This window comes from Coenobita brevimanus, chromosome 63 (genome assembly GCF_032717465.1).
Source record: "Coenobita brevimanus isolate Jiangsu-jjx chromosome 63, ASM3271746v2, whole genome shotgun sequence".
NCBI lineage: Eukaryota > Metazoa > Arthropoda > Malacostraca > Decapoda > Coenobitidae > Coenobita > Coenobita brevimanus.
Genome location: NC_137016.1, coordinates 21,403,533 through 21,475,621, shown reverse-complemented (window position 1 = coordinate 21,475,621; position 72,089 = coordinate 21,403,533).

The following is a 72,089-nucleotide window of genomic DNA, read 5'->3' as shown; positions in this document are numbered from 1 at the left end:
TTTTCACTTCTCTCATCACCCCATCCATATATACATTGAACAACCATGGGGACATCACACAACCTTGTCGCACGCCCACACTGATCGTGAACCATTCACTTAGATGCCCATTAACCCCGACACATGCTTCACTACCATCATATAAACTCTTGACGGCACCTAGCAGCTTACCCTCTACACCGTACATGCGCAAAACTTTCCACAATCATTCTCTGTCCACGTTGTCATATGCCTTTTCCAGATCCATGTATGCCATAAACACCTTATGGTCCTTCTCACAAGCCTTCTCTACTATCTGTCTCACTGCAAATATTTGGTCCACACATCCTCTGCCACTCCTAAAGCCACCCTGTTCATTACTCACTAGGACTTCTGATATCTCTCTTACTTCCTTTATAATAATTCTTCATTATACCTTCCTAAAACACTCAGTAAGCTTATGCCACGATAATTCTTGCACTCACTTCTTTCACCTTTATTTTTGTACAGGGGTACAATCACAGCCTTTTTCCACTCTGCAGGCACAGTTTCACTCATCCATGCCTTCTTACATATCTCCAACAAGCACTTCATTCCATTCTCTCTACTACATTGAAGCATCTCTGCATACACCTCATCAACCGCAGCTGCTTTCCCATTTTTCAGCCGCTTCACAGCACTCTTCACCTGTGCGAGTGTCACGTCTCCTGGCACTGCATTCCTTCTCTGCACACCCCCAAAACCAATCATTTTTACAGCTGCTCTGCTCTCTCTATCCCCATTCATCAGGCTTTCAAAATATTCTTTCCATCTGGTCCTTACTTCATCTCCATGGGTTAATAATCTACCACCTGCATCCTTCACACCATCCCATTTCTTTCTGCTTTCACTTCTACATTTCCGCACCTCTTTCCAGAATAGCTTTCTATTTTCGGAGTAGTTCGCATTCACTTTTCTTCCTAGATCCTCATTTACCTCCTTCTTTTTCCTCTTCACTAGTCTCTTTACGTGCTTCTTTCTCTCAACATATTCATTAATAATAATAATAATAATAATAATAATAATAATAAAATAATGATTACGACGACGACCACGACGACGATGATGATGATACAAGAACTTATGTTTATTGCAGTAACAGTAACAATTATACAGAATGAAATAACATATATTCATTCATTTTTCCGTGCTACTTCTTTCACTAATTTTCACCAAACATTTTTTTCCCCATCATCGTTTTCAGTCATTCCTATCCTCAGTTTTTTTACGTCTCCTTTTTGCCTGCGGCGAAGCCGACAAGTCTGTATATGGTAAACCTGGAAATTTTTTCTCCTTTATGGAAAGTTCGAATATCTGCTTTTAAAGAGCTCTGGGCGATTTTTTTTTTTTTTATGAAATACAAAGTTTCTCAGCATGAAATTTTGAGCTGGTTTAACATGCCAGCTGTTGCTGGCCCCACCTGTCAGTCAATAGCAGCAATGGCTCCTTACCTGCAGCTGTCAGCTCTACCGTGTTCGCCTACCTTGTCTCTCCTGACGCCTCATCATAACCACACCTGCCCTCACCCTCACCGCCATCAGCTATATTACAACCACAGAGAAAATTTGGCTACACAATCGTTTTAACTGACTGCCCTCTTGTTAACAACAATGAGTGAGCCTGTTTAGTTCTTTCTACTTGCGTGCGCGCGTGCATGCTTGTATGTGTGTGTGTGTGTGTGTGTGTGTGATTGAGAGAGAGAGAGAGAGAGAGAGAGAGAGAGAGAGAGAGAGAGAGAGAGAGAGAGAGAGAGAGAGAGAGAGAGAGTTAATCTATTTCACCAGCATCTCACTACTCGACATTGCTAACATATAATGCAAAATTTTTCAGTGATGTATTGCATCTAGCTTCAAAGAATAAATTGCTACTCTCATTCTAGTTCTTTTCAGTGGCTTGCATGCTGGCAATACTCTATTAAAAAAAAAAAAAAAAAAGGAGGTAATCATCTTCCTCTTTGACATGAGTCTGCGGTTGATTAAAGAAGATAATATTTAGGCTCAGCTTTGGAAATATGTCAAGGAAATGGAAGATGTTAATACTCTTAACTGGAGGGCACAATGCTTATGTTTTTCTTGCAACAACCAGACGTTTGTATTTGGCTCAGAGGAGACTTTTCTAACCAAAGGTGTCAGCTACAGCCTTCACTAACCCCTTCACTACACTGCATCTTCCTTGACATGAATAAAATCGTCTGGTTAGGTCCGATAACAATGAAAAAGACGCCACTGAAAATAAGCGGATAAAAGGAGCATATGGAATGAAGTACCGTACTGTAGACTGATAAGTACACTACATGAGGACTCTTGTCTTTAGTACAGGATGGAATATTAATTTTGTAGAGTGGTGGCACTTAGGTAATTGGAGGGTGCAGGAGAGAGGCGAAAGTTTGAAGGAGTAAAGTTAAGTGGTGAAGGAAAGGCGAGAAGTGAGTGATGGTGTCCGCCGCCAGTGACCAGCCAGGTGAGGCAGGGAGAGGAAAATATTAACTTCCACCACCTTCCTGGATGGGTGGGTATTATCCTGATGAAAATAATCTGTCTCTGTCTCTGTCTCTGTCTCTCTCTCAAATCAAATCAAACTGGGATGGGAGGAGACAGGGAGATGGAGGGAGAAGAGATAAATGGAGAATGGTTAAAATGGTGGCGGAAAAACAGGAACAAGGAAGAGGAAATAGGGCACGGAAAGTAGGAGCTGGAATGAGATTGGTGTGGAACAAGAAGAGGAGGGGAGGAGGAAGAAAAAGTGAGGAGGGGGAGGAGGAGAAGGAGGAGGAGGAGGAGGAGGAGAGATAAAGAAGAAAAAGAAAAGGAGACAAGAAAGAAAAGAAAAAGAAGAAAGAAGAAGAGGAGGAAGAGGGGGAGGAGGAGGACGTGGAGGCGAGTGATAAAAAGTTTGAAAGTAATTTTTTCATATCAAATGCCATCTTCCGCCTCCAGGAAAATATCACTGCGTCATATCTTCCTCGGCAAATTCACGATACATTCCCTGCACCAAGGAACTCTGCCACTGATAATGCAGAAATTTACCTTCGTTGACAATATTTTCCCTCCAGTATCTCCCAAAATTCCCCTGACCAACCAGTACAATCCCGACCACTCATTAGCCTCTTCAGACCAAAGACGTCATTTCTATTTTTGCACTTGGTGCTTCATTGTCACTCTATTCATCTGAGGAAGGGTCTGGCCTCTCCTTAGTTGAATAAAATGGTCTGGCGATAGCTGAGGTGAACAGGAAAAGACGTCCATATGTGTGTGTGTGTGTGTGTGTGTGTGTGTGTGTGTGTGTGTGTGTGTGTCAGTATGCGAGGGTTAACTTTCCAGTGTCACTGTGAAAGGAGTAACTTTTGTTAGTGTGTCAGTATAAGACGAACATCTATTTTCAGTGTACCAGTGTTCAAGGAGAAATTTATCATCCATTATGTCATTATGAAGAGATTAAACATACTCAGTGTGTCACTGTGGAGGGAACTGCTTTATTTTCAAGGTGTAAATGTAAGGGAACTGTTTTTTTTTTTGTTTTTTGTTTTTTTCACTCTGTGCTAGGGCAACAACATTCTTTTTAGCGCCCGTGTGTGTGTGAGAGACGTGACTCATGACATGCATGAGGCCCACACACCTCCTGCCTTGAGGGGGGGTGGGGAGTGAGTGGCGTGGAAGAGGAGGGGAGTGGGGTGAGGGAAGAGGGAGGGGGAGGCTGAGAGAGAGAGGGTGAGAGGTGAGGTGGGTGAAATAAGGAGAGTGGAGTGTGTGAAGAAGGGACAGAAATGAGGTAGTTGAAAAGGGGAAGACATGAGGGGATAAGAGGAGGGGAGAAGGGAGGTGGGGAAGGGGAGGAAAGAATTTAGATGAGTGGGCTAAAGGAGACGTTGAAGGAGAAATGGAAGAAAAGAGAAGGAGAGGGGGTGGAGGGTTTTGGGAAGTGGCGTGGAGGGGTTGAGTGGGAAAAGGAAAATTGAGCGAATGTGGGTGGAGTGGGGGCGGGGGGCAGATCTGAGGAGAGGCCACTTGTCTCGTGCTACCTGGGCCGGAAGTGATTCCATCTTCGGGTAACAGAGGCAGTTACGTGATGAAATTGGAGAGGAGGGGGAGGGGAAGGCAAGAATAGTACGGAGAGAAGGATGAAGATTGATAAAGATATATGATGACAAAGGTGAAGATGCATGAAGTGAAGAAGAAAATGGATGAGGAAATGGAGGACTCTGTATAAAGACAAGGTAGAAGATGTATGGTGTGGAAAATGCAACATTATAACACAGACTCAATAATTACCAGATACTCCGAATATAATCCAAATCATAATACCCCTTGTGATACAAGGGGGCGTACACCATCCACTCATTTGTTGTAGTGCTTCCTTCACATGACTCTTTTGTAGGTGACAAAACTAAATGTTCTATCGTAATCCCGGAAACCATTTGGGTGTAATTATACATGCAACAACTATACTCATTTTTTTTTTTTTATCGAGACGAAGATGCACTTGTTGGTGATGACTGGCTGAATGCAACGCTACTTTATAATCTCTTTACTCGTTAGCATTATTAATTGATATCATATATCTGAGGGGGAAATTTGGGTTAGTAATTGTTATTCGGACATGTTGCATTCAGTCAATCATCACCAACCTGTCAAGTGCATCTTCGCATCAATTAAAAAAAAAAAATGAGTATAGTCGTCCGGTGGTCTAGTGAGTTAGGTCGCTCTTATTGGAGGTGGATCATAAACGGTTTAAATGCGAAGGGCATGTGATTATTATTGCCCACATAATGATATTCAGGGATTGGTGACTCGTCATTCTTGCTTGAAGTGTTTGGAGTAAGTCAGCTTCAGATGTGTACGCTCCTGATGGGGCAAATATTCTCATACCAGTATATATCTTTGGGATACAAACACAAAATTACTGCCTACGTGTGTGTCTCGTCATTCCCAGTCACCCCAGTTCATGCATGTTGCCCAACTCTGCTGTCCAGCGACGGGTTGGCTTGGTTTATTCTGGCTTCATCCACACGATGTGATCAGCTTGGGAGAGACTCTTCTAATTACTGTAGAGCGAATAGGTAGGGCTTTCATTAACCCTTTCAATATTAGAAGCCCTTACTTATTTATAATCGTCTGGAATAAGGAAGACAGTACCAAGTAAAGACGTCACCGAATTAAAGAAGTTAGGAAAGTTAGTGTTTCGCCTCGGTTCACAAACTTGCAGGAAACACGTTAACCCAGTTACATTATGTGGCTGGTTTTCAAGTCTTCCTTTAGGGGCAAGACCAGTGTTGTCATGTACTATGGACTCTATCGTCTTTGTGCCATGTACAAAACTATGTTGGTAAGGAAGCGGTGTTAGAAAGATTACTAAACCCAGTTGGCTGACGTTCAAAGACTTTCCTCCTTAACCCAGTCGGTACCAAAGGGTTCACTTAATCACTTCAGTCCGATGACATATTTTCTGTTGTTCATGCGATCTCCACATGATTACACTCAACTTAGGAGACACAGCCAGATGTGAAGGACTTAACGAAGGTTGTACCAATCACCTCCAGTTCAGTAAGTGTTTTTAAAACTAAATACAGTCGTCTGGGTGAAGCAATAATACATTATAAAAAAAGTCACAGGAGTAAATTGGTTAAGCTGGAATATTAGTCAAGCGGCAGCAAGAATTTAAGATATGAGACGCCTTCCGGTGCAGGGGTACACGGGTACACGATCATTCTGAAACAATTACAACTTTACCACAATTACATGAAGTGGTTTAGACGTGGTACTGCAGTTTACAGCTTCTTAAACGTTTATGAGGAGTATTAATTATAAAAGTACCCTATTTTCTATACTGATGGGTATGGACGGAGAGTAAACAAAACACCTCTTTTAATATTTTCCACTAATCTCTCTCTCTCTCTCTCTCTCTCTCTCTCTCTCTCTCTCTCTCTCTCTCTAACATGAACATGTTTCAAACAAACGATAATGTTAATATTTTCAGCAGTCTCTTCATTTTCCAAAAATATCAGCAAACCGAAAAATATTCCACGAAAAAACAAAGCGAATAAATATACAGAGTATTGAATTATTACCTGTGAGTATTACAAAACAGCAACATGTTAACTGAATCACAACCACTGCCGGTCAAAATAATCAACTTTAATCCGTTTATGGATGAATGAATGACATATCGGTATCAGTCAGTGGGTACAATATTATTTCTAAAAACATAATGCACCTCCTAAAAAACATAACTGATCTCTTCTGATTGCCATTTGATCTGATGGACTAAAATTTACCTGGTTGTTGTTCAGTGTTTTAATGTTCAAAAATTGTAACTTTTACCACCCCTTAGATATTTGAACTGCAAGGCTGCTGACGGATTTATTCAGCCTTTAGTGACAACTGAGGTTTAGGATTAATATTTAAAAAAATCTAATCTCTCTCTCTCTCTCTCTCTCTCTCTCTCTCTCTCTCTCTCTCTCTCTCTCTCTCCAGTACATTCCGGCATACAACAGCATACGTATATCTTTTAGTATTTCAGCACCATCACCATCATACAGGTAATTGTTTCCCAGTAACATATGGGTTGGAAAGGATCAGGAAACATAAAAGGAAAAAAAAACAATTAGGTGAACTATCAACAGAGCACCTGAGGGATTGGGTCATACATCCTTTCATTCATCTCTCGTTCATTTAACTTGTTCTAACAAACCTGCCAAAATATGTGCTTTATAAAGCCTTTCCGTCATGCACCAAGCCAGATATTAGGATTAACCTTTGTCATATGCATTTCCATAAGTAAGTCGTATGTTTTTATCCTTCAGTAATTGCTTCATCAAATTTCCACTCATCTACGGTTTGTATTTTTCTCTAAATATGACTCCCAGTATTTTGCACATATGGAGTCTACACAGCTCAAACTGTATGAGTATAGATGATGACTTTTTCTGTTCTGATTGTCTTGGAAAGATCTATTCATCGACTTCCTCCTTGGCTTTTCATGTCTCTTCTCCAATTCACACATATACACCATCATCAACAACCATTCTATTCATACCCATTCTTTACATCATCAGACTATAAACTCAACAGATCAATATACCTCATTACCGCATATCTAACGAGTATCTAAGTTTTTTGTCCCGTCCAACCTTCACGTCCCACACACATTACTTACCAGTCCCTTTAGCACTTAACCGCATTGGTGCCAGAGTGTCTTTTAACTTGTCAAAAACCGTCTGCGGATTTCAAGAATATATCAGAAATGTTATTATAGCAGAGTCTAATGAAGATCTTATTACCTGCCTCACTACCACAGATCCTTGCTAAACATTCAGCAGTCGTAGTGAAGGATACTGATTCCTGCCCACAACACACTGGCACAGTAATGTATGCTGAAGGTTGTAACGAGTCCAATTTATACACACGATTCACATTTTTAGTTAAATGATTCTCTCTCTCTCTCTCTCTCTCTCTCTCTCTCTCTCTCTCTTAGCGCGGAGAATACAATAATTTCTCTATCAGCGTTATATTCCATCCCTGGTGGCGGAAAGAAACTCATAAATAAGAAGCTTCCTCAATATAACGCCATGAAGGTGTCAGAAGCAACCTGCATTTTCTGATGTACACGAAATTTAATATTGAAACCACGAAGCACATTTCAGTATAAATTATGGAGTTAAAAAATGCCAACCCAGTAATATAACCCCAATAAGTCAAAGGGAACAACTAATGGCACTTCATTACTACAGTAACCAACATTATTCTAATTAACACACGACCCAGTTGGCCATTACCCCAGGCGTCTGATTACCTGGCCTCATTTACAGTAGTTAATTACCAAACAAATCACTTGCAAAACTAAGGCTAACAAAAATAAATATACAGCAATAATCCACAGCCAAACACGGGCGCCATTATTCCCATTACATTCTTCAGCTTCAAGGCGGCTGGGTCAGCACAGCATTTGTAATTTTCCTTTTTTAACTCAATGTTTATATACCTTTTTTACCTTTACTTGGCCCAGATTTTCGTCCTCTTACTTCCTCACCAGCCAGATTAGTTCTATTTTTAATAATGTCAGTATTTATCACGTATTATTATCTTAACGCGTGACATCTTATCCGTACTCCATTTGCATGAAAGAGTAGCTTTTCTCCCTATCGATATCTGTCCTGTGCTTCAATAGTCTTTTAATTTCCATCACAAACTAATTCTTTTTGCATGTGATATATTACAACTTTCATCACAGTCCCACTTCCCCATATCTGTCTTTCTCATGGTTGGCAGCAGAATTGTTATCTATGTGTTGGGTGGTAAACAGTGGTGGCAGGGGACCGTCGGTGTGTTTCTGGTCTTCCTCGTACTTCAGTCAGCAGTGAGTCGAAGAGACAAGAGAATTACCCCACATATTTAACAGCAGACTGTTACCAAATTAGGATGATTAAAAAAAAAATAACTATAACGGAAACGAACTCGAACTGTCAGTAACCAGTCACATACAAGTTAGCCTTTCTTGCAGACTCTCAGTCTTTGATTCCTGATTTAAACACAATACGGTCTCTCCCCCCTTTTCTCTCTCTCTCTCTCTCTCTCTCTCTCTCTCTCTCTCTCTCTCTCTCTCTCTCTCTCTCTCTCTCTCAAATAAAACTTTAACTCCATCAACAAAATAACATGATCAGTCCCATCATACTGAGGGGGCTCGTGTAAGCTGAACACAGTTGTTTGGCTGCAGCAACAAAAAACTATAAAAATACCGTTAACGACGTAAAAGAGTTACCATTACAGTGGTTATGGTTGTTAGTTTCCTTGACAAGCAAGAAACGTGCCCAATAATTCTTTGAACGGTTGTCAAGTGATGCAGTCAAGAATTTGATTTTGGCTCTGGTTATCGCCATTCAGGAGAGGGAATCCCTAACAACAAAATAACATAAAAACATCCAGTACTCCTTAGGTTGGATAATGGCAAAAAGCATCCAGTACTGGTTGGGCTGGATAATGGCAAAACACAGGCAGTACTGGTCAGGCTGGATAATGGCAAAACACAGGCATTATTGGTTAGGCTGGATAGTGGCAAAACACAGGCATTACTGGTTAGGCTGGATAGTGGCAAAACACAGGCATTACTGGTTAGGCTGGATAGTGGCAAAACACAGGCATTACTGGTTAGGCTGGATAGTGGCAAAACACAGGCAGTACTGGTCAGGCTGGATAATGGCAAAACACAGGCATTACTGGTTAGGCTGGATAATGGCAAAACACAGGCATTACAAAAGCAGATGTGGGCTCACAGGTGGCTAAACACCAGCCAGCAACGGGTTCCAAAGACGAGAATAACAATCACTTGGGCACCATGTGGCTCTGTGTCTCTGACACCGCGGAAATGACACATGTGAAAAACAACGCATTAATTAACAAGCATCTGCTGCTAACTGCCAAATGTTTACAGCCGTGAGAACAGCGTCACACGTGTCGGGGTAAAACTGCCGCGTGGTGTGGGTGACGTCGTTCACGGGGAAGCTGCTGTTACACTCGTTAGCACATCCACCTCACTTCTGAAAGAACTTGACTTCGTTTCTCTGGCTGGTCAGACTGGTGGATTCAGTCTACTTCCACACTATCCCTATTCACCCAGAGATAAAATCGAAAATCTGGCTGTAAATCATCTAATGTGGGACGCAGTCTAGAGAAAGGCTGGGACTTAACAAATGATCTAAATGACCCTCGTGTAGTTGACAAACATAAATGCCTTCTTTGACGTCACTGGTGACGTCACACCTGCACCACCCGACACCCACCCCACCTAACAACCACCCTAACAGCTGACAACCACCTTACCCGACACCCACCCCACCCGACACTCACCCCACCTGACACTACCCCACCCGACACTCACCCCACCTGACAACCACGCCACCCGGCATCCGACACCCAACACAGGCAAAGCCACGGTGGCTGCCCCCATCCATTGGCGTTGCTCTGGCCTGTATGTTGTTGTTGTGGATTGGTCAGTCAAGCCTGATATGCAGTTAGTGGGGCTGTATTATATTTACACAAAAGGTGGGCTGTTCCCAGCTCGGCAGGGGTCGGAATGTCTACGTTTTAATATTGCTACTTGAGGCGATTTTATTCACCTTAGTTATACCTGTGGAACTGGTGGGGTTACGCACGGCCTTTATTAACCCTTTAACACCTAAAGCAACCCCTCCCCAACATGTTGAATAAAATCGCCCGGCAGAAGCAAAGGACAAACAACAACAACACGACATCCTGTTGAAATACCTCCAAACTCCATCACCCAGTCCATTCTGCCCCATCACAAGCGTAGGGGTCTGAGGCTAGGTTATTCACTCCTGAAATTGAAGGCGAGGGTGGCCAGCCTCACTCATCCCTGGGTGGCATTATGTGAACAATAAGCCCCAACAACCACTCATACGCAAACCCTTGCAGGTCCTATCCGGTGGGGACGCCTTAACTAGACCACAAGGCGTCATTTGGGTGTATGGTTACTACTCAGCGTAGTTATTGGTTTCCTGGGTTAAAGTAAACCATTTGGTTTGTCATTCAGTGTAGAGTTACCGGAAGGCAGCATTACATATCGAGTGAACTGATGGTGGAGGTCCCCGCTTATCACAAAGGTGTTTAAATTTAAGACAAAGAATTGTATATGGTATGCAGGTCATGTTTTCACGTCACTAAAACAGCACAGACATGATTACAGTTGGAAATCCTTTAGCTTGGGCAATAATTTTAACAAAATAAAAAATGTGTTGGGTAATCTGTGTTTGGCATGTTTCACGTCACTGCAACAGCACATGATATAAATAAAGCCTGAAGTCATTTGGTTTTGCTTTTTAAAATCCTTGTTAATTCCTCAATCCTGCTATCTTTTTCCGTATTACACAGGAGTAACCCTGGCAAATCACACAACCATTCCCTTGTGCGTCTAATCAAATCGTGATAACAACGAGAAGACTACAGAATTTGGTCAACGTACTGAAGTGGTTAAATATATATATATATATATATATATATATATATATATATATATATATATATATATATATATATATATATATATATATATATATATATAATACTTCGTCTGGCCTGCTTCCATCTTACTGAAACACAACAGACAAATACAGGTGGAAATAGTTTGGTTGTACATATTTTTTGCGTAAGAAAAACAACTCTGTATACTATGTTCGTCATGTCATTTTTAAATCGTTTATGTTTTATTACGCAGGCACATAATGTTATTGGCAATACAGGGCAGCATCGGCAGCACAACACACTATTATATCATTGTGGATTTTGCGTCGGTAATCCCAACAATGGCTTGGCATGTGTCAGTGTTCACACGCCTCTCCCTTCCTCCCATCCCCTGCCTGCCCTGCCCTGCCCTGTCCGATCAACCTGTCCTTGTGCTGACTTTTTAATTTGTGATGAAGGACATATGATATGCAGTTTATTCACCCTACATCCTCCTCGCTGCTTCTTTTCTTCTTCCTTCTCCCTGTCTCATCGCTTTTCTTCCCACCTCATACCCAGGGAAAAGTTGCTAAAGATATTAGTGCGCGTCACACTGCGGGATGTGAGGGGAGGTGGTGTGAGAACTCGTCTGGTGTTCAAACAGATGCGATTTCAATCTCACGATTGCGCAGGGAACAGCTTAATTACGTGAATATCTTTAAAACAGTCTTTACTGGCATTGCATTGGACCCACTCCCGCTAATGCCACCATACCAGTCTCAGTGAGGCAACTTCTGCATGTATTCAGTATGGACTGTGGGTAGTAGTGTCTATGTAGTGACGTGAAGGTGTGGGGCACGTAGGAGGACTGCAGGGCTTTAGAAAACTGACTGTCTAGTCTATACTTAGAGTCAGACACACAAAACAAGTACCAAACATGAGTACTATATGCCGGAGCTTCAGGGCCATCGGTTAATGAGGTGTGGCGTGGTGTGGTGTGGTTTGGTGTGAAGTGGCTTCACTAAAGTTCCTATAATCAACACGAATGAAGCACCTGCCATCTGATTATTGCTAGTGAGAGACAGACAGACAGTGCCATTCCTAGAGATGCTGCAGCATCTAACAGTACTCCATAAAGCATTAACATTCACCGACGCTGCTCAGCCAGCAAGTTGGATATTGTGCTAGGGAAGACTTCATCTTTCGCCCTGTTTCTCTCTCTCTCTCTCCGTCTCTCTCTCTCTCTCTCTCTCTCTCTCTCTCTCTCTCTCTATTTTGTTGACTGGGAAAACTTTCTTAATTTCAATTTACCTTATCACATAATTTTCTATTTACCTGTACAACATACGGTACATAATTTAAAGATGAAACCGAAAACATCAATAAGCTAAGCAGCTCCACCGAATTACATAATCATATCCACTCAGTTATATAATCTCATCTGGAAGGTGGGACACAGGATATTAGCAGCAACTACGGGTATTTTGTCGTAAATACTCAAATTTTTTTGTATAGTACCTTTTTCTTTTAACCACCTTCCATGTCATGGTTTTGTTTTCATATGAGCCTGAGAGTGTTAATAATGACATAAATAACCTGTCATGATTGGGAAAACTCTGGCATCGTATTGTAGTCAACACCAGACGATTTTATTGCTATGAGTGAGTCACAGGAGAAAGATGATTAAAGAGGCAGACGCTGATGTTTATGTTGCCTTACCGTCCGTAGTATGGTCTGTGGCAGTGTGACGTTGGTGTTAATATTGCCTGATCGTCCGTAGTATGGACTGTGGCAGTGTTACGTTGGTGTTATTGTTGCCTTACCGCCCGTAGTATGGACTGTGGCAGTATCATAAGTGTTGAGGGCATAATGCCATCCGTTGATCACCGCCTGACGCTCTGGCCAGTTTGGTGACGCAACCTTCATCAGTCACACCTGCCTCAATAAATGTCTGTTCGAGTGGTGACCGCTGCACAATGAACACCTGGACCCTGGGTGAATTGTCCACGGTAAAGCTTCAGTTCGTCCACCTTAACTCTGCTGAAATTGTCGCCATTTTGCTGCTTCTTTCACGTAGCCAAGTTGCATAATAATACGATACAGTACTTCTACATACTGTACACTTCTTTGTGACTAGCAGCGTATTCTAGCATTTTTCCCTTGTTATAACTCAGCATTTAGCAGGAAAAGATGGCAGTTTTAGGCCCAGTTATAATGCACAAAGTACGGTAAAATGATAGTCGTACTTGTCGCCTAATTAAAACAGCCAAGCCGCCGGACCTTTGGTGGCTCTTGGCCTAAGAAGGAACAAAAAAGGGCCAAAGATGATCCGTAAGAGGTCATTATGTGAGTTCATATTCATTAAGAATTTTAAGATATTTACAAAAATTCTCAGCTTTTGAATATTTGTGAATATTATTCCAATCCCCGGAAAACATCTCCTAGCAAGCAGTTAAATGCAGGGAAGATTGCTGGAGCCTCCTGGGGGTTCCAGTCTGACCCAGTTCTCGCCTGGTTACAACGACTCTCCTGGTTACATAGAAACTCGCCTGGTAACAACGAGTGATTCTCCTGGTTACATAGTAACTCTCCTGGTTACAAAGAGTGATTCAGAGACTAACGCGTTAGTCGGTCAACCTCTGCTGATAGCAGCGTCAGCAATCATGTCAGATGTATCCAGATTAAGCTGCAGCTTGTGTTTGTGACATACAACGCGCATAATATTGATTACTGTTATTACAAGGTAATTACAACAACTGCCCTGTATTATACAGTAAATAACACTGATGAGGTAAATTAACATTTATTATTCCCTCATTACACCTCAACCTGAGTGGCAGGCCTGGCTTTGTACACCGGCACAAATAGATAATGGTATTCATATCGTATTATAATACAGGAAGAACCAGGACTTTCAGAGAAAAATGCTAAATTATAACAACTTTATGTTGAAAGTTCAATTTACATTTTTCCCTCCAGTACTTTGGACTTCCGGAAGGGAACAATGAGCTTAAAATATTACCAAAAAGGACATAAAAATGATCCCAGCCCTGACACAACACTTGACAAATTACTGATGACTTTTCTTCTAAATTAAAGATGCAAGATATCCATACAAAATCTACAGAAAAAAAAAGAAAGACAAAAATAAGGCGACTGACAGACGGTAACTTTAGGTACTCCAGGCGTCCACTTCCCTGGCCTTCCTGCGCCTGTCCCATTGATTATCTTCTCACATTCCTTGGCCTTCCTGATCCCTTCCCATTGTTTTGCTTCTCACATTCCTTGGCCTTCCTGCTCCCGGCCCATTGTTTTGCTTCTCACATTCCTTGGCCTTCCTACTCCCTTCCCATTGTTTTTCTTCTCACATTCCTCTCTCTCTCTCTCTCTCTCTGCCAATTCTTCTTAACTTTAACATTCTTCCTCCTCTTTCCGTTCAATTTTTCTCCTTCCATATTCTCTTATTCGCCATCCATTTTCCCTTATCATCATTGAATATTTTCCTATTCTTCCATTTCTTCAGTTAGTTCTTCAACTTCTCACCGTTTTCCTTTCATGTTGCCTAATTCTCCTTTTTTCTTTTCAGTGCCCCCTTTCATTCCCTGTTCTCCTCTTATCTTGTGGACTTACTCTGGCCTCCTTTCTTCCTTTCTATTCCTTACACTCTGTCCATTCCTTATTCTCCTCTCTATCTCTTGGACCCACTCTTCTTTTTCCTTTGACCTGCTTCTTTCACCAGCTTTCCGTCTGACCCGCTTGCCCTGAGCTTTTCTCCTTTCTACCAGCTCCCTCTTAACTCTCTTTCAGTCTCTCCTTTCATATTTTTCCTCTACAACTTCTCCTCCAGTATTTTATTATTTCTTATCAAGCCATCATTGTCGTCGTCATTGCCTGTTTTCTTCATTAAAGGTTTCATTTTTCATCATTTGCCGTGGACTTTCTCATTCAGACCTGCTACTTACAACCCCAATATTCCCATCACTGCACCTCTTCCTTATCTCTTCTGTCTCCTTCCATTCTCCAGTTTACTTATCAAACTCTCTCGTCTTTTGCTTAATGATGCTGTTCTATCTATCTATCTATCTATTGCCAGACGCCTCAATCCCGTTTGGGGTGGCCACAAACAAATCGCCTCCAAGTCGCCCTGTCCCCCGCCATTTCACTGCCCTGCTCCCAACTCACACCCCGCTCTCTCATATACCTCTCCACCCCATCCCTCCATCTCATCCTCGGCCTCCCCCTCCCTCTTCCCCCCTCCACCTCACTCACATACACTCTCTTCGTCAGTCTTTCACTCTCTCGTCCTTTGCTTCATGATGCTGTTACTTCACTATTCTTTATCTTCCTCCTTTTATACCCATCACTTAAAACCCTCATTCTGGTTATCAATACATCTCTGCTCCATCTCACCCGCACTACACCACACGCCTCCAACCAAGTATTCTCTCCAGAGAGAACCTCTCCTACCACTATACATTCCAATCGTCTTCACCACACCTAACCCTTCCAGCCAACACCCTTGCCTCCACTACTACTCGTATTTTGACATCCCTACTATACCTCAATCTTCCAACCTGCACTTTATCTCCAGTCAACACTCCTCCATCTTCCATACCCCTTCTATCTCACCACTAATACAATCCTTCACCTACACCACAAACTGAACCCACCCTTAGTTCCCACCACACTTTCATTTACCCATACATCACCACCACCCAAAGTCAACCCCGCCCACCCCACACACCAATACGCAACCCCAACGCCGGGCCCCTGTGAGTCAATATCACGCCTTATTAAACCCACCCACGCTGGGTATTCTGTAAGGGGAGGGAGATGGGGAGATGGTGGGGGGAGGGGAGGATGGAGGGGGACGGATAGATAGAGGAGGGGAGGTTAGGGAGGAAGATGAAGCCGGAGGAAATTGAAGATGCCGAAGAATGAGGAGTGGTGGTGGGAGGCTGGATGGAAGAATGTATGATGAATACATAGGAAGGGAAAGCATAATGGATGAAAAGGAGAGAAAATGAATGAAAGGATAAGTACTGTGAGTAAAATTAAAGGAGAGAATACGTAATATGCGAGAGGGGAGAGGAAGAGAATCGGAGGAACATGAAACTAAGAGGAAAGTCTGAGAATACGTTGGATGGAAGATGAGAGATCAAAGGTATTGAATAACCTGGATTCCTGGATAAATGATTATATGAGAGAGGGAACGAGGATTTAGCCTCTTCAGTACGGTGAAAGAGTTTTTGTTTTATTCTTGTTATCTCCAGAGGATTCTGAGTTATCTGGCTATGAAGGATTTAACGAAGGCTGCATCTAACCCATCTAGTTCAGAACGCCTAGTTCAAGTGTAAAGGCTCTGGAGAATGTCGAAAGAGATGGTGAATAAAAATGTGTTAAAGCAAGGGAAGGAGAGAATAAGAGGTGTCTATGGAAGAAATTTGAGTGGAAGGTTTAGCACGATGAATAGGTAACAAAAGCGAAACTTGGAAGCAGAAGAAAGCCATGGTATGTGGTTAACTGGATGTATTTCCTGGTCTGACCTAACGACCATAATAGGCTAATGGTTAAGTTTTCTCAACGAGGGTGTCAGGTGCGGGGTTGTCTGTCGGCTGCAGCACTTGCAGAACCGGCCACAACCGCTGTACTGTACCAGATTGATGACGTCATCCGTGCATGGGGTCATGAAGTCGTCCGACTGCCACCAGCTCATCCTGAGCTCAACGCCATTGAGCAGGTCTGGGGTTCAATGAAAAAACATGTGCGTTCCTCACTGCAGCGGTTCACTCGGGCAGATCTGCAGGCCAGGATAGAGGAAGCCAAGCTTAGCGCAACAAGGCAGGTGTGGGAAGGTGCAGTGAGACGGTCCAGAGCCTTCGAGGATGAGTACTGGTGCACGGATAACATCCATAAGCGTGTAGATCCCGTAATTATCAACATCGAGAGTGATTCCGAGGATGATTTGTTCCTTGATAGTGACGAAGACTGTGAATAAACTTTCTGTAATATGCTCAGTTGTTTGCATCACTTTTCTACCTATTATGATATTTATTATGAGAGAGAGAGAGAGAGAGAGAGAGAGAGAGAGAGAGAGAGAGAGAGAGAGAGAGAGAGAGAGAGAGAATTTCATAAATCCATTACGGCCCTATTATGTTGTATTGATTATATACCGTACCGTACTGGTTTGTAAGTTAAACTGTGTAATTTAATTTTGGATACCTTATCTTACCTGCTCGTAGTAAACACGTCGATATGGGGGGTAAAGGAATTAAGAGATCGTGATAGTAGGCACATTATATTGGATGAATAAGGTGACGGTCATAGGCTCTTTAGTCAACTCCCGTTTATATAACTTCAGGACATACAATAACAATGATTAAATGAACACAGACTCTACAAACAACAACATACTGTATTTATTATACCCGATACTAATCATTATAACATGATAGAGTGGACAGAGGGGGGGGGGCACGGGAAGGCCAGCAGGAATGAGGATTGAGGGGGGAAGTAAGGAGGGGGAGGGGGGAAATGAGGAGGGGGAAGGGAGAGGGGGGAGAGGGAGGGAGGTAGGGAGGGAGAGGAAGGGGATGAGGGGTAGCGGACGTTCGATTGTGTTGATTAGTCTGGCGACTCACGCGACTTTGCCTTTAAACGTCAAGAGTAAACGCCTTCACTAACACCACTTGGCAATGCCGTATATTACCAAAAATTAGCGGGAGGTGTCATGTACACTGTGTCAAAGTATCATACCGATCAATTGATTACTTTGAAAGATATTTGAGAAAAACCATGATACACGGTCCATGAAATGGATAGTAGTCGCTTGAGAAGGAAACGAAGAAAAGAATGGAAGTGGATTATGGAAAAGGGGAGAGAGAGGGCGCGATAATAAGCCGGGATATATTTTAATGTGTAAAGGCAAAGAGTTCGAGCATAATAAAGCATTGGAAAGGAGAAAAAATGGAACCTGGATAGACTGGACAGAGAGAGAGAGAGAGAGAGAGAGAGAGAGAGAGAAGCAATGGTCAAGAGTGAAAACAAGGAAAAATTATTAAGTGGGAAGCCAGCCAAGCGAAAGGGAGGAAATAAAGAAAACCTACAAAGGACAGAAAACAAAAGCGAGGGAACCGAATATTATGAAGGAGATACAAAGGAAGGGAGACAGGGTAGAGAGAGAGTGAGACAATCCTGAGAAAAGAATAGGTATATATGGAGAGAGAGAGAGAGAGAGAGAGAGAGAGAGAGAGAGAGAGAGAGAGAGAGAGAGAGAGAGAGAGAGAGACGTACAGCCAGCCCGGAGTACCAGCACAAGCACCACAAGATAGTAACACAGACACCACCATCTCCACCACCACCACCACACAAAGCTCTACAACGATACAGGGAAATATTTAAGCCCAACACAGCCAAACATCCTGTAAACGATTATCAACACAATTTATTAATAACATATCATATAACTGGCCAGTACTGGCGCTTGATTAATACCGGTATAACAACATTGTGTACTTGGCCAACTTAGGTTTTATAACTACAGTATGCAATGGATATTAATGAACTTTTCTTGAACAGGAATTACGTGTTGTTATAATCATCATCATCATCATCATCATCATCATCATCATCATCATCATCACCCGGACCTCCTTTCCCACCCAAAGGCAGGGTGAGGAGTAGCAAAGTCCAGACAGTCCCAAATTGCCCAGTTCAATGGGCCACGCTTCCATTCACTCATCATTCAAGCCCCCGGAATCTGGGCTCTATCGGATATGCCAAAAACATTCACCACGTTCTGTAGCTTCACATAATCGTATCCGACAGAGTCAATCCAGACGCTGCCACGTTAAAAAGGGGTGCCAAAAATCCCTGATCATGCACTTCTCACAAAATTCATCCAGCCAGCTCGATCTCCTGTCAGTTCCCTAGCCTCACCGACTTCCAAACCTCTCTCCCTCACACATTCATCCACCATATCTCTCCACCTTCTCCTTGGCCTACCTCGCCTCCTCCCTCCTTCGAATTCGCTCAGATATACCTTCTTCACCACTCTATTGTTACCCATTCTCTCCACATGACCATACCATCTCAGGACACTCTCTTCAATTCTGGTGTCCACCGACTTCCACACTCCGCATCTTTCACGATTCACATTATTTCGTATCCTATCCACCCTCTGTACTCCATAAACATTCCTCAGCAGTCCCATCTCCACTGCTCTTACTCTTGACTTTTCATTTTCATGCCACACCATAGTCTCATATCCATATGTTAAAGCTGGCACTAACACTCCTTCAGGTAAGCCTCGTGCAGCTGCAACACTCAAGCCTCTGTCTCTTATCAAGGCCTTCATTGCACCAGCTACTTTTCTTCCTTGTGTCACTCTACTTTCAACTTCTTTTGCACATTTTCCTCTCTTTTCTGTCACTGTACCCAGGTATTTGAACTCTCTCATCAATTCCAGTCTCCCTCCATTCACTGTTACATTGCACTTGGAGTCACCTTCTCTCTCAATAACCATCATTTTACTCTTTTCTACATTTACTCCCAAGGAACGACGGTTACAGACATCAGCAAAACTCTGCACTAGCCTACCAAGTTCTTGTCCTGTACTTGCAAGCAGTACTGCATCATCAGCATACAACAAATTTGAGATATTCTATCCATCACAATTCATTACCAATGCCATCCCTCTCTCCATTACTCGTGTTTTCACTTCTCTCATCACCCCATCCATATATACATTGAACAACCATGGGGACATCACACAACCTTGTCGCACGCCCACACTGATCGTGAACCATTCACTTAGATGCCCATTAACCCCGACACATGCTTCACTACCATCATATAAACTCTTGACGGCACCTAGCAGCTTACCCTCTACACCGTACATGCGCAAAACTTTCCACAATCATTCTCTGTCCACGTTGTCATATGCCTTTTCCAGATCCATGTATGCCATAAACACCTTATGGTCCTTCTCACAAGCCTTCTCTACTATCTGTCTCACTGCAAATATTTGGTCCACACATCCTCTGCCACTCCTAAAGCCACCCTGTTCATTACTCACTAGGACTTCTGATATCTCTCTTACTTCCTTTATAATAATTCTTCATTATACCTTCCCTAAAACACTCAGTAAGCTTATGCCACGATAATTCTTGCACTCACTTCTTTCACCTTTATTTTTGTACAGGGGTACAATCACAGCCTTTTTCCACTCTGCAGGCACAGTTTCACTCATCCATGCCTTCTTACATATCTCCAACAAGCACTTCATTCCATTCTCTCTACTACATTGAAGCATCTCTGCATACACCTCATCAACCGCAGCTGCTTTCCCATTTTTCAGCCGCTTCACAGCACTCTTCACCTGTGCGAGTGTCACGTCTCCTGGCACTGCATTCCTTCTCTGCACACCCCCAAAACCAATCATTTTTACAGCTGCTCTGCTCTCTCTATCCCCATTCATCAGGCTTTCAAAATATTCTTTCCATCTGGTCCTTACTTCATCTCCATGGGTTAATAATCTACCACCTGCATCCTTCACACCATCCCATTTCTTTCTGCTTTCACTTCTACATTTCCGCACCTCTTTCCAGAATAGCTTTCTATTTTCGGAGTAGTTCGCATTCACTTTTCTTCCTAGATCCTCATTTACCTCCTTCTTTTTCCTCTTCACTAGTCTCTTTACGTGCTTCTTTCTCTCAACATATTCATTAATAATAATAATAATAATAATAATAATAATAATAATAAAATAATGATTACGACGACGACCACGACGACGATGATGATGATACAAGAACTTATGTTTATTGCAGTAACAGTAACAATTATACAGAATGAAATAACATATATTCATTCATTTTTCCGTGCTACTTCTTTCACTAATTTTCACCAAACATTTTTTTCCCCATCATCGTTTTCAGTCATTCCTATCCTCAGTTTTTTTACGTCTCCTTTTTGCCTGCGGCGAAGCCGACAAGTCTGTATATGGTAAACCTGGAAATTTTTTCTCCTTTATGGAAAGTTCGAATATCTGCTTTTAAAGAGCTCTGGGCGATTTTTTTTTTTTTTTTTTATGAAATACAAAGTTTCTCAGCATGAAATTTTGAGCTGGTTTAACATGCCAGCTGTTGCTGGCCCCACCTGTCAGTCAATAGCAGCAATGGCTCCTTACCTGCAGCTGTCAGCTCTACCGTGTTCGCCTACCTTGTCTCTCCTGACGCCTCATCATAACCACACCTGCCCTCACCCTCACCGCCATCAGCTATATTACAACCACAGAGAAAATTTGGCTACACAATCGTTTTAACTGACTGCCCTCTTGTTAACAACAATGAGTGAGCCTGTTTAGTTCTTTCTACTTGCGTGCGCGCGTGCATGCTTGTATGTGTGTGTGTGTGTGTGTGTGTGTGTGTGTGTGTGTGTGTGTGTGTGATTGAGAGAGAGAGAGAGAGAGAGAGAGAGAGAGAGAGAGAGAGAGAGTTAATCTATTTCACCAGCATCTCACTACTCGACATTGCTAACATATAATGCAAAATTTTTCAGTGATGTATTGCATCTAGCTTCAAAGAATAAATTGCTACTCTCATTCTAGTTCTTTTCAGTGGCTTGCATGCTGGCAATACTCTATTAAAAAAAAAAAAAAAAAAAGGAGGTAATCATCTTCCTCTTTGACATGAGTCTGCGGTTGATTAAAGAAGATAATATTTAGGCTCAGCTTTGGAAATATGTCAAGGAAATGGAAGATGTTAATACTCTTAACTGGAGGGCACAATGCTTATGTTTTTCTTGCAACAACCAGACGTTTGTATTTGGCTCAGAGGAGACTTTTCTAACCAAAGGTGTCAGCTACAGCCTTCACTAACCCCTTCACTACACTGCATCTTCCTTGACATGAATAAAATCGTCTGGTTAGGTCCGATAACAATGAAAAAGACGCCACTGAAAATAAGCGGATAAAAGGAGCATATGGAATGAAGTACCGTACTGTAGACTGATAAGTACACTACATGAGGACTCTTGTCTTTAGTACAGGATGGAATATTAATTTTGTAGAGTGGTGGCACTTAGGTAATTGGAGGGTGCAGGAGAGAGGCGAAAGTTTGAAGGAGTAAAGTTAAGTGGTGAAAGAAAGGCGAGAAGTGAGTGATGGTGTCCGCCGCCAGTGACCAGCCAGGTGAGGCAGGGAGAGGAAAATATTAACTTCCACCACCTTCCTGGATGGGTGGGTATTATCCTGATGAAAATAATCTGTCTCTGTCTCTGTCTCTGTCTCTCTCTCAAATCAAATCAAACTGGGATGGGAGGAGACAGGGAGATGGAGGGAGAAGAGATAAATGGAGAATGGTTAAAATGGTGGCGGAAAAACAGGAACAAGGAAGAGGAAATAGGGCACGGAAAGTAGGAGCTGGAATGAGATTGGTGTGGAACAAGAAGAGGAGGGGAGGAGGAAGAAAAAGTGAGGAGGGGGAGGAGGAGAAGGAGGAGGAGGAGGAGGAGGAGGAGAGATAAAGAAGAAAAAGAAAAGGAGACAAGAAAGAAAAGAAAAAGAAGAAAGAAGAAGAGGAGGAAGAGGGGGAGGAGGAGGACGTGGAGGCGAGTGATAAAAAGTTTGAAAGTAATTTTTTCATATCAAATGCCATCTTCCGCCTCCAGGAAAATATCACTGCGTCATATCTTCCTCGGCAAATTCACGATACATTCCCTGCACCAAGGAACTCTGCCACTGATAATGCAGAAATTTACCTTCGTTGACAATATTTTCCCTCCAGTATCTCCCAAAATTCCCCTGACCAACCAGTACAATCCCGACCACTCATTAGCCTCTTCAGACCAAAGACGTCATTTCTATTTTTGCACTTGGTGCTTCATTGTCACTCTATTCATCTGAGGAAGGGTCTGGCCTCTCCTTAGTTGAATAAAATGGTCTGGCGATAGCTGAGGTGAACAGGAAAAGACGTCCATATGTGTGTGTGTGTGTGTGTGTGTGTGTGTGTGTGTGTGTGTGTGTGTGTGTGTCAGTATGCGAGGGTTAACTTTCCAGTGTCACTGTGAAAGGAGTAACTTTTGTTAGTGTGTCAGTATAAGACGAACATCTATTTTCAGTGTACCAGTGTTCAAGGAGAAATTTATCATCCATTATGTCATTATGAAGAGATTAAACATACTCAGTGTGTCACTGTGGAGGGAACTGCTTTATTTTCAAGGTGTAAATGTAAGGAAACTGTCTTTTTTTTTTTTTTTATTCTTTTCACTCTGTGCTAGGGCAACAACATTCTTTATAGCGCCAGTGTGTGTGAGAGAGACGTGACTCATGACATGCATGAGGACCACACACCTCCTGCCTTGGGGAGTGAGTGTCGGGGAAGAGGAGGGGAGTGGGGTGAGGGAAGAGGGAGGGGGAGGCTGAGAGAGAGAGGGTGAGAGGTGAGGTGGGTGAAATAAGGAGAGTGGAGTGTGTGAAGAAGGGACAGAAATGAGGTAGTTGAAAAGGGGAAGACATGAGGGGATAAGAGGAGGGGAGAAGGGAGGTGGGGAAGGGGAGGAAAGAATTTAGATGAGTGGGCTAAAGGAGACGTTGAAGGAGAAATGGAAGAAAAGAGAAGGAGAGGGGGTGGAGGGTTTTGGGAAGTGGCGTGGAGGGGTTGAGTGGGAAAAGGAAAATTGAGCGAATGTGGGTGGAGTGGGGGCGGGGGGCAGATCTGAGGAGAGGCCACTTGTCTCGTGCTACCTGGGCCGGAAGTGATTCCATCTTCGGGTAACAGAGGCAGTTACGTGATGATAATGGAGAGGAGGGGGAGGGGAAGGCAAGAATAGTACGGAGAGAAGGATGAAGATTGATAAAGATATATGATGACAAAGGTGAAGATGCATGAAGTGAAGAAGAAAATGGATGAGGAAATGGAGGACTCTGTATAAAGACAAGGTAGAAGATGTATGGTGTGGAAAATGCAACATTATAACACAGACTCAATAATTACCAGATACTCCGAATATAATCCAAATCATAATACCCCTTGTGATACAAGGGGGCGTACACCATCCACTCATTTGTTGTAGTGCTTCCTTCACATGACTCTTTTGTAGGTGACAAAACTAAATGTTCTATCGTAATCCCGGAAACCATTTGGGTGTAATTATACATGCAACAACTATACTCATTTTTTTTTTTTTATCGAGACGAAGATGCACTTGTTGGTGATGACTGGCTGAATGCAACGCTACTTTATAATCTCTTTACTCGTTAGCATTATTAATTGATATCATATATCTGAGGGGGAAATTTGGGTTAGTAATTGTTATTCGGACATGTTGCATTCAGTCAATCATCACCAACCTGTCAAGTGCATCTTCGCATCAATTAAAAAAAAATGAGTATAGTCGTCCGGTGGTCTAGTGAGTTAGGTCGCTCTTATTGGAGGTGGATCATAAACGGTTTAAATGCGAAGGGCATGTGATTATTATTGCCCACATAATGATATTCAGGGATTGGTGACTCGTCATTCTTGCTTGAAGTGTTTGGAGTAAGTCAGCTTCAGATGTGTACGCTCCTGATGGGGCAAATATTCTCATACCAGTATATATCTTTGGGATACAAACACAAAATTACTGCCTACGTGTGTGTCTCGTCATTCCCAGTCACCCCAGTTCATGCATGTTGCCCAACTCTGCTGTCCAGCGACGGGTTGGCTTGGTTTATTCTGGCTTCATCCACACGATGTGATCAGCTTGGGAGAGACTCTTCTAATTACTGTAGAGCGAATAGGTAGGGCTTTCATTAACCCTTTCAATATTAGAAGCCCTTACTTATTTATAATCGTCTGGAATAAGGAAGACAGTACCAAGTAAAGACGTCACCGAATTAAAGAAGTTAGGAAAGTTAGTGTTTCGCCTCGGTTCACAAACTTGCAGGAAACACGTTAACCCAGTTACATTATGTGGCTGGTTTTCAAGTCTTCCTTTAGGGGCAAGACCAGTGTTGTCATGTACTATGGACTCTATCGTCTTTGTGCCATGTACAAAACTATGTTGGTAAGGAAGCGGTGTTAGAAAGATTACTAAACCCAGTTGGCTGACGTTCAAAGACTTTCCTCCTTAACCCAGTCGGTACCAAAGGGTTCACTTAATCACTTCAGTCCGATGACATATTTTCTGTTGTTCATGCGATCTCCACATGATTACACTCAACTTAGGAGACACAGCCAGATGTGAAGGACTTAACGAAGGTTGTACCAATCACCTCCAGTTCAGTAAGTGTTTTTAAAACTAAATACAGTCGTCTGGGTGAAGCAATAATACATTATAAAAAAAGTCACAGGAGTAAATTGGTTAAGCTGGAATATTAGTCAAGCGGCAGCAAGAATTTAAGATATGAGACGCCTTCCGGTGCAGGGGTACACGGGTACACGATCATTCTGAAACAATTACAACTTTACCACAATTACATGAAGTGGTTTAGACGTGGTACTGCAGTTTACAGCTTCTTAAACGTTTATGAGGAGTATTAATTATAAAAGTACCCTATTTTCTATACTGATGGGTATGGACGGAGAGTAAACAAAACACCTCTTTTAATATTTTCCACTAATCTCTCTCTCTCTCTCTCTCTCTCTCTCTCTCTCTCTCTCTCTCTCTCTCTCTCTCTCTCTCTAACATGAACATGTTTCAAACAAACGATAATGTTAATATTTTCAGCAGTCTCTTCATTTTCCAAAAATATCAGCAAACCGAAAAATATTCCACGAAAAAACAAAGCGAATAAATATACAGAGTATTGAATTATTACCTGTGAGTATTACAAAACAGCAACATGTTAACTGAATCACAACCACTGCCGGTCAAAATAATCAACTTTAATCCGTTTATGGATGAATGAATGACATATCGGTATCAGTCAGTGGGTACAATATTATTTCTAAAAACATAATGCACCTCCTAAAAAACATAACTGATCTCTTCTGATTGCCATTTGATCTGATGGACTAAAATTTACCTGGTTGTTGTTCAGTGTTTTAATGTTCAAAAATTGTAACTTTTACCACCCCTTAGATATTTGAACTGCAAGGCTGCTGACGGATTTATTCAGCCTTTAGTGACAACTGAGGTTTAGGATTAATATTTAAAAAAATCTAATCTCTCTCTCTCTCTCTCTCTCTCTCTCTCTCTCTCTCTCTCTCTCTCTCCAGTACATTCCGGCATACAACAGCATACGTATATCTTTTAGTATTTCAGCACCATCACCATCATACAGGTAATTGTTTCCCAGTAACATATGGGTTGGAAAGGATCAGGAAACATAAAAGGAAAAAAACAATTAGGTGAACTATCAACAGAGCACCTGAGGGATTGGGTCATACATCCTTTCATTCATCTCTCGTTCATTTAACTTGTTCTAACAAACCTGCCAAAATATGTGCTTTATAAAGCCTTTCCGTCATGCACCAAGCCAGATATTAGGATTAACCTTTGTCATATGCATTTCCATAAGTAAGTCGTATGTTTTTATCCTTCAGTAATTGCTTCATCAAATTTCCACTCATCTACGGTTTGTATTTTTCTCTAAATATGACTCCCAGTATTTTGCACATATGGAGTCTACACAGCTCAAACTGTATGAGTATAGATGATGACTTTTTTCTGTTCTGATTGTCTTGGAAAGATCTATTCATCGACTTCCTCCTTGGCTTTTCATGTCTCTTCTCCAATTCACACATATACACCATCATCAACAACCATTCTATTCATACCCATTCTTTACATCATCAGACTATAAACTCAACAGATCAATATACCTCATTACCGCATATCTAACGAGTATCTAAGTTTTTTGTCCCGTCCAACCTTCACGTCCCACACACATTACTTACCAGTCCCTTTAGCACTTAACCGCATTGGTGCCAGAGTGTCTTTTAACTTGTCAAAAACCGTCTGCGGATTTCAAGAATATATCAGAAATGTTATTATAGCAGAGTCTAATGAAGATCTTATTACCTGCCTCACTACCACAGATCCTTGCTAAACATTCAGCAGTCGTAGTGAAGGATACTGATTCCTGCCCACAACACACTGGCACAGTAATGTATGCTGAAGGTTGTAACGAGTCCAATTTATACACACGATTCACATTTTTAGTTAAATGATTCTCTCTCTCTCTCTCTCTCTCTCTCTCTCTCTCTCTCTCTCTCTCTCTCTTAGCGCGGAGAATACAATAATTTCTCTATCAGCGTTATATTCCATCCCTGGTGGCGGAAAGAAACTCATAAATAAGAAGCTTCCTCAATATAACGCCATGAAGGTGTCAGAAGCAACCTGCATTTTCTGATGTACACGAAATTTAATATTGAAACCACGAAGCACATTTCAGTATAAATTATGGAGTTAAAAAATGCCAACCCAGTAATATAACCCCAATAAGTCAAAGGGAACAACTAATGGCACTTCATTACTACAGTAACCAACATTATTCTAATTAACACACGACCCAGTTGGCCATTACCCCAGGCGTCTGATTACCTGGCCTCATTTACAGTAGTTAATTACCAAACAAATCACTTGCAAAACTAAGGCTAACAAAAATAAATATACAGCAATAATCCACAGCCAAACACGGGCGCCATTATTCCCATTACATTCTTCAGCTTCAAGGCGGCTGGGTCAGCACAGCATTTGTAATTTTCCTTTTTTAACTCAATGTTTATATACCTTTTTTACCTTTACTTGGCCCAGATTTTCGTCCTCTTACTTCCTCACCAGCCAGATTAGTTCTATTTTTAATAATGTCAGTATTTATCACGTATTATTATCTTAACGCGTGACATCTTATCCGTACTCCATTTGCATGAAAGAGTAGCTTTTCTCCCTATCGATATCTGTCCTGTGCTTCAATAGTCTTTTAATTTCCATCACAAACTAATTCTTTTTGCATGTGATATATTACAACTTTCATCACAGTCCCACTTCCCCATATCTGTCTTTCTCATGGTTGGCAGCAGAATTGTTATCTATGTGTTGGGTGGTAAACAGTGGTGGCAGGGGACCGTCGGTGTGTTTCTGGTCTTCCTCGTACTTCAGTCAGCAGTGAGTCGAAGAGACAAGAGAATTACCCCACATATTTAACAGCAGACTGTTACCAAATTAGGATGATTAAAAAAAAAATAACTATAACGGAAACGAACTCGAACTGTCAGTAACCAGTCACATACAAGTTAGCCTTTCTTGCAGACTCTCAGTCTTTGATTCCTGATTTAAACACAATACGGTCTCTCCCCCCTTTTCTCTCTCTCTCTCTCTCTCTCTCTCTCTCTCTCTCTCTCTCTCTCTCTCTCTCTCTCTCTCAAATAAAACTTTAACTCCATCAACAAAATAACATGATCAGTCCCATCATACTGAGGGGGCTCGTGTAAGCTGAACACAGTTGTTTGGCTGCAGCAACAAAAAACTATAAAAATACCGTTAACGACGTAAAAGAGTTACCATTACAGTGGTTATGGTTGTTAGTTTCCTTGACAAGCAAGAAACGTGCCCAATAATTCTTTGAACGGTTGTCAAGTGATGCAGTCAAGAATTTGATTTTGGCTCTGGTTATCGCCATTCAGGAGAGGGAATCCCTAACAACAAAATAACATAAAAACATCCAGTACTCCTTAGGTTGGATAATGGCAAAAAGCATCCAGTACTGGTTGGGCTGGATAATGGCAAAACACAGGCAGTACTGGTCAGGCTGGATAATGGCAAAACACAGGCATTATTGGTTAGGCTGGATAGTGGCAAAACACAGGCATTACTGGTTAGGCTGGATAGTGGCAAAACACAGGCATTACTGGTTAGGCTGGATAGTGGCAAAACACAGGCATTACTGGTTAGGCTGGATAGTGGCAAAACACAGGCAGTACTGGTCAGGCTGGATAATGGCAAAACACAGGCATTACTGGTTAGGCTGGATAATGGCAAAACACAGGCATTACAAAAGCAGATGTGGGCTCACAGGTGGCTAAACACCAGCCAGCAACGGGTTCCAAAGACGAGAATAACAATCACTTGGGCACCATGTGGCTCTGTGTCTCTGACACCGCGGAAATGACACATGTGAAAAACAACGCATTAATTAACAAGCATCTGCTGCTAACTGCCAAATGTTTACAGCCGTGAGAACAGCGTCACACGTGTCGGGGTAAAACTGCCGCGTGGTGTGGGTGACGTCGTTCACGGGGAAGCTGCTGTTACACTCGTTAGCACATCCACCTCACTTCTGAAAGAACTTGACTTCGTTTCTCTGGCTGGTCAGACTGGTGGATTCAGTCTACTTCCACACTATCCCTATTCACCCAGAGATAAAATCGAAAATCTGGCTGTAAATCATCTAATGTGGGACGCAGTCTAGAGAAAGGCTGGGACTTAACAAATGATCTAAATGACCCTCGTGTAGTTGACAAACATAAATGCCTTCTTTGACGTCACTGGTGACGTCACACCTGCACCACCCGACACCCACCCCACCTAACAACCACCCTAACAGCTGACAACCACCTTACCCGACACCCACCCCACCCGACACTCACCCCACCTGACACTACCCCACCCGACACTCACCCCACCTGACAACCACGCCACCCGGCATCCGACACCCAACACAGGCAAAGCCACGGTGGCTGCCCCCATCCATTGGCGTTGCTCTGGCCTGTATGTTGTTGTTGTGGATTGGTCAGTCAAGCCTGATATGCAGTTAGTGGGGCTGTATTATATTTACACAAAAGGTGGGCTGTTCCCAGCTCGGCAGGGGTCGGAATGTCTACGTTTTAATATTGCTACTTGAGGCGATTTTATTCACCTTAGTTATACCTGTGGAACTGGTGGGGTTACGCACGGCCTTTATTAACCCTTTAACACCTAAAGCAACCCCTCCCCAACATGTTGAATAAAATCGCCCGGCAGAAGCAAAGGACAAACAACAACAACACGACATCCTGTTGAAATACCTCCAAACTCCATCACCCAGTCCATTCTGCCCCATCACAAGCGTAGGGGTCTGAGGCTAGGTTATTCACTCCTGAAATTGAAGGCGAGGGTGGCCAGCCTCACTCATCCCTGGGTGGCATTATGTGAACAATAAGCCCCAACAACCACTCATACGCAAACCCTTGCAGGTCCTATCCGGTGGGGACGCCTTAACTAGACCACAAGGCGTCATTTGGGTGTATGGTTACTACTCAGCGTAGTTATTGGTTTCCTGGGTTAAAGTAAACCATTTGGTTTGTCATTCAGTGTAGAGTTACCGGAAGGCAGCATTACATATCGAGTGAACTGATGGTGGAGGTCCCCGCTTATCACAAAGGTGTTTAAATTTAAGACAAAGAATTGTATATGGTATGCAGGTCATGTTTTCACGTCACTAAAACAGCACAGACATGATTACAGTTGGAAATCCTTTAGCTTGGGCAATAATTTTAACAAAATAAAAAATGTGTTGGGTAATCTGTGTTTGGCATGTTTCACGTCACTGCAACAGCACATGATATAAATAAAGCCTGAAGTCATTTGGTTTTGCTTTTTTAAAATCCTTGTTAATTCCTCAATCCTGCTATCTTTTTCCGTATTACACAGGAGTAACCCTGGCAAATCACACAACCATTCCCTTGTGCGTCTAATCAAATCGTGATAACAACGAGAAGACTACAGAATTTGGTCAACGTACTGAAGTGGTTAAATATATATATATATATATATATATATATATATATATATATATATATATATATATATATATATATATATATATATATATATATATAATACTTCGTCTGGCCTGCTTCCATCTTACTGAAACACAACAGACAAATACAGGTGGAAATAGTTTGGTTGTACATATTTTTTGCGTAAGAAAAACAACTCTGTATACTATGTTCGTCATGTCATTTTTAAATCGTTTATGTTTTATTACGCAGGCACATAATGTTATTGGCAATACAGGGCAGCATCGGCAGCACAACACACTATTATATCATTGTGGATTTTGCGTCGGTAATCCCAACAATGGCTTGGCATGTGTCAGTGTTCACACGCCTCTCCCTTCCTCCCATCCCCTGCCTGCCCTGCCCTGCCCTGTCCGATCAACCTGTCCTTGTGCTGACTTTTTAATTTGTGATGAAGGACATATGATATGCAGTTTATTCACCCTACATCCTCCTCGCTGCTTCTTTTCTTCTTCCTTCTCCCTGTCTCATCGCTTTTCTTCCCACCTCATACCCAGGGAAAAGTTGCTAAAGATATTAGTGCGCGTCACACTGCGGGATGTGAGGGGGAGGTGGTGTGAGAACTCGTCTGGTGTTCAAACAGATGCGATTTCAATCTCACGATTGCGCAGGGAACAGCTTAATTACGTGAATATCTTTAAAACAGTCTTTACTGGCATTGCATTGGACCCACTCCCGCTAATGCCACCATACCAGTCTCAGTGAGGCAACTTCTGCATGTATTCAGTATGGACTGTGGGTAGTAGTGTCTATGTAGTGACGTGAAGGTGTGGGGCACGTAGGAGGACTGCAGGGCTTTAGAAAACTGACTGTCTAGTCTATACTTAGAGTCAGACACACAAAACAAGTACCAAACATGAGTACTATATGCCGGAGCTTCAGGGCCATCGGTTAATGAGGTGTGGCGTGGTGTGGTGTGGTTTGGTGTGAAGTGGCTTCACTAAAGTTCCTATAATCAACACGAATGAAGCACCTGCCATCTGATTATTGCTAGTGAGAGACAGACAGACAGTGCCATTCCTAGAGATGCTGCAGCATCTAACAGTACTCCATAAAGCATTAACATTCACCGACGCTGCTCAGCCAGCAAGTTGGATATTGTGCTAGGGAAGACTTCATCTTTCGCCCTGTTTCTCTCTCTCTCTCTCCGTCTCTCTCTCTCTCTCTCTCTCTCTCTCTCTCTCTCTCTCTCTCTCTATTTTGTTGACTGGGAAAACTTTCTTAATTTCAATTTACCTTATCACATAATTTTCTATTTACCTGTACAACATACGGTACATAATTTAAAGATGAAACCGAAAACATCAATAAGCTAAGCAGCTCCACCGAATTACATAATCATATCCACTCAGTTATATAATCTCATCTGGAAGGTGGGACACAGGATATTAGCAGCAACTACGGGTATTTTGTCGTAAATACTCAAATTTTTTTGTATAGTACCTTTTTCTTTTAACCACCTTCCATGTCATGGTTTTGTTTTCATATGAGCCTGAGAGTGTTAATAATGACATAAATAACCTGTCATGATTGGGAAAACTCTGGCATCGTATTGTAGTCAACACCAGACGATTTTATTGCTATGAGTGAGTCACAGGAGAAAGATGATTAAAGAGGCAGACGCTGATGTTTATGTTGCCTTACCGTCCGTAGTATGGTCTGTGGCAGTGTGACGTTGGTGTTAATATTGCCTGATCGTCCGTAGTATGGACTGTGGCAGTGTTACGTTGGTGTTATTGTTGCCTTACCGCCCGTAGTATGGACTGTGGCAGTATCATAAGTGTTGAGGGCATAATGCCATCCGTTGATCACCGCCTGACGCTCTGGCCAGTTTGGTGACGCAACCTTCATCAGTCACACCTGCCTCAATAAATGTCTGTTCGAGTGGTGACCGCTGCACAATGAACACCTGGACCCTGGGTGAATTGTCCACGGTAAAGCTTCAGTTCGTCCACCTTAACTCTGCTGAAATTGTCGCCATTTTGCTGCTTCTTTCACGTAGCCAAGTTGCATAATAATACGATACAGTACTTCTACATACTGTACACTTCTTTGTGACTAGCAGCGTATTCTAGCATTTTTCCCTTGTTATAACTCAGCATTTAGCAGGAAAAGATGGCAGTTTTAGGCCCAGTTATAATGCACAAAGTACGGTAAAATGATAGTCGTACTTGTCGCCTAATTAAAACAGCCAAGCCGCCGGACCTTTGGTGGCTCTTGGCCTAAGAAGGAACAAAAAGGGCCAAAGATGATCCGTAAGAGGTCATTATGTGAGTTCATATTCATTAAGAATTTTAAGATATTTACAAAAATTCTCAGCTTTTGAATATTTGTGAATATTATTCCAATCCCCGGAAAACATCTCCTAGCAAGCAGTTAAATGCAGGGAAGATTGCTGGAGCCTCCTGGGGGTTCCAGTCTGACCCAGTTCTCGCCTGGTTACAACGACTCTCCTGGTTACATAGAAACTCGCCTGGTAACAACGAGTGATTCTCCTGGTTACATAGTAACTCTCCTGGTTACAAAGAGTGATTCAGAGACTAACGCGTTAGTCGGTCAACCTCTGCTGATAGCAGCGTCAGCAATCATGTCAGATGTATCCAGATTAAGCTGCAGCTTGTGTTTGTGACATACAACGCGCATAATATTGATTACTGTTATTACAAGGTAATTACAACAACTGCCCTGTATTATACAGTAAATAACACTGATGAGGTAAATTAACATTTATTATTCCCTCATTACACCTCAACCTGAGTGGCAGGCCTGGCTTTGTACACCGGCACAAATAGATAATGGTATTCATATCGTATTATAATACAGGAAGAACCAGGACTTTCAGAGAAAAATGCTAAATTATAACAACTTTATGTTGAAAGTTCAATTTACATTTTTCCCTCCAGTACTTTGGACTTCCGGAAGGGAACAATGAGCTTAAAATATTACCAAAAAGGACATAAAAATGATCCCAGCCCTGACACAACACTTGACAAATTACTGATGACTTTTCTTCTAAATTAAAGATGCAAGATATCCATACAAAATCTACAGAAAAAAAAAGAAAGACAAAAATAAGGCGACTGACAGACGGTAACTTTAGGTACTCCAGGCGTCCACTTCCCTGGCCTTCCTGCGCCTGTCCCATTGATTATCTTCTCACATTCCTTGGCCTTCCTGATCCCTTCCCATTGTTTTGCTTCTCACATTCCTTGGCCTTCCTGCTCCCGGCCCATTGTTTTGCTTCTCACATTCCTTGGCCTTCCTACTCCCTTCCCATTGTTTTTCTTCTCACATTCCTCTCTCTCTCTCTCTCTCTCTGCCAATTCTTCTTAACTTTAACATTCTTCCTCCTCTTTCCGTTCAATTTTTCTCCTTCCATATTCTCTTATTCGCCATCCATTTTCCCTTATCATCATTGAATATTTTCCTATTCTTCCATTTCTTCAGTTAGTTCTTCAACTTCTCACCGTTTTCCTTTCATGTTGCCTAATTCTCCTTTTTTCTTTTCAGTGCCCCCTTTCATTCCCTGTTCTCCTCTTATCTTGTGGACTTACTCTGGCCTCCTTTCTTCCTTTCTATTCCTTACACTCTGTCCATTCCTTATTCTCCTCTCTATCTCTTGGACCCACTCTTCTTTTTCCTTTGACCTGCTTCTTTCACCAGCTTTCCGTCTGACCCGCTTGCCCTGAGCTTTTCTCCTTTCTACCAGCTCCCTCTTAACTCTCTTTCAGTCTCTCCTTTCATATTTTTCCTCTACAACTTCTCCTCCAGTATTTTATTATTTCTTATCAAGCCATCATTGTCGTCGTCATTGCCTGTTTTCTTCATTAAAGGTTTCATTTTTCATCATTTGCCGTGGACTTTCTCATTCAGACCTGCTACTTACAACCCCAATATTCCCATCACTGCACCTCTTCCTTATCTCTTCTGTCTCCTTCCATTCTCCAGTTTACTTATCAAACTCTCTCGTCTTTTGCTTAATGATGCTGTTCTATCTATCTATCTATCTATTGCCAGACGCCTCAATCCCGTTTGGGGTGGCCACAAACAAATCGCCTCCAAGTCGCCCTGTCCCCCGCCATTTCACTGCCCTGCTCCCAACTCACACCCCGCTCTCTCATATACCTCTCCACCCCATCCCTCCATCTCATCCTCGGCCTCCCCCTCCCTCTCCCCCTCCACCTCACTCACATACACTCTCTTCGTCAGTCTTTCACTCTCTCGTCCTTTGCTTCATGATGCTGTTACTTCACTATTCTTTATCTTCCTCCTTTTATACCCATCACTTAAAACCCTCATTCTGGTTATCAATACATCTCTGCTCCATCTCACCCGCACTACACCACACGCCTCCAACCAAGTATTCTCTCCAGAGAGAACCTCTCCTACCACTATACATTCCAATCGTCTTCACCACACCTAACCCTTCCAGCCAACACCCTTGCCTCCACTACTACTCGTATTTTGACATCCCTACTATACCTCAATCTTCCAACCTGCACTTTATCTCCAGTCAACACTCCTCCATCTTCCATACCCCTTCTATCTCACCACTAATACAATCCTTCACCTACACCACAAACTGAACCCACCCTTAGTTCCCACCACACTTTCATTTACCCATACATCACCACCACCCAAAGTCAACCCCGCCCACCCCACACACCAATACGCAACCCCAACGCCGGGCCCCTGTGAGTCAATATCACGCCTTATTAAACCCACCCACGCTGGGTATTCTGTAAGGGGGAGGGAGATGGGGAGATGGTGGGGGGGAGGGGAGGATGGAGGGGGGACGGATAGATAGAGGAGGGGAGGTTAGGGAGGAAGATGAAGCCGGAGGAAATTGAAGATGCCGAAGAATGAGGAGTGGTGGTGGGAGGCTGGATGGAAGAATGTATGATGAATACATAGGAAGGGAAAGCATAATGGATGAAAAGGAGAGAAAATGAATGAAAGGATAAGTACTGTGAGTAAAATTAAAGGAGAGAATACGTAATATGCGAGAGGGGAGAGGAAGAGAATCGGAGGAACATGAAACTAAGAGGAAAGTCTGAGAATACGTTGGATGGAAGATGAGAGATCAAAGGTATTGAATAACCTGGAATCCTGGATAAATGATTATATGAGAGAGGGAACGAGGATTTAGCCTCTTCAGTACGGTGAAAGAGTTTTTGTTTTATTCTTGTTATCTCCAGAGGATTCTGAGTTATCTGGCTATGAAGGATTTAACGAAGGCTGCATCTAACCCATCTAGTTCAGAACGCCTAGTTCAAGTGTAAAGGCTCTGGAGAATGTCGAAAGAGATGGTGAATAAAAATGTGTTAAAGCAAGGGAAGGAGAGAATAAGAGGTGTCTATGGAAGAAATTTGAGTGGAAGGTTTAGCACGATGAATAGGTAACAAAAGTGAAACTTGGAAGCAGAAGAAAGCCATGGTATGTGGTTAACTGGATGTATTTAATGGTCTGACCTAACGACCATAATAGGCTAATGGTTAAGTTTTCTCAACGAGGGTGTCAGGTGCGGGGTTGTCTGTCGGCTGCAGCACTTGCAGAACCGGCCACAACCGCTGTACTGTACCAGATTGATGACGTCATCCGTGCATGGGGTCATGAAGTCGTCCGACTGCCACCAGCTCATCCTGAGCTCAACGCCATTGAGCAGGTCTGGGGTTCAATGAAAAAACATGTGCGTTCCTCACTGCAGCGGTTCACTCGGGCAGATCTGCAGGCCAGGATAGAGGAAGCCAAGCTTAGCGCAACAAGGCAGGTGTGGGAAGGTGCAGTGAGACGGTCCAGAGCCTTCGAGGATGAGTACTGGTGCACGGATAACATCCATAAGCGTGTAGATCCCGTAATTATCAACATCGAGAGTGATTCCGAGGATGATTTGTTCCTTGATAGTGACGAAGACTGTGAATAAACTTTCTGTAATATGCTCAGTTGTTTGCATCACTTTTCTACCTATTATGATATTTATTATGAGAGAGAGAGAGAGAGAGAGAGAGAGAGAGAGAGAGAGAGAGAGAGAGAGAGAGAGAGAGAGAATTTCATAAATCCATTACGGCCCTATTATGTTGTATTGATTATATACCGTACCGTACTGGTTTGTAAGTTAAACTGTGTAATTTAATTTTGGATACCTTATCTTACCTGCTCGTAGTAAACACGTCGATATGGGGGGTAAAGGAATTAAGAGATCGTGATAGTAGGCACATTATATTGGATGAATAAGGTGACGGTCATAGGCTCTTTAGTCAACTCCCGTTTATATAACTTCAGGACATACAATAACAATGATTAAATGAACACAGACTCTACAAACAACAACATACTGTATTTATGATACCCGATACTAATCATTATAACATGATAGAGTGGACAGAGGGGGGGGGGCACGGGAAGGCCAGCAGGAATGAGGGTTGAGGGGGGAAGTAAGGAGGGGGAGGGGGGAAATGAGGAGGGGGAAGGGAGAGGGGGGAGAGGGAGGGAGGTAGGGAGGGAGAGGAAGGGGATGAGGGGTAGCGGACGTTCGATTGTGTTGATTAGTCTGGCGACTCACGCGACTTTGCCTTTAAACGTCAAGAGTAAACGCCTTCACTAACACCACTTGGCAATGCCGTATATTACCAAAAATTAGCGGGAGGTGTCATGTACACTGTGTCAAAGTATCATACCGATCAATTGATTACTTTGAAAGATATTTGAGAAAAACCATGATACACGGTCCATGAAATGGATAGTAGTCGCTTGAGAAGGAAATGAAGAAAAGAATGGAAGTGGATTATGGAAAAGGGGAGACAGAGGGCGCGATAATAAGCCGGGATATATTTTAATGTGTAAAGGCAAAGAGTTCGAGCATAATAAAGCATTGGAAAGGAGAAAAAATGGAACCTGGATAGACTGGACAGAGAGAGAGAGAGAGAGAGAGAGAGAGAGAGAGAGAGAGAAGCAATGGTCAAGAGTGAAAACAAGGAAAAATTATTAAGTGGGAAGCCAGCCAAGCGAAAGGGAGGAAATAAAGAAAACCTACAAAGGACAGAAAACAAAAGCGAGGGAACCGAATATTATGAAGGAGATACAAAGGAAGGGAGACAGGGTAGAGAGAGAGTGAGACAATCCTGAGAAAAGAATAGGTATATATGGAGAGAGAGAGAGAGAGAGAGAGAGAGAGAGAGAGAGAGAGAGAGAGAGAGAGAGAGAGAGAGAGAGAGAGAGAGACGTACAGCCAGCCCGGAGTACCAGCACAAGCACCACAAGATAGTAACACAGACACCACCATCTCCACCACCACCACCACACAAAGCTCTACAACGATACAGGGAAATATTTAAGCCCAACACAGCCAAACATCCTGTAAACGATTATCAACACAATTTATTAATAACATATCATATAACTGGCCAGTACTGGCGCTTGATTAATACCGGTATAACAACATTGTGTACTTGGCCAACTTAGGTTTTATAACTACAGTATGCAATGGATATTAATGAACTTTTCTTGAACAGGAATTACGTGTTGTTATAATCATCATCATCATCATCATCATCATCATCATCATCATCATCATCATCATCATCACCCGGACCTCCTTTCCCACCCAAAGGCAGGGTGAGGAGTAGCAAAGTCCAGACAGTCCCAAATTGCCCAGTTCAATGGGCCACGCTTCCATTCACTCATCATTCAAGCCCCCGGAATCTGGGCTCTATCGGATATGCCAAAAACATTCACCACGTTCTGTAGCTTCACATAATCGTATCCGACAGAGTCAATCCAGACGCTGCCACGTTAAAAAGGGGTGCCAAAAATCCCTGATCATGCACTTCTCACAAAATTCATCCAGCCAGCTCGATCTCCTGTCAGTTCCCTAGCCTCACCGACTTCCAAACCTCTCTCCCTCACACATTCATCCACCATATCTCTCCACCTTCTCCTTGGCCTACCTCGCCTCCTCCCTCCTTCGAATTCGCTCAGATATACCTTCTTCACCACTCTATTGTTACCCATTCTCTCCACATGACCATACCATCTCAGGACACTCTCTTCAATTCTGGTGTCCACCGACTTCCACACTCCGCATCTTTCACGATTCACATTATTTCGTATCCTATCCACCCTCTGTACTCCATAAACATTCCTCAGCAGTCCCATCTCCACTGCTCTTACTCTTGACTTTTCATTTTCATGCCACACCATAGTCTCATATCCATATGTTAAAGCTGGCACTAACACTCCTTCAGGTAAGCCTCGTGCAGCTGCAACACTCAAGCCTCTGTCTCTTATCAAGGCCTTCATTGCACCAGCTACTTTTCTTCCTTGTGTCACTCTACTTTCAACTTCTTTTGCACATTTTCCTCTCTTTTCTGTCACTGTACCCAGGTATTTGAACTCTCTCATCAATTCCAGTCTCCCTCCATTCACTGTTACATTGCACTTGGAGTCACCTTCTCTCTCAATAACCATCATTTTACTCTTTTCTACATTTACTCCCAAGGAACGACGGTTACAGACATCAGCAAAACTCTGCACTAGCCTACCAAGTTCTTGTCCTGTACTTGCAAGCAGTACTGCATCATCAGCATACAACAAATTTGAGATATTCTATCCATCACAATTCATTACCAATGCCATCCCTCTCTCCATTACTCGTGTTTTCACTTCTCTCATCACCCCATCCATATATACATTGAACAACCATGGGGACATCACACAACCTTGTCGCACGCCCACACTGATCGTGAACCATTCACTTAGATGCCCATTAACCCCGACACATGCTTCACTACCATCATATAAACTCTTGACGGCACCTAGCAGCTTACCCTCTACACCGTACATGCGCAAAACTTTCCACAATCATTCTCTGTCCACGTTGTCATATGCCTTTTCCAGATCCATGTATGCCATAAACACCTTATGGTCCTTCTCACAAGCCTTCTCTACTATCTGTCTCACTGCAAATATTTGGTCCACACATCCTCTGCCACTCCTAAAGCCACCCTGTTCATTACTCACTAGGACTTCTGATATCTCTCTTACTTCCTTTATAATAATTCTTCATTATACCTTCCCTAAAACACTCAGTAAGCTTATGCCACGATAATTCTTGCACTCACTTCTTTCACCTTTATTTTTGTACAGGGGTACAATCACAGCCTTTTTCCACTCTGCAGGCACAGTTTCACTCATCCATGCCTTCTTACATATCTCCAACAAGCACTTCATTCCATTCTCTCTACTACATTGAAGCATCTCTGCATACACCTCATCAACCGCAGCTGCTTTCCCATTTTTCAGCCGCTTCACAGCACTCTTCACCTGTGCGAGTGTCACGTCTCCTGGCACTGCATTCCTTCTCTGCACACCCCCAAAACCAATCATTTTTACAGCTGCTCTGCTCTCTCTATCCCCATTCATCAGGCTTTCAAAATATTCTTTCCATCTGGTCCTTACTTCATCTCCATGGGTTAATAATCTACCACCTGCATCCTTCACACCATCCCATTTCTTTCTGCTTTCACTTCTACATTTCCGCACCTCTTTCCAGAATAGCTTTCTATTTTCGGAGTAGTTCGCATTCACTTTTCTTCCTAGATCCTCATTTACCTCCTTCTTTTTCCTCTTCACTAGTCTCTTTACGTGCTTCTTTCTCTCAACATATTCATTAATAATAATAATAATAATAATAATAATAATAATAAAATAATGATTACGACGACGACCACGACGACGATGATGATGATACAAGAACTTATGTTTATTGCAGTAACAGTAACAATTATACAGAATGAAATAACATATATTCATTCATTTTTCCGTGCTACTTCTTTCACTAATTTTCACCAAACATTTTTTTCCCCATCATCGTTTTCAGTCATTCCTATCCTCAGTTTTTTTACGTCTCCTTTTTGCCTGCGGCGAAGCCGACAAGTCTGTATATGGTAAACCTGGAAATTTTTTCTCCTTTATGGAAAGTTCGAATATCTGCTTTTAAAGAGCTCTGGGCGATTTTTTTTTTTTTTTTTATGAAATACAAAGTTTCTCAGCATGAAATTTTGAGCTGGTTTAACATGCCAGCTGTTGCTGGCCCCACCTGTCAGTCAATAGCAGCAATGGCTCCTTACCTGCAGCTGTCAGCTCTACCGTGTTCGCCTACCTTGTCTCTCCTGACGCCTCATCATAACCACACCTGCCCTCACCCTCACCGCCATCAGCTATATTACAACCACAGAGAAAATTTGGCTACACAATCGTTTTAACTGACTGCCCTCTTGTTAACAACAATGAGTGAGCCTGTTTAGTTCTTTCTACTTGCGTGCGCGCGTGCATGCTTGTATGTGTGTGTGTGTGTGTGTGTGTGTGTGTGTGTGTGTGTGTGTGTGTGTGTGTGTGTGAGAGAGAGAGAGAGAGAGAGAGAGAGAGAGAGAGAGAGAGAGAGAGAGAGAGAGAGAGAGAGAGAGAGAGAGAGTTAATCTATTTCACCAGCATCTCACTACTCGACATTGCTAACATATAATGCAAAATTTTTCAGTGATGTATTGCATCTAGCTTCAAAGAATAAATTGCTACTCTCATTCTAGTTCTTTTCAGTGGCTTGCATGCTGGCAATACTCTATTAAAAAAAAAAAAAAAAAAAGGAGGTAATCATCTTCCTCTTTGACATGAGTCTGCGGTTGATTAAAGAAGATAATATTTAGGCTCAGCTTTGGAAATATGTCAAGGAAATGGAAGATGTTAATACTCTTAACTGGAGGGCACAATGCTTATGTTTTTCTTGCAACAACCAGACGTTTGTATTTGGCTCAGAGGAGACTTTTCTAACCAAAGGTGTCAGCTACAGCCTTCACTAACCCCTTCACTACACTGCATCTTCCTTGACATGAATAAAATCGTCTGGTTAGGTCCGATAACAATGAAAAAGACGCCACTGAAAATAAGCGGATAAAAGGAGCATATGGAATGAAGTACCGTACTGTAGACTGATAAGTACACTACATGAGGACTCTTGTCTTTAGTACAGGATGGAATATTAATTTTGTAGAGTGGTGGCACTTAGGTAATTGGAGGGTGCAGGAGAGAGGCGAAAGTTTGAAGGAGTAAAGTTAAGTGGTGAAGGAAAGGCGAGAAGTGAGTGATGGTGTCCGCCGCCAGTGACCAGCCAGGTGAGGCAGGGAGAGGAAAATATTAACTTCCACCACCTTCCTGGATGGGTGGGTATTATCCTGATGAAAATAATCTGTCTCTGTCTCTGTCTCTGTCTCTCTCTCAAATCAAATCAAACTGGGATGGGAGGAGACAGGGAGATGGAGGGAGAAGAGATAAATGGAGAATGGTTAAAATGGTGGCGGAAAAACAGGAACAAGGAAGAGGAAATAGGGCACGGAAAGTAGGAGCTGGAATGAGATTGGTGTGGAACAAGAAGAGGAGGGGAGGAGGAAGAAAAAGTGAGGAGGGGGAGGAGGAGAAGGAGGAGGAGGAGGAGGAGGAGAGATAAAGAAGAAAAAGAAAAGGAGACAAGAAAGAAAAGAAAAAGAAGAAAGAAGAAGAGGAGGAAGAGGGGGAGGAGGAGGACGTGGAGGCGAGTGATAAAAAGTTTGAAAGTAATTTTTTCATATCAAATGCCATCTTCCGCCTCCAGGAAAATATCACTGCGTCATATCTTCCTCGGCAAATTCACGATACATTCCCTGCACCAAGGAACTCTGCCACTGATAATGCAGAAATTTACCTTCGTTGACAATATTTTCCCTCCAGTATCTCCCAAAATTCCCCTGACCAACCAGTACAATCCCGACCACTCATTAGCCTCTTCAGACCAAAGACGTCATTTCTATTTTTGCACTTGGTGCTTCATTGTCACTCTATTCATCTGAGGAAGGGTCTGGCCTCTCCTTAGTTGAATAAAATGGTCTGGCGATAGCTGAGGTGAACAGGAAAAGACGTCCATATGTGTGTGTGTGTGTGTGTGTGTGTGTGTGTGTGTGTGTGTGTGTGTGTGTCAGTATGCGAGGGTTAACTTTCCAGTGTCACTGTGAAAGGAGTAACTTTTGTTAGTGTGTCAGTATAAGACGAACATCTATTTTCAGTGTACCAGTGTTCAAGGAGAAATTTATCATCCATTATGTCATTATGAAGAGATTAAACATACTCAGTGTGTCACTGTGGAGGGAACTGCTTTATTTTCAAGGTGTAAATGTAAGGGAACTGTTTTTTTTTTTTTTTTTTTTTTCACTCTGTGCTAGGGCAACAACATTCTTTTTAGCGCCCGTGTGTGTGTGAGAGACGTGACTCATGACATGCATGAGGCCCACACACCTCCTGCCTTGAGGGGGGGTGGGGAGTGAGTGGCGTGGAAGAGGAGGGGAGTGGGGTGAGGGAAGAGGGAGGGGGAGGCTGAGAGAGAGAGGGTGAGAGGTGAGGTGGGTGAAATAAGGAGAGTGGAGTGTGTGAAGAAGGGACAGAAATGAGGTAGTTGAAAAGGGGAAGACATGAGGGGATAAGAGGAGGGGAGAAGGGAGGTGGGGAAGGGGAGGAAAGAATTTAGATGAGTGGGCTAAAGGAGACGTTGAAGGAGAAATGGAAGAAAAGAGAAGGAGAGGGGGTGGAGGGTTTTGGGAAGTGGCGTGGAGGGGTTGAGTGGGAAAAGGAAAATTGAGCGAATGTGGGTGGGGAGGGGGGGGGGACAGATCTGAGGAGAGGCCACTTGTCTCGTGCTACCTGGGCCGGAAGTGATTCCATCTTCGGGTAACAGAGGCAGTTACGTGATGAAAATGGAGAGGAGGGGGAGGGGAAGGCAAGAATAGTACGGAGAGAAGGATGAAGATTGATAAAGATATATGATGACAAAGGTGAAGATGCATGAAGTGAAGAAGAAAATGGATGAGGAAATGGAGGACTCTGTATAAAGACAAGGTAGAAGATGTATGGTGTGGAAAATGCAACATTATAACACAGACTCAATAATTACCAGATACTCCGAATATAATCCAAATCATAATACCCCTTGTGATACAAGGGGGCGTACACCATCCACTCATTTGTTGTAGTGCTTCCTTCACATGACTCTTTTGTAGGTGACAAAACTAAATGTTCTATCGTAATCCCGGAAACCATTTGGGTGTAATTATACATGCAACAACTATACTCATTTTTTTTTTTTTATCGAGACGAAGATGCACTTGTTGGTGATGACTGGCTGAATGCAACGCTACTTTATAATCTCTTTACTCGTTAGCATTATTAATTGATATCATATATCTGAGGGGGAAATTTGGGTTAGTAATTGTTATTCGGACATGTTGCATTCAGTCAATCATCACCAACCTGTCAAGTGCATCTTCGCATCAATTAAAAAAAAAAAATGAGTATAGTCGTCCGGTGGTCTAGTGAGTTAGGTCGCTCTTATTGGAGGTGGATCATAAACGGTTTAAATGCGAAGGGCATGTGATTATTATTGCCCACATAATGATATTCAGGGATTGGTGACTCGTCATTCTTGCTTGAAGTGTTTGGAGTAAGTCAGCTTCAGATGTGTACGCTCCTGATGGGGCAAATATTCTCATACCAGTATATATCTTTGGGATACAAACACAAAATTACTGCCTACGTGTGTGTCTCGTCATTCCCAGTCACCCCAGTTCATGCATGTTGCCCCACTCTGCTGTCCAGTGACGGGCTGGCTTGGTTTATTCTGGCTTCATCCACACGATGTGATCAGCTTGGGAGAGACTCTTCTAATTACTGTTGAGCGAGTAGGTAGGGCTTTCATTAACCCTTTCAATATTAGAAGCCCTTACTTATTTATAATCGTCTGGAATAAGGAAGACAGTACCAAGTAAAGACGTCACCGAATTAAAGAAGTTAGGAAAGTTAGTGTTTCGCCTCGGTTCACAAACTTGCAGGAAACACGTTAACCCAGTTACATTATGTGGCTGGTTTTCAAGTCTTCCTTTAGGGGCAAGACCAGTGTTGTCATGTACTATGGACTCTATCGTCTTTGTGCCATGTACAAAACTATGTTGGTAAGGAAGCGGTGTTAGAAAGATTACTAAACCCAGTTGGCTGACGTTCAAAGACTTTCCTCCTTAACCCAGTCGGTACCAAAGGGTTCACTTAATCACTTCAGTCCGATGACATATTTTCTGTTGTTCATGCGATCTCCACATGATTACACTCAACTTAGGAGACACAGCCAGATGTGAAGGACTTAACGAAGGTTGTACCAATCACCTCCAGTTCAGTAAGTGTTTTTAAAACTAAATACAGTCGTCTGGGTGAAGCAATAATACATTATAAAAAAAGTCACAGGAGTAAATTGGTTAAGCTGGAATATTAGTCAAGCGGCAGCAAGAATTTAAGATATGAGACGCCTTCCGGTGCAGGGGTACACGGGTACACGATCATTCTGAAACAATTACAACTTTACCACAATTACATGAAGTGGTTTAGACGTGGTACTGCAGTTTACAGCTTCTTAAACGTTTATGAGGAGTATTAATTATAAAAGTACCCTATTTTCTATACTGATGGGTATGGACGGAGAGTAAACAAAACACCTCTTTTAATATTTTCCACTAATCTCTCTCTCTCTCTCTCTCTCTCTCTCTCTCTCTCTCTCTCTCTCTCTAACATGAACATGTTTCAAACAAACGATAATGTTAATATTTTCAGCAGTCTCTTCATTTTCCAAAAATATCAGCAAACCGAAAAATATTCCACGAAAAAACAAAGCGAATAAATATACAGAGTATTGAATTATTACCTGTGTGTATTACAAAACAGCAACATGTTAACTGAATCACAACCACTGCCGGTCAAAATAATCAACTTTAATCCGTTTATGGATGAATGAATGACATATCGGTATCAGTCAGTGGGTACAATATTATTTCTAAAAACATAATGCACCTCCTAAAAAACATAACTGATCTCTTCTGATTGCCATTTGATCTGATGGACTAAAATTTACCTGGTTGTTGTTCAGTGTTTTAATGTTCAAAAATTGTAACTTTTACCACCCCTTAGATATTTGAACTGCAAGGCTGCTGACGGATTTATTCAGCCTTTAGTGACAACTGAGGTTTAGGATTAATATTTAAAAAAATCTAATCTCTCTCTCTCTCTCTCTCTCTCTCTCTCTCTCTCTCTCTCTCTCTCTCCAGTACATTCCGGCATACAACAGCATACGTATATCTTTTAGTATTTCAGCACCATCACCATCATACAGGTAATTGTTTCCCAGTAACATATGGGTTGGAAAGGATCAGGAAACATAAAAGGAAAAAAAAAACAATTAGGTGAACTATCAACAGAGCACCTGAGGGATTGGGTCATACATCCTTTCATTCATCTCTCGTTCATTTAACTTGTTCTAACAAACCTGCCAAAATATGTGCTTTATAAAGCCTTTCCGTCATGCACCAAGCCAGATATTAGGATTAACCTTTGTCATATGCATTTCCATAAGTAAGTCGTATGTTTTTATCCTTCAGTAATTGCTTCATCAAATTTCCACTCATCTACGGTTTGTATTTTTCTCTAAATATGACTCCCAGTATTTTGCACATATGGAGTCTACACAGCTCAAACTGTATGAGTATAGATGATGACTTTTTTCTGTTCTGATTGTCTTGGAAAGATCTATTCATCGACTTCCTCCTTGGCTTTTCATGTCTCTTCTCCAATTCACACATATACACCATCATCAACAACCATTCTATTCATACCCATTCTTTACATCATCAGACTATAAACTCAACAGATCAATATACCTCATTACCGCATATCTAACGAGTATCTAAGTTTTTTGTCCCGTCCAACCTTCACGTCCCACACACATTACTTACCAGTCCCTTTAGCACTTAACCGCATTGGTGCCAGAGTGTCTTTTAACTTGTCAAAAACCGTCTGTGGATTTCAAGAATATATCAGAAATGTTATTATAGCAGAGTCTAATGAAGATCTTATTACCTGCCTCACTACCACAGATCCTTGCTAAACATTCAGCAGTCGTAGTGAAGGATACTGATTCCTGCCCACAACACACTGGCACAGTAATGTATGCTGAAGGTTGTAACGAGTCCAATTTATACACACGATTCACATTTTTAGTTAAATGATTCTCTCTCTCTCTCTCTCTCTCTCTCTCTCTCTCTTAGCGCGGAGAATACAATAATTTCTCTATCAGCGTTATATTCCATCCCTGGTGGCGGAAAGAAACTCATAAATAAGAAGCTTCCTCAATATAACGCCATGAAGGTGTCAGAAGCAACCTGCATTTTCTGATGTACACGAAATTTAATATTGAAACCACGAAGCACATTTCAGTATAAATTATGGAGTTAAAAAATGCCAACCCAGTAATATAACCCCAATAAGTCAAAGGGAACAACTAATGGCACTTCATTACTACAGTAACCAACATTATTCTAATTAACACACGACCCAGTTGGCCATTACCCCAGGCGTCTGATTACCTGGCCTCATTTACAGTAGTTAATTACCAAACAAATCACTTGCAAAACTAAGGCTAACAAAAATAAATATACAGCAATAATCCACAGCCAAACACGGGCGCCATTATTCCCATTACATTCTTCAGCTTCAAGGCGGCTGGGTCAGCACAGCATTTGTAATTTTCCTTTTTTAACTCAATGTTTATATACCTTTTTTACCTTTACTTGGCCCAGATTTTCGTCCTCTTACTTCCTCACCAGCCAGATTAGTTCTATTTTTAATAATGTCAGTATTTATCACGTATTATTATCTTAACGCGTGACATCTTATCCGTACTCCATTTGCATGAAAGAGTAGCTTTTCTCCCTATCGATATCTGTCCTGTGCTTCAATAGTCTTTTAATTTCCATCACAAACTAATTCTTTTTGCATGTGATATATTACAACTTTCATCACAGTCCCACTTCCCCATATCTGTCTTTCTCATGGTTGGCAGCAGAATTGTTATCTATGTGTTGGGTGGTAAACAGTGGTGGCAGGGGACCGTCGGTGTGTTTCTGGTCTTCCTCGTACTTCAGTCAGCAGTGAGTCGAAGAGACAAGAGAATTACCCCACATATTTAACAGCAGACTGTTACCAAATTAGGATGATTAAAAAAAAAATAACTATAACGGAAACGAACTCGAACTGTCAGTAACCAGTCACATACAAGTTAGCCTTTCTTGCAGACTCTCAGTCTTTGATTCCTGATTTAAACACAATACGGTCTCTCCCCCCTTTTCTCTCTCTCTCTCTCTCTCTCTCTCTCTCTCTCTCTCTCTCTCTCTCTCTCTCTCTCTCTCTCAAATAAAACTTTAACTCCATCAACAAAATAACATGATCAGTCCCATCATACTGAGGGGGCTCGTGTAAGCTGAACACAGTTGTTTGGCTGCAGCAACAAAAAACTATAAAAATACCGTTAACGACGTAAAAGAGTTACCATTACAGTGGTTATGGTTGTTAGTTTCCTTGACAAGCAAGAAACGTGCCCAATAATTCTTTGAACGGTTGTCAAGTGATGCAGTCAAGAATTTGATTTTGGCTCTGGTTATCGCCATTCAGGAGAGGGAATCCCTAACAACAAAATAACATAAAAACATCCAGTACTCCTTAGGTTGGATAATGGCAAAAAGCATCCAGTACTGGTTGGGCTGGATAATGGCAAAACACAGGCAGTACTGGTCAGGCTGGATAATGGCAAAACACAGGCATTATTGGTTAGGCTGGATAGTGGCAAAACACAGGCATTACTGGTTAGGCTGGATAGTGGCAAAACACAGGCATTACTGGTTAGGCTGGATAGTGGCAAAACACAGGCATTACTGGTTAGGCTGGATAGTGGCAAAACACAGGCAGTACTGGTCAGGCTGGATAATGGCAAAACACAGGCATTACTGGTTAGGCTGGATAATGGCAAAACACAGGCATTACAAAAGCAGATGTGGGCTCACAGGTGGCTAAACACCAGCCAGCAACGGGTTCCAAAGACGAGAATAACAATCACTTGGGCACCATGTGGCTCTGTGTCTCTGACACCGCGGAAATGACACATGTGAAAAACAACGCATTAATTAACAAGCATCTGCTGCTAACTGCCAAATGTTTACAGCCGTGAGAACAGCGTCACACGTGTCGGGGTAAAACTGCCGCGTGGTGTGGGTGACGTCGTTCACGGGGAAGCTGCTGTTACACTCGTTAGCACATCCACCTCACTTCTGAAAGAACTTGACTTCGTTTCTCTGGCTGGTCAGACTGGTGGATTCAGTCTACTTCCACACTATCCCTATTCCCCCAGAGATAAAATCGAAAATCTGGCTGTAAATCATCTAATGTGGGACGCAGTCTAGGGAAAGGCTGGGACTTAACAAATGATCTAAATGACCCTCGTGTAGTTGACAAACATAAATGCCTTCTTTGACGTCACTGGTGACGTCACACCTGCACCACCCGACACCCACCCCACCTAACAACCACCCTAACAGCTGACAACCACCTTACCCGACACCCACCCCACCCGACACTCACCCCACCTGACACTACCCCACCCGACACTCACCCCACCTGACAACCACGCCACCCGGCATCCGACACCCAACACAGGCAAAGCCACGGTGGCTGCCCCCATCCATTGGCGTTGCTCTGGCCTGTATGTTGTTGTTGTGGATTGGTCAGTCAAGCCTGATATGCAGTTAGTGGGGCTGTATTATATTTACACAAAAGGTGGGCTGTTCCCAGCTCGGCAGGGGTCGGAATGTCTACGTTTTAATATTGCTACTTGAGGCGATTTTATTCACCTTAGTTATACCTGTGGAACTGGTGGGGTTACGCACGGCCTTTATTAACCCTTTAACACCTAAAGCAACCCCTCCCCAACATGTTGAATAAAATCGCCCGGCAGAAGCAAAGGACAAACAACAACAACACGACATCCTGTTGAAATACCTCCAAACTCCATCACCCAGTCCATTCTGCCCCATCACAAGCGTAGGGGTCTGAGGCTAGGTTATTCACTCCTGAAATTGAAGGCGAGGGTGGCCAGCCTCACTCATCCCTGGGTGGCATTATGTGAACAATAAGCCCCAACAACCACTCATACGCAAACCCTTGCAGGTCCTATCCGGTGGGGACGCCTTAACTAGACCACAAGGCGTCATTTGGGTGTATGGTTACTACTCAGCGTAGTTATTGGTTTCCTGGGTTAAAGTAAACCATTTGGTTTGTCATTCAGTGTAGAGTTACCGGAAGGCAGCATTACATATCGAGTGAACTGATGGTGGAGGTCCCCGCTTATCACAAAGGTGTTTAAATTTAAGACAAAGAATTGTATATGGTATGCAGGTCATGTTTTCACGTCACTAAAACAGCACAGACATGATTACAGTTGGAAATCCTTTAGCTTGGGCAATAATTTTAACAAAATAAAAAATGTGTTGGGTAATCTGTGTTTGGCATGTTTCACGTCACTGCAACAGCACATGATATAAATAAAGCCTGAAGTCATTTGGTTTTGCTTTTTAAAATCCTTGTTAATTCCTCAATCCTGCTATCTTTTTCCGTATTACACAGGAGTAACCCTGGCAAATCACACAACCATTCCCTTGTGCGTCTAATCAAATCGTGATAACAACGAGAAGACTACAGAATTTGGTCAACGTACTGAAGTGGTTAAATATATATATATATATATATATATATATATATATATATATATATATATATATATATATATATATATATATATATATATATATATATATATATATATAATACTTCGTCTGGCCTGCTTCCATCTTACTGAAACACAGACAAATACAGGTGGAAATAGTTTGGTTGTACATATTTTTTGCGTAAGAAAAACAACTCTGTATACTATGTTCGTCATGTCATTTTTAAATCGTTTATGTTTTATTACGCAGGCACATAATGTTATTGGCAATACAGGGCAGCATCGGCAGCACAACACACTATTATATCATTGTGGATTTTGCGTCGGTAATCCCAACAATGGCTTGGCATGTGTCAGTGTTCACACGCCTCTCCCTTCCTCCCATCCCCTGCCTGCCCTGCCCTGCCCTGTCCGATCAACCTGCCCTTGTGCTGACTTTTTAATTTGTGATGAAGGACATATGATATGCAGTTTATTCACCCTACATCCTCCTCGCTGCTTCTTTTCTTCTTCCTTCTCCCTGTCTCATCGCTTTTCTTCCCACCTCATACCCAGGGAAAAGTTGCTAAAGATATTAGTGCGCGTCACACTGCGGGATGTGAGGGGGAGGTGGTGTGAGAACTCGTCTGGTGTTCAAACAGATGCGATTTCAATCTCACGATTGCGCAGGGAACAGCTTAATTACGTGAATATCTTTAAAACAGTCTTTACTGGCATTGCATTGGACCCACTCCCGCTAATGCCACCATACCAGTCTCAGTGAGGCAACTTCTGCATGTATTCAGTATGGACTGTGGGTAGTAGTGTCTATGTAGTGACGTGAAGGTGTGGGGCACGTAGGAGGACTGCAGGGCTTTAGAAAACTGACTGTCTAGTCTATACTTAGAGTCAGACACACAAAACAAGTACCAAACATGAGTACTATATGCCGGAGCTTCAGGGCCATCGGTTAATGAGGTGTGGCGTGGTGTGGTGTGGTTTGGTGTGAAGTGGCTTCACTAAAGTTCCTATAATCAACACGAATGAAGCACCTGCCATCTGATTATTGCTAGTGAGAGACAGACAGACAGTGCCATTCCTAGAGATGCTGCAGCATCTAACAGTACTCCATAAAGCATTAACATTCACCGACGCTGCTCAGCCAGCAAGTTGGATATTGTGCTAGGGAAGACTTCATCTTTCGCCCTGTTTCTCTCTCTCTCTCCGTCTCTCTCTCTCTCTCTCTCTCTCTCTCTCTCTCTCTCTATTTTGTTGACTGGGAAAACTTTCTTAATTTCAATTTACCTTATCACATAATTTTCTATTTACCTGTACAACATACGGTACATAATTTAAAGATGAAACCGAAAACATCAATAAGCTAAGCAGCTCCACCGAATTACATAATCATATCCACTCAGTTATATAATCTCATCTGGAAGGTGGGACACAGGATATTAGCAGCAACTACGGGTATTTTGACGTAAATACTCAAATTTTTTTGTATAGTACCTTTTTCTTTTAACCACCTTCCATGTCATGGTTTTGTTTTCATATGAGCCTGAGAGTGTTAATAATGTCATAAATAACCTGTCATGATTGGGAAAACTCTGGCATCGTATTGTAGTCAACACCAGACGATTTTATTGCTATGAGTGAGTCACAGGAGAAAGATGATTAAAGAGGCAGACGCTGATGTTTATGTTGCCTTACCGTCCGTAGTATGGTCTGTGGCAGTGTGACGTTGGTGTTAATATTGCCTGATCGTCCGTAGTATGGACTGTGGCAGTGTTACGTTGGTGTTATTGTTGCCTTACCGCCCGTAGTATGGACTGTGGCAGTATCATAAGTGTTGAGGGCATAATGCCATCCGTTGATCACCGCCTGACGCTCTGGCCAGTTTGGTGACGCAACCTTCATCAGTCACACCTGCCTCAATAAATGTCTGTTCGAGTGGTGACCGCTGCACAATGAACACCTGGACCCTGGGTGAATTGTCCACGGTAAAGCTTCAGTTCGTCCACCTTAACTCTGCTGAAATTGTCGCCATTTTGCTGCTTCTTTCACGTAGCCAAGTTGCATAATAATACGATACAGTACTTCTACATACTGTACACTTCTTTGTGACTAGCAGCGTATTCTAGCATTTTTCCCTTGTTATAACTCAGCATTTAGCAGGAAAAGATGGCAGTTTTAGGCCCAGTTATAATGCACAAAGTACGGTAAAATGATAGTCGTACTTGTCGCCTAATTAAAACAGCCAAGCCGCCGGACCTTTGGTGGCTCTTGGCCTAAGAAGGAACAAAAAAGGGCCAAAGATGATCCGTAAGAGGTCATTATGTGAGTTCATATTCATTAAGAATTTTAAGATATTTACAAAAATTCTCAGCTTTTGAATATTTGTGAATATTATTCCAATCCCCGGAAAACATCTCCTAGCAAGCAGTTAAATGCAGGGAAGATTGCTGGAGCCTCCTGGGGGTTCCAGTCTGACCCAGTTCTCGCCTGGTTACAACGACTCTCCTGGTTACATAGAAACTCGCCTGGTAACAACGAGTGATTCTCCTGGTTACATAGTAACTCTCCTGGTTACAAAGAGTGATTCAGAGACTAACGCGTTAGTCGGTCAACCTCTGCTGATAGCAGCGTCAGCAATCATGTCAGATGTATCCAGATTAAGCTGCAGCTTGTGTTTGTGACATACAACGCGCATAATATTGATTACTGTTATTACAAGGTAATTACAACAACTGCCCTGTATTATACAGTAAATAACACTGATGAGGTAAATTAACATTTATTATTCCCTCATTACACCTCAACCTGAGTGGCAGGCCTGGCTTTGTACACCGGCACAAATAGATAATGGTATTCATATCGTATTATAATACAGGAAGAACCAGGACTTTCAGAGAAAAATGCTAAATTATAACAACTTTATGTTGAAAGTTCAATTTACATTTTTCCCTCCAGTACTTTGGACTTCCGGAAGGGAACAATGAGCTTAAAATATTACCAAAAAGGACATAAAAATGATCCCAGCCCTGACACAACACTTGACAAATTACTGATGACTTTTCTTCTAAATTAAAGATGCAAGATATCCATACAAAATCTACAGAAAAAAAAAGAAAGACAAAAATAAGGCGACTGGCAGACGGTAACTTTAGGTACTCCAGGCGTCCACTTCCCTGGCCTTCCTGCGCCTGTCCCATTGATTATCTTCTCACATTCCTTGGCCTTCCTGATCCCTTCCCATTGTTTTGCTTCTCACATTCCTTGGCCTTCCTGCTCCCGGCCCATTGTTTTGCTTCTCACATTCCTTGGCCTTCCTACTCCCTTCCCATTGTTTTTCTTCTCACATTCCTCTCTCTCTCTCTCTCTCTCTGCCAATTCTTCTTAACTTTAACATTCTTCCTCCTCTTTCCGTTCAATTTTTCTCCTTCCATATTCTCTTATTCGCCATCCATTTTCCCTTATCATCATTGAATATTTTCCTATTCTTCCATTTCTTCAGTTAGTTCTTCAACTTCTCACCGTTTTCCTTTCATGTTGCCTAATTCTCCTTTTTTCTTTTCAGTGCCCCCTTTCATTCCCTGTTCTCCTCTTATCTTGTGGACTTACTCTGGCCTCCTTTCTTCCTTTCTATTCCTTACACTCTGTCCATTCCTTATTCTCCTCTCTATCTCTTGGACCCACTCTTCTTTTTCCTTTGACCTGCTTCTTTCACCAGCTTTCCGTCTGACCCGCTTGCCCTGAGCTTTTCTCCTTTCTACCAGCTCCCTCTTAACTCTCTTTCAGTCTCTCCTTTCATATTTTTCCTCTACAACTTCTCCTCCAGTATTTTATTATTTCTTATCAAGCCATCATTGTCGTCGTCATTGCCTGTTTTCTTCATTAAAGGTTTCATTTTTCATCATTTGCCGTGGACTTTCTCATTCAGACCTGCTACTTACAACCCCAATATTCCCATCACTGCACCTCTTCCTTATCTCTTCTGTCTCCTTCCATTCTCCAGTTTACTTATCAAACTCTCTCGTCTTTTGCTTAATGATGCTGTTCTATCTATCTATCTATCTATTGCCAGACGCCTCAATCCCGTTTGGGGTGGCCACAAACAAATCGCCTCCAAGTCGCCCTGTCCCCCGCCATTTCACTGCCCTGCTCCCAACTCACACCCCGCTCTCTCATATACCTCTCCACCCCATCCCTCCATCTCATCCTCGGCCTCCCCCTCCCTCTTCCCCCTCCACCTCACTCACATACACTCTCTTCGTCAGTCTTTCACTCTCTCGTCCTTTGCTTCATGATGCTGTTACTTCACTATTCTTTATCTTCCTCCTTTTATACCCATCACTTAAAACCCTCATTCTGGTTATCAATACATCTCTGCTCCATCTCACCCGCACTACACCACACGCCTCCAACCAAGTATTCTCTCCAGAGAGAACCTCTCCTACCACTATACATTCCAATCGTCTTCACCACACCTAACCCTTCCAGCCAACACCCTTGCCTCCACTACTACTCGTATTTTGACATCCCTACTATACCTCAATCTTCCAACCTGCACTTTATCTCCAGTCAACACTCCTCCATCTTCCATACCCCTTCTATCTCACCACTAATACAATCCTTCACCTACACCACAAACTGAACCCACCCTTAGTTCCCACCACACTTTCATTTACCCATACATCACCACCACCCAAAGTCAACCCCGCCCACCCCACACACCAATACGCAACCCCAACGCCGGGCCCCTGTGAGTCAATATCACGCCTTATTAAACCCACCCACGCTGGGTATTCTGTAACGGGGAGGGAGATGGGGAGATGGTGGGGGGGAGGGGAGGATGGAGGGGGGACGGATAGATAGAGGAGGGGAGGTTAGGGAGGAAGATGAAGCCGGAGGAAATTGAAGATGCCGAAGAATGAGGAGTGGTGGTGGGAGGCTGGATGGAAGAATGTATGATGAATACATAGGAAGGGAAAGCATAATGGATGAAAAGGAGAGAAAATGAATGAAAGGATAAGTACTGTGAGTAAAATTAAAGGAGAGAATACGTAATATGCGAGAGGGGAGAGGAAGAGAATCGGAGGAACATGAAACTAAGAGGAAAGTCTGAGAATACGTTGGATGGAAGATGAGAGATCAAAGGTATTGAATAACCTGGAATCCTGGATAAATGATTATATGAGAGAGGGAACGAGGATTTAGCCTCTTCAGTACGGTGAAAGAGTTTTTGTTTTATTCTTGTTATCTCCAGAGGATTCTGAGTTATCTGGCTATGAAGGATTTAACGAAGGCTGCATCTAACCCATCTAGTTCAGAACGCCTAGTTCAAGTGTAAAGGCTCTGGAGAATGTCGAAAGAGATGGTGAATAAAAATGTGTTAAAGCAAGGGAAGGAGAGAATAAGAGGTGTCTATGGAAGAAATTTGAGTGGAAGGTTTAGCACGATGAATAGGTAACAAAAGCGAAACTTGGAAGCAGAAGAAAGCCATGGTATGTGGTTAACTGGATGTATTTCCTGGAATGCAGGAGAAAAGTGAAAGTAAATGATATTAGGAAGTACAAAATCATCACTTTCATTCTTCCCTGTGCATGGGCTGAGGTCCAGATACAAGGAAAGAAAGCGTACGAACAAGGGAGAACTGTCACTAACATGCCCAATTAAATGACATACACAATTATCTGGCTCCAAATCACTTGATATCACAGACACCAATTGCTCATATGGAAGAATTACACACACACATACACACACACACACACACACACACACACACACACACACACACACACACACACATTATGTAAATGCTGTTAATATCAACAAACAATGTACATGCATCTATATGTGAGCATATTTCTTCCAATATTAGCAACTGACGAAATGCATAAAAACACTGGTCACAAGCAAGGTGTCCCGAAAGTAGTTAAAGCCAGAGGAAAATGAGAAGATCCAGATTCCAAATTAGCCTTTCCTTGTTGCTGCCACAGTCAATTAGGACAGATCGGAGGCAGTTGTTAGTATTATCAACCCTTTCATTAGATAACGCATTGTTTTACTGTCTTGCCGCCGCCAGATGATTTATCATTCGTGAGACCCTCAGAACACAGTGGTTAATGTAGGCCGTCTGAAACCCACTCCAATTTTAATTATTCTCCTTAGGTTAATGGAACTGTCTGGTGGTATGAAGAATAAACTACAGAAAGGTGTCATCGTAGTGAAATGTTAAAGGAATAGGTAACCAGAAGAATGTACAACTCAAAATTAACAAGAAGCACTCAGAGAGTATCGCACCCGTGAAGAACAGTCAGTCTACGCAGTCAATAGGCAGCTATGGTTCTGGAGTACAGTAATGAAAACAGTTTCGCAAATAATGGTATGGGAGTGATGAACTGAAGCACCTTACCCAATTCCGATCTACTGTTTACAGCGTGATTCGTCACCATGCTTCGGAACTGACGGCCAGCGAGCTCGGGCACGACAGGAGCCCCCTAATAGTGTCGAAAGGACACAAGGCAGATAATCTGACCCCTCTCTGTATCCTTGACCTTTGACCGACTTATCTCAAAATCGAACTACATTATTCTTACCTGACCCTTAACCTCTCCACCAAGTTTGATACACACTGGATCAAGAGTGTTTAAGTCAGCCTTATCCTATGACCTTGACCTTTGACCCAGGTGAGTGAGAGGAGAGTTGGATGAGGAAATGGTGATGAGAGGAAGAGAAGAGGAGCGGGTGAAGGAGAAGTAGGTTGGAAAATGAGTAGATGGAAGGGCTGATGCAGGATAGACAAGAGCGAGGTGGGTGGATGAGACGCTGAAAGTGGAAGAAAATGTGGAGGGAAGAGAAGCGGATGGAGGAGGCTGTGAAAAGTGGCAGAAGAGTAAGTGGAAGAAGAGATGGAGATAAATGTGGAAATGTGTGAGAGACGATCGGACTGAGTGGAAATGTAGACGGAGGTAAGTGGAGAGGGAGATGAAAAAGAACAGAAGGGTCAATGGAAGTATATAGCAGGCGATGTCTGGGGGGAACATGAGGACTGGAAGAAGTTTATGAATAATGGGTATGGGATGGCGGATGGAAGGAGATGGATGACCAGTGTTATTAGGTGGAGAGAAACATGAAAGGGAATGAAGGGAAAGTGGAAGCAAGTGGAAGTGTAGAGAAGCTTAGATGGAAGGGAAATAAAAAGAGAATGTATGGAAAGTATAAGGTAGCAAGATAACGCAATTAAGTGGATAGCATGACGGAAGAAGGTGGATAGGAAACCTAGAAGGTGATCCATCTTCGTAAAGAGGAAGATGGAAGGCGAGTGGAAGGGAAAGATGAAGTAGGTGTAAGGGACAGTACAACTGAGTGGAAAAGAAGAAGGAAGACGAGGTTCAAGTGACAGAAAAGGGATGGTAAAGCCGTAAGAAGGGATGGATGTGTGGTGGTGGGAAAGGACATGATTTACGGCATAAGGGAAGAGATGGATGCTATACTCTTACCGTACTGGGTGATGATGATGATGACGATGATGATGATGATGATGGTGATGATGATGACGATGCTGAGGGGGAGGAGGAGAGGTGGGAGAGCCGTAAGAAGAGATGTATAAAACGTACAGTTTGTTGTGGGAAATGACATGATTTACGGCATAAGGGAGGAACTGAGGTGCAACAGGCCTACCGTACTGGACGAGAAGGAGGAGAGAAGGTGAGGAAAGAAGGCCACAAGAGAAAAACTAAAGTAAAAGAGGGATTTTTTTCAATCTAAAAATGGACATGCATTCTTCATCATCGAGGAACAAAAGAGAATTATTGTAAGTTCAGATGTCAATGAATACAAAAGAATGGAAGAGGCAGAATACAGAATAATTTCAAGCTGAGAAAATAAGAAAATCATTATCACCATCATCATCATCATCAGCAGCAGCAGCAGCAGCAGCAGCGGCAGCAACATTATCGTCACCATCAAAATCATCATCATCAGTTATCATCATCATCAACAAGATCAACATCATCATCATTATCATCATAATCATCATCATCATCATCATCATCATCATCATCATTTACAAGCACGCTGCATGGCGATAACCTCACACTTCCTTTTCCACTCTCACCAATTGATTGTTAAATTCGTCCAGCTCAGACTGCCTGAATTACGTACTTCATCTCGTCATTTGCTTCTCTGCTTACTTCCTCTTCATCTCTGGGTTGCTTCTCTGGTACCTTACTTGTCTATCTGTTATCTCTTGTACGAAAAAGTAACCGAATTATATCACTAATTACGATAGGAAATAGTATGGAACAAAGAAGGACACTATGACGAAAGAGAGAGAGAGAGAGAGAGAGAGAGAGAGAGAGAGAGAGAGAGAGAGAGAGAGAGAGAGAGAGAGAGAGAGAGAGAGCATACACAAATGAGAATGTGGGAAGAAGTGGTTGAGAAGCAGGCAAATGTGATGGTAGTGGGAGGGAAGAAACCTGTGTGTGTGTGTGTGTGTGTGTGTGTGTGTGTGTGTGTGTGAAGGCAAGCGCTTGAGAGTGGCACAGAAGTGGAAGAGGAGGGAGAGTGAAAAGGAAGTGCAGACATTGGAGGAGCAACAGGTGTGTAGGAGAATTGATGAGAATGAAGGGAAGGAGGCAAGAGTGGTGACTGTCGTAGGAGGAACGTTGGTGGAAGGAGAACACGTCAGGAGGAAGAACGGGAGGAAAAGACTGTTGAAAATGGTGATGGGAAAATCGGAGAAGAATGGAGGGACGGTGGCAGTAAGAATAGGGACACTGTGGAGGAGGCGCTGGAGGAAAGGGAGAAAAGCTTCTTACGAGACTAAATGCAAAGTTAATGGCAGACCGTAGGAGAATGGATGGAAGGAAGAACACAGTGGGAGAAGCCATGGAGGACGGAGTGAAAGTCAGGATCAGTAAAACGCAGGAAATTGCCAATGGGGAAAAATATATATATATGTAAACAATGGTATGCCTGAGGGAAATGTAGGAACAGAAGAAAACTGATGAGAGAAAAAGAACACGCTGGGATTGACGTCGTTTGAAGGAGTGAAATTCAGGACAGATAAAGAAAGGCAAAGTGTAATGACGAAGACAGGGGAAGAACGTAAGGAAACTGTAACAGGAGTAAGAATATTGGGAGAAACACTGAAAGAAAACGGGTGAGGGGGATAGAGGAAGGGAGAACAAGGATAAGAGGATAACTACATTACCGGTGAGGAAGGGAATGAAGCCGGTACGAGAAGAGGAATAGTCGTATCTTGGGTGGAGTCGGAAGAAAGGAAAGGCAAAAAAAAAAAAAAAAAAAAAAAAAAGAGGGGGAGGATAAGGAAAATAGGATCATGGAAAAGAATAAATGGAAATTGCAAAGATACGAAAAATACTATGAGAACTGCTTTGGTGAAAGAGATCGCATTCAGGGCAAAGGAAGACAGATACAAGACATTGGAAAAGGATGACGTCAAATCAACAGAACAATAAAATCGGTCTGGGACGAGAGGAGACATACTGGGAGGCGTATTGGAGGAAGAGAGGAAGAGATGGCAACACACACACACACACACACACACACACACACACACACACACACAAAGATGGAGAATAGCAGGATAATAACAAGTGATATAGGCAAGGAAGGTAGGATGTAGGAGTGAGGGGGTTAGGGAAGGAGAGAGGAAAAAGGAGAAAAGGATAATAAGAAAATGGTAAAGTGAGGAAGAATGGAATGGCGGTGGTACAAGAGGACTATTACTGGGCGAGGAGTTGGGGGAAGGGGTGGAAGTGAGAACAGATGAGGGGGAAGTAAAAAGGATTACTGGATAATAAGCGACGAACACAGGACTGAAGGTGAGATGAGATGAAGTATACCGGGAGTAGGGGAGGACTGAGGAAAAGAGGAGAGGGATGATACGACACTACCACTACTGATGAGGAATGGCATGAAGGTGGGTCGAGGTAAGAATATCACTACAGGAGAGTTGTAGGAAGACGAGGACAGACAAAGAGAAAAATATTTAAAAAGTAAAGAGAAAAAGCAGAAGGAAAAGAAATTGCTATGACAGGAAAAACACCATGGGAGGTGTTTGGGAGGAGGAGCTGGAAAAATGAGGGAAGGAGGAAAAAGTATAAGATAATGGAGAAACCTGTGAAAACTGAAATGAATTTGTGACCAGAAAATAACAATGTCAGGTGAAGCGTTTCCGGAGGGAATGAAAGCCAGAAGGGGTGAAAGAAAAGGAGGAGAAAAAAGATAAAAGCTATACCTGAGAAGAATTACATGATGCTGAGACGAAAGGAGAAGAAGATGAAGGAGATGTAGAATTAATAACGGAAAATCTGTGCTGGAAAAAGGCAAGGTTAGAAGAAATCTAGAGAAAACTGAGACACGCGGGGGAAAAAGTTTTGATGGTAAGGCGAGAGGGACTGGTGGTGGTGGTGGTGGTGGCATAAAGACCAAAGACGAACGTGGAGTGGGAAGGAAACTTGTGTGGAAGAGTAGAATGACAGAAAGGTGGACTACAGTGGATGATGTGGGAGGGAGGTGGGAAGGAAATGAAAGATTTATGAAATCGATGAAGAGGGAAAAAATAAAACATGAAAGTAACAAGGGAGTATGTAGAGGCGAAAAAGGAGAAAGAAATTAAATGTGAAATATGTAAAACATATAAAAAAAAAAATGGTAACGAAAGAAAGGGAGCAAGCAGAAAAAGACGATAATCCCGGGGTACGGAGGCAGGAAAAAAAAAGGGAATATTCGAAAAAAGGCACAAAGAAAATGTGAGCAAAAAACACGAAAGAAGATTGGGAGTTTATCTAGTGGCAAGGGAGTGGGAGAAAAGTGAAATGGATGCAAGAGAAATGTAGTAGAATAATAAGAGAGAGAAAAGGAACACATGGGAGAGAATGGGAGGTGAGGAACAAGAAAATCTGAAGGCATGGAAGCTCAATTGAAAGAGTATAGGGAAAAACGTATGGAAATAAGGAAAGAAAGAAACGTGAAAGAAAGTGAGGCTAAAGAAGAATGAGATGAATAAGCGAAGGGAGGATAATGATGAATGAGAAATGAAATAACGAAGGAAGGATAAAGAAGAAAGAAATATGAATAGGCAAAGGGAGGATAAAGAAGAATGGGATATGAATAAACAAAGGGAGAATAAAGAAGAATGAGATATGAATAGGCAAAGGGAGGATAAAGAGGAATGAGATATGAATAAACGAAGGGAGAATAAAGAAGAATGAAATATGAATAACCATAAAGAGGATAAAGAAGAATGGGATATGAATAAAAGAAGGGAGGATAAATTAGAATGGGATGTGAATAAGCAAAGAGAGAATAAAGAAGAATGGGATGTGAATAAACGAAATGAAATGAAGATAAACGAAAAGGATAAAAAAATAGAGAAAGAAATAAGAATGGAATGAAGGCACTAGAGTAGGAAAATAAAAGTAAGGAAGTGGGAGAGAAATGTAAGGTATGAAAGACGGGGGGGGGGGAGAAAGAAAAAAGGAAGTGAGTGACGTGGAGCCGAAAAAAGAGTGAATGAAAAATGATACTGAGAAAAGAAAAACAAGGACGCCTACGGATATAAGATGCATGTGGCAGCAAAATAGGGAGATATGGAAAAGTAAGATTAAGAGAGGGTGGAGATAAGAAAATGGGAGAGTAAGAGAGAAGGTGGAGATAAGAAAAAGTAAGATTATGAGAGAAGGTGGAGATACTGTAATTACAGTAGTTATCTGAAAAGATTTAAGATAATTGCTAAAGAAATTATTTACTCTTTCACAGCGAGAGAGGCGTATGATATCGCTTTTAATCATTCTTTCAGTATGAGGGACGCTTAATTAACTGAATATAATTGTATGCCATTAGCAAGAATAGAATGAAAAAAGACGTCCTCGGTTTGAAGAGGTTAGTATTAGTAGAAACATTTGTTTTGTTATTACATGATGAAGGAAATGTAGGGTGGAAATATACAGGTGGGTATGATAACGATGGGGGTGGAAATGATAGACGTGTATGAGGATGATATATGACCACTTCACTCAGATATATATTTTTTTAGATTATTCTTGTTGCCTTTGCTTTAGACGATTTTAAAGAACTTAGGTAAGATATTATCAGACCAGAGGGGCTTGATACTGCCTTCATTAATTCTTTAACCTTTCCTCGTTTCAGTACAGACGTCGTCAGAATGAAGTGATTAAAATTAATAGAAACACTGACAGATTGAGTCTGATAAGTGGATGAGAAAAATTATAAGGGCAGGGATGAGGATGGTGGATAAGGAAGACATGGCGACAGAGTGTGGGAGCGGCTGATTGGCAGGGAGGTGGGTGAAATGTGAAAGGGAGGACTGAGAGGCCCAGGGGAGGGAACATGGAGTGGTGCTGGGTGGGGAGAGGCAGGGGCGGCGGGGTTAGGCTGGAGAGGGGAAATGAGGGGAATAATAGAGAATGGTGGTTGATTATGAGGAAGGAACTGAGAAATAATAATGATGAAGGGAATATAAATTACATAGGTGTGGAAAAATATGTTAGTGATTGACAAAGAAAATGTAAATGAAGGAATACTGTGGACAAGGAAAATGAGAAAAACACACACACACACACACAAATGGCAATACACCTGTCGTGTAGGAGCAAAAGGTAATTGTCACTAAAAATACAAAGAAAATAGGTAAAGACAACATAGAGGGTTGGAGGTGGTATACTATGTGTTTGATGTAGAGGAGCGTTACATGTGAAAAAAAAAAAATAGACAGTAATAAGAAGCGGTGCCAAGGTAAAGCAAACTCGTCCCCGGCATTCATCTTAGTGCTGACGTATAAACACATAAACACACCGAGATATCTAGTCAAAGATGTCACGTACCGAATTTGGAGTAAATCGGGTGAAAATTTACGATTTTACGCCCATTTGAAATTTTAGGCCCGACCCACCTGCCATTGACCCCCCTACCGCTAACTGGGGGGTGATCCCCTGACGTAATGAAGCATGTTATAGGATGCAGGTTTGAATGATGCACCTTTAGGTTTTGGTTCCATGTCGACATGAATTTGAAAGGAGTTATGGCGATAAAACGATTTTTTTTTTTTTTTACATTTGTGGGGGCCTACAGCCGAAGCCTTGACCCAATTTGGCCTGAAATTTAATCAGACGATCAGAAGGCCATAGCCCATCCACCCTGTAATTTTAATCAAAATCGCACTAGTAGTTTTCGGGTTAAGTTGTTAACAGACAGACAGACAGACAGACAAACAAACAAACAAACAAACCGAGTGAAAACAACACCAATCCTCCAGGGCGGGGACGGGTAATGAATAGAGATGACTTTAGGAACAATAACATTAAGACAGCTAAGTAACTGGAAGAGATGGAGTGTTATGAATAATATAAGAAGGATAAACACGAGGATTACACGCAAGAAAAACTATGAAAAAAATGAAGATTATAGATGGAAAATACATAAAAAAAAAGGGCATTCACATTATAAGAAGAGCATAAAACAAGTATTTGCAAGTTGATGTGAAGGTTAGCAGCGGGGGTGAGGCGTGCTATAGTTTGCTCTCCATCACATATACACACAGTTTTTTTTTTTTTTTCTCTCTCTCTCTCTCTCTCTAAGACACACACACACACACACACACACACACACTTGCTCAACTCCAGCACCCCCCAGTTGCCTCCTGCCCAATGACTATTTCGCAAGTGTGTCTGAATTAACCTGATATTTGAGGGAGAGAGAGAGAGAGAGAGAGAGATTCTCATTTCTATAACTGGTCTTCTTAACACTGGAAAAAGGTGAAACGAAAGCATTTATTTTTGCCATATCTCTTTCATGACGTATTGTACCTCTGTATCATATTTACTGCCCCCCCCTCTCTCTCTTTCTCTCTCTCGTCTCAGAAGAGAATCAGGAAGTCATTCGTAGTGTCAGACCTTCATGAACTGTAATATATGTAAGGCTTTATTCCTTCACTATGAGGTCATTTTCTATGATGATAATAACCATCGAACGACAACAGGATCACTGAAGGAATAACGTGCCAAGGCTCTGAAGGATTTAAAAGCGACGCTCTGAAGGATTTAAAAGCGACAGAGGGAGGTAGTCCATCACAGAAAAAAAAAAAAAAAAAGAGGTAAAAAATATTTTCCCTGCTCCTGATGCAGAGGGAACGGCGATAGAAAAGTACGTAATTCATCAGATCTAGAAAGGGTTCACACACAAATAAAATAATGAAATGAAACGCCGCCTCCAACCTTGACCGTGCAACTATGAAAAAAAAAAAAAAAAGAAGGCCCTGACAATCCATCCACGAAAAGATTTGGAACTCCCTCACATCTGTCTGAAAGTTGTGTTGTAGTTTTTCAACATCGGGGCGCAGGACGTAATGACAAAACGAGAGAGAGAGAGAGAGAGAGAGAAGTGGGTAAACAGCGCGAGTTAAAATGAAACTTTATGTGTGGTTGAAAAAGTGAATAGTTAGAGAATAAACTAATGATAGAAAAATAAAGCCAAAATGAGAAAATTAAAGAACGTATGAAAGAAGATACAAAAGAAAAAAAGAAAGATTGTGTGGAAGAAAAACAAGATGAGACAGTAACAGGAAATGAACAGCACTACTTGAAAAGTAATGAAAATCTGAAACTTGAACAATAAATATCACCACTGGAAGTAGTGAATTATGCAGAGGACGCAAATATCAACATGTGATGATATACAGGCGTGAAAGACGAATAATAAAGAAATGAATAATAAATGAACTGGAAGAAATGTATACAGATAAAGAATAAACAACATCTGAAACAAAAATATTTTGGAGATTTTAATTAAGCGTTAGTGAAGCAAGTGCTCGGGTAAAAGGTGTATTTTGTTGAAGAAAACACTGAACACTGGAAGAGGAAACACACAAAAATAGCCATTTGTGTAACGAAGGAAATGCAAAAATGGAAAGTGAACGACCGTGTGAAAAATAAAAATCATCTCAGTTCGAAAACTATAAAAGAGTCGCAGGAATAAAATGCACTAATGGAGAACTAACACCACTGTGGACAATGCAAAATGTTTAAATAAAAAGCAAACGACCCTATAAGTGATAAAACACAGCACAGTTGAAAAATATATAGCCTACAGAACAATCTATAACACACACACACACACACACACACACACACAAGCGCGCGCGCGCTTGGGGAGAAAGATGAAAAAAAAAAAAATGGTTGATGAAAGGAAACGTTGATAAACATGAACAAGGAATGGGTGGACAATCAAAGTGAACACGGGACTGAAAAAATAATGATGGACCAAAAATGTGAACGATGTGGAGTGTAAGGGCAACAGGTGGGCACTGGACAGGTGGACTCTGAAGGACGTATACAATGTGCCAAGGTGTGAGCAAGACTAATTTCGAGGTCTTGTATGGCACTCTGTACTTGCTAGGTATAATTAGCCTGCATCCCACCTAACAAAATGTAGGCGGCAACGATGCAGAAACGTCACACATATTCTACCATCTTCGCATGGTTCAGGAATTATCGTAAAAACGTGGGGTTTTGTCCAGACCATCAGGCTTTTAGTTGTAATAATATAATCAGGTGAAGTGGCGGTGGTGGGGGAACTATATGACAGACACTCATCCCTTTCCTTGTCTGTCTTACTTGTCATCCAGTCCTCATTCAGTCTTTACCTCATTCACCCACTAATGGTCCAACATCCAAGTTTTTTCGACATACATACCCGGTACATAATCCACATACGATTATTTTAGAATATCTCAAAATACAGATATTCTAAAAAATATTAAGTTAATAATTAATATTAATATTAATATTAATAATGATACTAATATTAATATTAATAATTAATACTTAGTTAATATATAATGAACAATGTACTCCATATAGTATAACAAATTTCATATGAAAAAGTAAGTACTGTATTCAACTCGCCTTTGCATAAAACAACGGTAGGCTCACTAGGCTGGCTAAAGCTGACATTATATACTAAGATCAGGTACTGAACACTCACCTGAAACAAGAGAAATCATATTACACGATCCTGCATTACTGGATTACACAGAAATAAAATGAGTACATAATATATGTACAAATCTTTGGAGAAATTAGCTTACACGCTAATGCTGCTTCTATATATCGCAAGGCTACTCCATAAGACCTAACCCTTAGTTGCCAGAATACTGATGGCCGTCAATAAATGAGTTAGATTATAAGGCGGTGCTTATGAACCGTGGTGTAGAGCACAGCACAACGGTCATCACAGGTATATATCCTTGTACCCTGCATAGTTGCCTATAATTCTCTCTCTCTCTCTCTCTCTCTCTCTCTCTCTCTCTCTCTCCAGTCCTAAAGGCATGAAAGTTGCTGATTTCATGGTAAAGTGAATCAAAAGATGAGTTTCCAAGACCAGGGAGGGAGAAAAAGGGAAGAGAGAGAGAGAGAGAGAGAGAGAGAGAGAGAGAGAGAGAGAGAGAGAGAGAGAGAGAGATTTGGGCAGTGGGAGGAGAATGGAGACAACAGGGTACAATCATACAAGCTTGCTACCTTTACTGTGTACAGTACTCCAACCCCCAAAGAGGTTATTTTATTACATTATGAACCCACTCAGTACGATCACATTTTATTTTAGATTTCCTACATTCAGAATTATTTCCTAGCATAAGGGAGACGACTCAGTGTAAGGGTTATAAAAAGGCTTTCTTGCTGCGACTGCTAGGCCAGCTTTGGTTGTAATAAAAATAAAGGAAAGACAAATGGAAGACAGAGAAGGACGAACAATTTCAAGTAAATGACATGAAAGAACGAATAGAGAGGACAAGGAGGAGAGAGAAAGAGTGTGTAAGGCGAAGAGAAGGTGTGCCAGAAAACATGTAAGACAAGGAGAGGTTGAAAGGAATGAGGGAAGGAAGGAAGGAGACAGGAACGAGAAGAGGACAATGGATGAATGAGTGTATGAAAGTTGGGAGGAGGGATGGAGAGACGAGGAGAAAGGGGAGTACACACACACACACACACACACACACACACACACACACACAGGAAGGGGGTGATGAGGAGTTGGTCATCAAAGCGGGCTAAAGGCGTGGAAGCAGCTTAAGTGGGTGGAATACACTGCTGGGTGAATAGGCGTTATTACGGGGATGGAGAGGTGGATGGTGGGTGAATGGATGGATTGGGAGGTGGCGTGTGAAGTGGATGGAAAAATGGATGGTGGATGAAGAGCTGGAGGAGGGGATGAGATGGGTGGAGAGGTGGATGGTGCTTGAATAGGTGAGCAGGGGTGGATGGGGGAGGTGGGTGAAGAAATGGATAATGGAAGTGATTTTCCTATATTGCCCTTCATTATATCACAGCAGTCATTAGATATACGTTTACTTAATTATATAATATGAAGAGTGGTGTTCATAACTTGCTTCTGTGTTATATTTCTAGCACTTTTGTGCAGTGACTCCTGTAATTTATTTTACTTATATCCAGACGATTTTATGTTGCCTATGTAGCACCTTTCAAAAATGGGGGTTTATGAACGCTACATCTAACCCCTCAGTTCAAAAGTCTCTCCTAATCTCCCAAAATCATCTGGCATCCAAAATAATGAAATAGAAATGCATTACTGAGTTGTAGGGGTTCATTTTGTTTACCTATTTGCTTCAAAATAATAAACTCTTTCGATTAGGTATAAAATCTACCTCGTATTCTTGTCTGCTTCAACAAATACGGAAAGTATGAGGTAGATTATTCAAAAACATCCTTTAGTACGACTCTTTTTTTTTTTTTTTTAAATAGACGATAACATTCAGGTGGGTGAGATTTTTCGCACTGAAGACGTTAACAAAATGCTATATCTGCATCATCCAGTCCTTTATAGTTCCTTTATTACAGGAATTTGAAGAGGTGGAAAGTGTGTCAATTTAACAGTTACCAGTCACTCGCCCCTCAATGGAATTGTATGTGCAATAAACTCAATTATCCCTCATATGTAATTCCATTGGGACACAGCCGGTTGGACAGCCTTAACCCACTATATCACTAGGCGTCCATTTAGTTATATATGGATACCAGCCAACACAGTACATGGCTTCCTAAGGTACAACGAACCACTTGGGTTGCCACTCAGCGCAGAATCACCTGTACGTAAATCCACATAAAGTGAGTGGATGTTGGACTTCCTTACCTACCACCAAAATGCAAGTTATATAATACAACTACAGGAAATCCTCGTAGCAAGTCTCTCTCTCTCTCTCTCTCTCTCTCTCTCTCTCTCTCTCTCTCTCCATCCGTATTTGCTATTAAATTCAAATTAATTTACAGAAAAACTGAAGCGGAAAATTGCACTGCTGTCAGTATAATGGGTTTGTCAGCTTCCTCCAGTTTCCAGTAGAACTGATTGTAAACAGTATTTTGGAATAGTTGCCTTGAACATAATGTGGACAACCTGTACTAAAAAGAAAAGAAAAAGAAAAAAAAAAGCTTAATAACACTACGATGCACAGCTTATATTACGTAACAACGCAAAACTGTGAGAGGAATTTGACGAAACAAGAGTAAGGTGAACTGAAAGTAAATGTGAAAAGTGTGAGGAACTCATGAAGTTAGGGATGATTGCGTGATTGGACTGCATATTGGAAAACCGTGTACCTGAAGGGATCAGTTGGTTTTGTGTGTGTGTGTGTGTGTGTGTGTGTGTGTGTGTGTGTGTGTGTGTGTGTGTGTGTGTGAGAGAGAGAGAGAGAGAGAGAGAGAGAGAGAGAGACAGACAGACAGACAGACAGACAGAGACAGAGACAGACAGACAGACAGACAGACAGAGAGAGACAGAGAAAGAGAGGTATTAGCAAACCATCAACCAACAGCCATCCAACACACACAGTACACCTGAACGTGCCAGTACCCACGGCTCATTAGCAGGAGGATGGGAGCTGGGTTGTCATGTGGGTGCGTAAGGCGCTGGAGAGATCATATGAATGAGTGATGGATGGGGTGGAACAGGTGAGACAGGTAGGGTGGGGTGGGTCAGGTGAGACAAGTGGGGGTAGGGTGGGTCAGGTGAGACAAGTGGGGGTGGGGTGGGTCAGGTGAGACAAGTGGGGGTGGGGTGGGTCAGGTGAGACAAGTGGGGGTGGGGTGGATCAGGTAAGGCATGTGTCATTACCAGCTATCAGTACAGTGCCTTTGTTACTGCCCCATATTAACCACCACATCCATTCACAACATAGCAGGCACTGTTTATATCATTGCCAGAGGTAGCCCAGCTGAATAATACAGTCTGGCGGCAGCAACAATGTACCAAGGATTCTTAAAAGCGTCAGTGCACTGATAAAAATAATGAAAGCTATTTCTATCACCCTTACTGTCAGCATTCTCCCAAAGCTCAGTAAAAAGAAATCGTTATGGTATAGCCTAATTAAAATGCAGCTCCTGAAAAACTGTCTCTGGCACAAACCTGTGTTATATAGATACATAAACAGACACACAGATAGATAGATAGATAAATCGATTGATATACATAGATATCCTCTAACACAAGGTATGGATGAGTGGAAGTGTTGTTGTGGAAGTGTGGCAGCAAAGGCTAATACCAGGTAACACTGTTTGAGATATGTCCCGTCAGTTAAAGAGAAGACGTCCTAACCTGACATGTCACTCTTCGACACCCTAATATTACAACAATGACACTCTGCTTCTAAAATTCTCTCCTCCCCGTTCCCCTCATTTTCTTTCCATTCGCCTTTCCACGGTCCCCTACGTTAAGGATAGGCAACACAGGATTGGATGATAGATGAAGGGACGAATTAACAAAACAAACAGCTTAATATTTAACACAGACTCAGCTAAATAAAACCTTTTCACCCTTAACTTCTTCTAAGACCTTTTTTCCTTGTTAGTCTTCAGTATGATGGCGTCGTTACTTTAGGCTATTCTTGCTGTCTCCGCACAGTTTAATTAGGGGAAAACCTGTCGTACTGAAGGAGTTGGTGAAAGCTAAATTTATTTCCTTATAGCTCGAAAAAGCTATTCCCAAATGAAGTACACCTATCGCCGGCAACAAGAATAACGCGAAAAACGTCATGAGAGTAAGTAGATTATCACAGTTACCAAGTAAATCCACCTCACTCTTTTCCTTTGTACTCAGACCGTATAAACAGAACTCAAAAATCCGTACAAATTTTCAATAGATATTAGTGAGGTAATTGAAAAATATAACTTCCCTTTAGTCTCTCTTGCACGTTCCTTAATTCAGTTATATTTCCCCCTTATCTTGGAAAACTCAATCGTCCGTCCCTCCTTCAAAATACCTCTGCTTTCTCTTCCCACTCGCTTAATTACCCTGACCCTTCTCTCAGTAATGCCTCCTTCCCTCCTCCTCTTCTTCGTTATTTCGCTTCCACTTAACTCTCCCTTTGATTTCCCTTCCATATACTAAATTGCCCCAGATGTTTCCATCCACATTTCCAATATACCTTTATTTTGTCTTGACATATCTCTTTCTGGTTTTCTTCCTTCCTCTTTTTTGTTCCTCCTCTTCCTCCTGACAACCCCTCTGATTTTCTTTCCATATACCTATCGAAGACTAATTCTTAAACAACTTCACGTGCATTTGGTCTCCTCGTTATAACCTGACTTTTTTGACGTTTTTATGCCATTTAATCCTCAGTAATCTGTAGAAATATTGCCTGTCAGTTCTGCTCAGGCAATTATGCCAACTTCAAGCACCAACTTATAGAAAAAAAAAAAAAAATGCTGTATATTGGAACATCCCCAAAATACAATAAGGAATAAATGGCAAGGAATGTTTATATCCTTGTTACTGACACCGTTACTAAAACTAAAGGTTTGTTTATTATAATTTTCTTTATCCTGTTTCTCTTCATTCTGACTCTCTTGATCTTTCATGTTCTTTTCGTTATATTACCACGGCAAGTTAATATAACTTCTCTTATTCTTCCTGATAAGGTTTTTGACTTTGCCCAAATTGCTTTTTTGAAAGAATGGTTTCTCATTTTTCAATTTTCTTGCATATGTTTGTTGCATTCCTCTTCATGTATCTCTTCTCACGTTTTGCCCTTTTTTCCATTCTATTGTAATCTTTATATTTCACTTCATTACTTTTGTTTTGCGCTTACTTTAATACGGTACATTCTTTATCAAATACTCTTTTTCTTCCTTGCTTTTTTTACATTTAGACTCTTTCTTTCTCAAACCTTCAATATTTGTCATTCACTTCCCTTCACCGTTTTTTTTTTTTTCCTCATCATTATTCACGCTTTCTTTCTAAGCCCAACTTTCTCTCCATTGCTAAAGTTCAATCTTTCATCTATTAATGACCATGGTTTTCATATTTCTGGTTCTCACACCAGTTCTAATATCTATTTATGTAGTTACAGATTTCCAAATTCTTCTCTCTAACTGTACTGAGGATAAGAAATTTATTTATTTTCAAAAGCTCATCCTTGATTATCTTCCGGCCATAATGTTCATGGATGTTTCTCTGTTTATTTCTGTAATTGTGGTTAAGAAAATTTAACTCTATAACTGAAGTGTGTGTGTGTGTGTGTGTGTGTGTGTGTGTGTGTGTGTGTGTGTGTGTGTGTGTGTGTGTGTGTGTGAAAATATAGTTGGAAGTACTAAGGTGTGGTGTTATGAAGGCTTCAATAAAGGAAGAAAAGACAGTGTGGGGGCTGCGTAG